Source organism: Neoarius graeffei, chromosome 5 (genome assembly GCF_027579695.1).
Source record: "Neoarius graeffei isolate fNeoGra1 chromosome 5, fNeoGra1.pri, whole genome shotgun sequence".
NCBI classification, from domain to species: Eukaryota; Metazoa; Chordata; class Actinopteri; order Siluriformes; family Ariidae; genus Neoarius; species Neoarius graeffei.
The window spans coordinates 40,355,006-40,427,094 of record NC_083573.1 but is presented as its reverse complement, the minus strand read 5'-3'; the positions used below and the strand labels follow the sequence as shown (position 1 = coordinate 40,427,094).

Genomic DNA, 72,089 nt, shown 5'->3' with positions numbered 1-72,089 from the left:
TCTCGGTCGTTGGCGAGGACCAGTTCAGGATCTGTTCAGTAGCAGAAGGGCGTCCAACTTGCATTTTGATCTGTGCAGAGCAGCGCCACTTTACTTCTTTAACCCTTTGGTGACTGACCCCTTGAAAATGGTTCCTCCAGGAACCATGACATTTCAGTTGTCAAGACAACGGAAAAACTAAAATACAAATACAAGAGCATTTTGTTTTGTGCACAAGAGCATTGTGACGTATCTTTCTGTTTTTGTATTTTAGTTTTTCCGTTGTCTTGACAACTGAAACGTCATCGTTCCTGGAGGAACCATTTTCAAGGGGTCAGTCACCAAAGGGTTTTAAGGGCTATCTGAGCCCTATTATCAGAGCGTTGACACGTGCCAGGTCTTTAGTTTACAATTTAGAGCTCTCACTCAGCAATACATTTCAGTTCACAGCGAACGAGCTCAGCAGCCAGCCTGCCTGCTGCCATACTGGGCTGGGCGCATAGCAACGGTTTCCATGACTGTGATAAACAATGAAGAACGTGGCTCTGGAGATCACGGCATACTGTGTTCGTTTTTTTAATGTTAATGCAATTTGTAATAAAGTGGTTTGTTCTTTGTAATGAGCGTTGCTGTTGAATATGAGCAAAATGGGTGTTACTTAATGGGTTTGAACAACTGCATGAAACAGTCTGCATCTATCATAGTTGGCTTTACTTTATTTCCCTTGCCTACTGGGAGATCAGAAAGTTCGCACCACTATGGGGGCGGGGGGCATGCATGTCTATTACAATTTCATAATAATACTTCAAAAAAGAGAGAATAAAATACAGCGGGCTGCCACTACTTATTTATTCAGAACTAGCATTTGTATTCATTTTTTCAGCAACACCACCACCTCTCTCGTTGTTGACAGAGTAGTAGGGGAGAGTGGGGTAAGATGAGCCACTTTTTACATTTTTCATCATAACTACATGTTAAAGCCATTTTTGCTTCCAGTCTACACACCATACCAAATTTCAAAGTGTACTGTTACTATCTGAGCAAAACATAATTGATAAGCTCTTATGGTTAGAGTGATATTACCTCTTGAAAAAAAATGTCAAGTGGCTCAACTTACCCCATGCACGGGGTAAGATGAGCCACTGTGTGGGGTAAATTGAGCCAACACAAAACATGTTAGGTTAACAAAGTAAACAACTTTTATTATTAGAAATGCAATCAATGAATCAAGTCAAGTCAATCAAGTGGGGGATAGGGCCGTTGCATAGAGAAGGGGAGATGAAGAGAGAGGTGATAGAACGAGATGGGATAGGGAGGGATAGATAGATGGATAGAGAGATATATATGCGTAGATAGATAGAAAGAGGGATGGTTAGAGAGGGAACGAGAGATATACTATATTATAGAAATTACTAAAACAGTAGAACAGTGCCAAAAAAATCTTATTTCTTTCAGTAGGTTAAAACATTGCTAAAACATGCAGCAATCATTCCATCAATCATTCAATCATTTCATCATTATTCAATGTTCCAAGCGTTCAAATTGCAAGGGAACACCATTTGCCTCTCCCTCCGTGCTGTCCGCCCAACAGTAAAGGGGCGGGGCAATTTTTTCACAATATCCTGTCTTGACAGGACAGCCTCATCTTTCTCTTTGAAGACAAAGGTTGGCTTTCTTGCAGAGCCATGGCATGACCGGCTTCTTTTGAGAAATCTTGCCTCTATTTCGAAGACATCCAATTTGATTATCTGGCCAATGAAGAAATGCACTTTCTTCTTCCCCGTGTATTTTGCCACAACATAATCCCCCACATCTAACAACTGGTCTTCCTCATCTGATGTCATATATATATATATATATATATATATATATATATATATATATGTTGTTGTCATATATGACCAGTAAATGTGAAAACTTAAGTGTCATCCATATTGGGTAAGCTCAGCCACCAATTGGGTAAGTTGAGCCAGTGGCTCAACTTGCCCCACATCTAATGGCTCATCTTACCCCATGGCCACCATTTTGTAGAAAAATGCTAATAAAGGGGATTAGGCTAATCAAAATTATTTTTATTAGCATTCATATCATAGCTTAGAAAGCCACTAACTTAACCCTAATGTGTCTAAATATTATTCTACTTTTGTCTTCTCTAAATCATCTTCACTGTGGACAAACATGGAATTGACTTAGAAAGCACAAAAACACATTTTTATAAATATGTCCCTCACTTAGTTTGACATGTGGTGCTCCTCTCCACAAGTGTAAGTAAATGGTCCCGGCCCCCTTTGAATGTGGTCACATGGTCACATTTGTTTACTGTTTCTTAGAAACAGGGGGTGGCTCATCTTACCCCCTGGCTCATCTTACCCCGCTCTCCCCTACTGGACGGAGCTAGCGCCAGATACAGTACACAATTGACTGGTCATTGTAAACTGTGAGTTTTAAAATTGAGACCAGTTCAAGAAGAAACAATGCAAACAATGTAGGCAGTACGAATACATATAAAAATTACAAGAACTTTATTTACCTTTTCAGATTAACTTTACAGGGCGGCACGGTGGTGTAGTGGTTAGCGCTGGCGCCTCACAGCAAGAAGGTCCTGGGTTCGAGCCCCGTGGCCGGCGAGGGCCTTTCTGTGTGGAGTTTGCATGTTCTCCCCGTGTCCGCGTGGGTTTCCTCCGGGTGCTCCGGTTTCCCCCACAGTCCAAAGACATGCAGGTTAGGTTAACTGGTGACTCTAAATTGACCGTAGGTGTGAATGTGAGTGTGAATGGTTGTCTGTGTCTATGTGTCAGCCCTGTGATGACCTGGCGACTTGTCCAGGGTGTACCCCGCCCTTCGCCCGTAGTCAGCTGGGATAGGCTCCAGCTTGCCTGCGACCCTGTAGAAGGATAAAGCGGCTACAGATAATGAGATGAGATGAGATTAACTTTACAGTGACTTGATTTATCACAACTTTTTCTCAAGCACATTGTAATGTATGAAAATCTATTGTGGATGGCACCTCTGCCGCCTCTCGTTCACTCAAGATGAACTAAACTTCGGATGACAGCCATTGTTGTGCCGCTTTGGTGTGACGTCATCAAAATGAACGAGTGAACGAACTGAACGAACGAATTTCTTTGCTGAACTGACCGACATGAACGAACTGGCGGAAATGAATCGCCATGTCCCACCAATAGATATCACTGACAACATTAGCTCAAAGTAAGTCAATACATATAGAAACCCTGTCATTCCATTTGTAAAAGCTGATATCCCACCAAGCACCCACTTATCTTATCCTAGGGAGGTCTAAAACTAAAGATTTCAATCGTTATTCCATTTGTAAGAATCTGAATGGGGCGGCACGGTGGTGTAGTGGTTAGCGCTGTCGCCTCACAGCAAGAAGGTCTGGGTTCGAGCCCCGGGGCCGGCGAGGGCCTTTCTGTGCGGAGTTTGCATGTTCTCCCCGTGTCCGCGTGGGTTTCCTCCGGGTGCTCCGGTTTCCCCCACAGTCCAAAGACATGCAGGTTAGGTTAACTGGTGACTCTAAATTGACCGTGAGTGTGAATGTGAGTGTGAATGGTTGTCTGTGTCTATGTGTCAGCCCTGTGATGACCTGGTGACTTGTCCAGGGTGTACCCCGCCTTTCGCTAGTAGTCAGCTGGGATAGGCTCCAGCTTGCCTGCGACCCTGTAGAACAGGATAAAGCGGCTAGAGATAATGAGAGAGAGAGAGAGAGAATCTGAATGACAAGGGACCATTGATTGTTCAAATCACTAGCTGTCATTCCATTTCATGCGTCATTCACTTTAGGGAGTCCTATTTTGGTACCAGTCTAAAAACAAGAAAGCTGCTAAAACTTTTCATGCGTCATTCACTTTAGGGAGTCCCACCAAAATCCAGAATTGTGACACCCAAAGGCATTTTTGTGTGCATTACATTTAGCGGTTATTGTTTATACAAAGCTACTGAAAAAAGGACAGATTCAGCAGCATACAAAATGTGGGGGCATACAGGGTATACAGGTTAATCAGGGTTAGTATATATAATTCTTTTTTCTTTGTTTTTTGTAAAGGCTTTACCCCGTTTAAAACAAAACAAACAACAAAGAAAAAAACTCTCATATATACTAACCCTGATTAACCTGTATACCCTGTATGCCCCCACATTTTGTATGCTGCTGAATCTGTCCTTTTTTCAGTAGCTTTGTATAAACAATAACCGCTAAATGTAATGCAATGTTATGTAAGGGCATTCTCATTGTGAAAAGTAAGTCACATGTACATGGACTGGCATTTAATGTTGTATTTGTTACTTTCTATTTGTTTTTTGTCTGTTCATATTCTTTTTGGGGGAATCAAGTCAGTTTAAAAATGCCGTTAAATGCATAGGCCTATAGAGATCTTGCAGTCACGTGACCGGAAAGTACACAACCGCCATCTTGTCGGTCAAAAACACCGCTGAATACTGCTGCACTCGTGTACAGAATGGATCAATTTCAACCGACGGACTACACGGCTCATTTTTCTAATGAACAGATAACTAGATATATGTCTAAAATAAATGATCTACAGATTACTGACCCTTATGGCTTACCGGACGGAGTTTTCACGACCGGATTTTGAACTGCCAGCGGAATACCCAGACGTGTATAATTACCTCATTAACTTTCCCTCGCTGTTCAGTGGTGAAGCACTGCATGCTTATAAATCTCTGGACAGTTATCTTTACAGAAATTCAGGATTTGTCAGCGACTCAGATGTGGCATCTTGTAAACAAGAATCCTCATTGGATGGGTAAGTCACTTAAGTATTGAGTATAGCACTGACCAGCCGATTATAGAATAGAATAAGGTAATTCCAGCTGTAATTCCAAATCGTCCGTCTTGTTTACATGGATCTGGCGTTGGAGAGGTAGAGGCTTGGCAGTGGAGATTTGAGTGGCTGTTTTCTGAGCTTAGTCAACAGGCCGGCTCTGCAGCCTCGCTTTTGCTTCCGCTCCCGGCGCCGCCTCCTTCGCTTTGCCTCCGATAACAATCCACGGAGACCCCGCTGGTCTCGCTATCTCATCCGGAATGTTGTGCATGCGATGGAAATCACTACAAACCGTCATTTTCTGCTGGAAACCAATGTCCAGTAAGTCCATACGGTTGTAGTGGATATTGAAGTCCGGTACAGATGAACAACACGCAAAAATACACACAAAAAACATAAAAAACGTGCACAGGTAGGGAGAGCTTGTAGCCGCAGCCGTTGTAGTAGAATTGTATATAGTAGGGTTTTCCAGAAGAAAAGGTAGAAGCAGAAGTAGAACCAGAAGTAGAAGTAGAAGGTGGAATATGGCGTTTGACCGACAAGATGGCGTCTGTCACAATCTGGATCGGCTGTGACGTCACATGCAAGTGCTCCATAGGCCAAGTTTAATGACCTTGAGGTTATCAGAGGTCATATGTCGTTTTACAAATGAAAAATGAATTCAGCACCCAAACATTTAACAAACAAGGCCATTTGCTAACTTCATTAATCATTTTAGTACATTTCATTCCTTAGAAAGCTGAGAAACTGGGTTCAGCTGAGACGTTTACAGGCCCAAAGTTCAATGACCTCTAGAGGTCAACAGAGGTCAGATAGAGCTCGGCATATTGCAGATTTGAATTCGGCACACCCAAATTGACAAAATAAGACTGTTTGCTGACTTTGTCTCAAAAATGCCTTTAACTCCTTAAATAAGCACTTTTTTGAATTTTGGTACCAGTCTATTTTAGAGTCAGAGATTATTTTGATATACTGTTCAGTTTCCTTTTCAAATGCTATAAATTAAGGTATGTGTGTATGGGAGGTTCCACACACTGCTCCAGTTCCGGTCACCAAGTCCAGTACTGAACCACAAAGGGGATAGTGGTGATATCCATCCATCCATAGCCACTTTATCCTGTTCTATAGGGTTGCAGGCAAGCTGGAGCCTATCCCAGCTGACTACGGGCGAAAGGCGGGGTACACCCTGGACAAGTCGCCAGGTCATCACAGGGCTGACACATAGACACAGACAACCATTCACACTCACATTCACACCTACGGTCAATTCAGAGTCACCAGTTAACCTAACCTGCATGTCTTTGGACTATGGGGGAAACCGGAGGAAACCCATGCAGACACTGGGAGAACATGTAAACCCCATGCAGAAAGGCCCTCGCTGGCCACTGGGCTCGAACCCAGGACCTTCTTGCTGTGAGGTGACAGTGTTAACCACTACACCACCATGGGGGATAGTGGAATAATGTGCGAATATTGTGATTATTGTTCTTGGATGTGACAGAGAAGCATACGTGACCCACTGAGGTCAATATGGGGTCCAGAGATGGTAAACCAACCGACTTTTCAACCCCTCTTCGAAGGACTAGGATACCAGACGGAATGACATCCATTACAATGGCAAACTCTTTTGGGGTAACAGGAATACCAAATGTTTGGAGGAACTCAGAATAATTTAGCAGATTTCCATTATCATTGAGTAGCTGGGTTACTAGAATTATGTTGTTATTGAACCAGGATTGAAAAAATAAGGATTTATTTTTATATTTAATGTGCTGATTATTCCAGATGAAGCATTTATGTGGAGAAGTTGTGTTTATAAATTAATGACCATGCCAAGAGCATTTGTTTATGGAAATTGGACAGGATTAGGGGAAGTTTCTTTGTTTTATCACATAAATCACATAAGAGTATGTATTCAGGGCCTCCAATCGGGCAGAAAATGTACCTGGGTATGAAGTTCCATGTGGATGTGGGATTATGTAGAAACTATTTTATCCAATTAATTTTAAAGGTATTATTAAGGGTAGTAAAATCAAGAAAGTTTAGACCACCAGAATCATAAGTGTTCATAACAACAGACTTTTTCCACATAATGTATCTTGTTTTCCCAAATAAAATTGAACAGTAACTTATCAATGGCATTACAGAGCTGCTTGTCGACAGACAGGGGGGTAGCTGTATATCTAAGACAGGATAATCCTTCTGCCTTTGTCAGTAATATTCGTCCTTTCAAGGATAAATCTCTCTGAAGCCATTGGTTAAGTTTTTTCCTTGTCTTATCAATAATTAAATTAAAGTTTTCAGAGCATCTATCTACCTGATTTCTCACAATGGTAATCCCAAGATAACTGAGTTTGACTTTGTTGCAGATATGGGGAGTGTCACAGTCTTTAAGAGGAAATAGGTCACATTTCTTCAGGTATAAGCAAATTCCAGAAGCTGCAGAGAATAGATCTATTGTTTGGATAGCAATGGGAACTTGGGTAGCATCTTTTAAGAATAATGTAGTATCATCTGCCAGCTGGCTAATTATAATTTCTCAACCTGCAATGAGTTTTTAACATCATTGGAGATATATTGGGACAGTTTGTGAATTTCCACTTTGCCATAAATAAAACAAAATACCCATCATTTGATACATTTCAGAAATTCTCAGTATTGCACATGAATGGCATCTATTGAGGTATTTCACTCACGTGACCAAGTCATGTGACACTGCCATTTTGGACGGCATGGCTCGAATCAGTTTGAATGCGAGGAAGGCGACAAACGAAAAACATAAAAGAAAAAGGAGCGAGATGCAGAAAACACCTTCACTATCCAGCGACGTAGGGCATTTACAGGGCGAGCAGAGGGAGAGGTATTTGCAAAAATTGAGGTTAGCAGGCTTGGAGAACGACGTTTACCTGCTTCCACCAGGATTGTTCACTGACAGCTAAGGTTTGTTCACATTTTCATTTACTTTCGGTCCTCAGGATAAACAAAATGTTATTAAATGTCATTGAAATAACTTCTTAGTCTGTTGAGACATGGCCCGTTATAAGTTTTTCCTTTACTGTATTTACTAGTTTACTGAGCGCGCTCCGGGGTGGGCTGGCTGGCTGGCTAGCTAGCGCTCCGGAGCCGGCTGGCTGGCTGGCTAGCGCTCCGGAGCCGGCTGGCTGGCTGGCTAGCGCTCCGGAGCCGGCTGGCTGGCTGGCTAGCGCTCCGGAGCCGGCTGGATGGCTGGCTAGCGCTCCGGAGCCGGCTGGATGGCTGGCTGGCTAGCGCTCCGGAGCCGGCTGGATGGCTAGCTGGCTAGCGCTCCGGAGCCGGCTGGATGGCTAGCTGGCTAGCGCTCCGGAGCCGGCTGGATGGCTAGCTGGCTAGCGCTCCGGAGCCGGCTGGATGGCTAGCTGGCTAGCGCTCCGGAGCCGGCTGGATGGCTAGCTGGCTAGCGCTCCGGAGCCGGCTGGATGGCTAGCTGGCTAGCGCTCCGGAGCCGGCTGGATGGCTAGCTGGCTAGCGCTCCGGAGCCGGCTGGATGGCTAGCGCTCCGGGGCCGGCTGGATGGCTAGCGCTCCGGAGCCGGCTGGATGGCTGGCTAGCTAGCTAGCGCTCCGGAGCCGGCTGGATGGATGGCTAGCTAGCTAGCGCTCCGGGGCCGGCTGGATGGCTAACGCTCCGGAGCCGGCTGGCTGGCTGGATGGCTAACGCTCCGGAGCCGGCTGGCTGGCTAGCTAGCTAGCGCTCCGGGGCCGGCTGGCTGGCTGGCTAGCGCTCCGGGGCCGGCTGGCTGGCTGGCTAGCGCTCCGGAGCCGGCTGGATGGCTGGCTAGCGCTCCGGAGCCGGCTGGCTGGCTAGCTAGCTAGCGCTCCGGGGCCGGCTGGATGGCTAACGCTCCGGAGCCGGCTGGCTGGCTGGCTAGCTAGCTAGCGCTCCGGGGCCGGCTGGCTGGCTGGCTAGCTAGCTAGCGCTCCGGGGCCGGCTGGCTGGCTGGCTAGCGCTCCGGAGCCGGCTGGATGGCTGGCTAGCGCTCCGGAGCCGGCTGGCTGGCTGGCTAGCTAGCTAGTGCTCCGGGGCCGGCTGGCTCAGTAAACTAGTAAATCCAGTAAAGGAAAAACTTGAGACTGAAAGGTTTTAACAGTCATCCAAATGACTGAACGTAAACATTGCTACAGTAACATACCAGCTACTGTTGTTGACATTAGCTAGCTTGCCGTCCAAAATGGTGGACACCGGGGCGTCACGTGACCCTGTGACGTCAGGTGAAATACCTCAATAGACCAGTTTCAATAATAAGACTGAGGGGGGGAAAACTCCAAATTCATCAACATACTGTAATACATATGCAATACTAGATACATATTAAAATGTTGGCCTAAGTAGCATTCTATAGTTAATTCTTACAGCAATAACAACAATAACAGGGTTTAGAAAATCTTCAATATTTTCAAAATTTATGAACAATGTTTTCTAAAATTCAGTATGAACAGATTTTTTTAAAAAAAAGAGTAAAATACAAAAGGCAAGTAACATTTTTATCCATCCATCCATTATCCATAATTGCTTATCCTGTGCAGGGTCGCAGGCAAGCTGGAGCCTATCCCAGCTGACTATGAGCGAGAGGTGGGGTACACCCTGGACAAGTCGCCCGATCATCACAGGGCTGACACATAGAGACAAAACAACCATTTACATTCACGGTCAATTTAGAGCCACCAATTAGCCAAACCTGCATGTTTTGGACTGTGGGGGAAACCGGAGCAAACCCACGCAGACACGAGGAGAACGCCCTCGCTGGCCGCTGGGCTCGAACCCAGAACTTTTTTTGCTGTGAGGTGACAGTGCTAACCGCTACACCACCGTGCCGCCACAATTTTATGCTACTTTAAATTAATTTCTTGCAGTTACTAGATAATACAGGATTTAATTAAAAAAGCATCAACAGAGAGCTTTAAAATTATATGAACACACTATACTGCATAAAAATCTGCTTAGTGTAAAAAATGGCAGTAACATTTATTGCAATACTGTCAAGTATTTCCATCTGTATATTTTATTTATATTGTTTATTTACAGTCATGTATACTCCCAACAACTGACGGTCAGATATTTGCTGTAAAATTAACAGCCAAACCTTGTGTTCGCTTTTATAGTACAGTATTACTGTTAAATATGTGTTATTACTGTGCATTAATCATACATTTTCTGTGTGTTTTATGGTAAAATGCTGGCAGCTGCTTTTGCCAGAGATGTACTGTATAAAAAGCTGTATTGCCATACCCCACACAGTAACACGTTTCTATGACTACAGCCATTTTACTGTGAAATACTGGCAGCTGCACAAGTATTTTCAGTAAACCTGCAACAAATTTGGAAAATATGAAACAAAATGGAAGTGATTGATAAACCCAAAGTGTATAGTTCATGAATATATTTTATTTATGCAATCAATCAATCAATCAATCAATCAATCAATCAATCAATCAATCAATCAATCAACCAACTGATACAATCTAATAAGAGTTAGTATTAATACTTATGTTAGTTTGTCGTGGTAGAAATGCAAATGTTGATTCCTTATAACTCCAACAAAGCAATTGTTTTTGTATGGAAAAAATCCAGCAATTATTTGCAGTAGTAAAGATGGAATCAAAATCCAAAGCACAATTATCAGCTTATATAGCTGTTACGATTGTATAAGCTTATCTATTGAGGTTTTATATGCTTAGATGAACTGTTAAGGTAACAAAAACAAGGAACAATCATAAAATGCAAGCTCAACTGTTTAAACAGGTGGAATTACTCCTGCTTGACTGGAAGGAAACTCTTTCATCCACACCGACCCAATGGGGACAGGATCACACACACACACACACACACACACACACACACACACAGAGAGAGAGAGTCTTCTGAGTTCAATGTCCTGTTGGATGGTGACCACACCCCTTTATACCATGTCACATGAAATATGTCATGTTATTTTTATCAGGTACTTTCACTGCAAGGACATTTTTGACTTTCAGTGACCAAGCTAGAAAATAAATGCTGTTAAGTTTCATCTTAATTCAAAACTTTTTGTCAGTCATTGTGTTAGAAATTAAATTCGAATTTAAGATGCCTAAATTCGGCACGGTGGTGTAGTGGTTAGCGCTGTCGACTCACAGCAAGAAGGTCCGGGTTCGAGCCCCGTGGCCGGCGAGGGCCTTTCTGTGTGGAGTTTGCATGTTCTCCCCGTGTCCGCATGGGTTTCCTCCGGGTGCTCCGGTTTCCCCCACAGTCCAAAGACATGCAGGTTAGGTTAACTGGTGACTCTAAATTGACCGTAGGTGTGAATGTGAATGGTTGTCTGTGTCTCTGTGTCAGCCCTGTGATGACCTGGCGACTTGTCCAGGGTGTACCCCGCCTTTCGCCCGTAGTCAGCTGGGATAGGCTCCAGCTTGCCTGCGACCCTGTAGAAGGATAAAGCGGCTAGAGATAATGGGATGAGATGGGAGGTATCTGATATCCTTATAAAAAAAATAACTGATCTTGATTATATGTAGTTATTATATTAAGCACAATGCAGTTGTATGCTGGGGTGGAAAAGAGTGGTAAGTGCAGGACCGAATGAAATTTGCACAATATCTGATTTATTTCTTACTGCAAAATGAATTAAGGGAAATCAGGGAATATGATCAGGATGGCTACAATGCTCCAAGGATAATTCAAATCAAGGCGAGTTAGATATGAATCATTATCATTTGCACAGAAAACAGACCTCCAGAGATATGATTCGAAATTGGTTTCAAGGCAAAATGTTAACTGGATTGTCAAATTTATGTCAATACTATCCATTCTATGTTGCAGATTGCTTTGACATATTTAGCTGATGTGCCTATTTATTTATTTACTTACTTACTTATCCATCCATTATCTGTAGCCGCTTATCCTGTCCTACAGGGTCGCAGGCAAGCTGGAGCCTATCCCAGCTGACTACGGGCGAAAGGCGGGGTACACCCTGGACAAGTCGCCAGGTCATCGCAGGGCTGACACATAGATACAGACAACCATTCACACTCACATTCACACCTACGGTCAATTTAGAGCCACCAATTAGCCTAACCTGCATACCTTTGGGGGAAACTGGAGCACCCGAAGGAAACCCACACGGACACGGGGAGAACATGCAAACTCCGCACAGAAAGGCCCTTGCCGGCCGCTGTGAAATAGCTGGTTGCTTATGCAAACCAAATACAAAGTATATACTTCACAAGTGAAACTAATATTTCTAATTTTCCATCCGTGCTGATCTGACATTTACATTTCTGGCATACATGAGTGGTGTTCATTTAAATAATTATTGGAAAGGGTGGATATCAGTTTGTATTTGAGGACAGCTAAGAAATGTTTGGACAGGACAGACAAATTAAATTCATTCCAAACCCTGGGCTAAGGTTCAGAGAAGAGCCTTATGTTTGTCTTCTTTACGTCTTGGAGGAAGGCGGTTCAAGTTGTTCAGACTTGCCTTAGTTGGTTTGAAATATGATTTGGCATTTGACCACTGACATTGAGTAGGGGAGGCTGGTCTATTTTTGGCTTTGCATCTACAGGGATCTAGTGGTGGGAACACAGCAGCGGAGTGATGTTGGTAATAAAGCGAACTGTATACAAGTCAGGCTGCTGTATTCTGTATTCAAAGTAGGGAACTGATAGCATACACACAAAGACTAACCAGAAAGATTTACATTTATGTAATTTGGCAGAGTGATTAGTTTTTTGTTTGTTTGGGTTTTTTTTTTTTACAACTGAGCAGTTGAAGATTAACAGCCTCAAGGGCCCAGCAGAGGCAGCTTAACACTGCTGGGATGTGAACTCTTTACCTTTTGATCAGAATTCTAATAACTTAACTATTGAGCTACCACTGCCTTCAACATAAAACAAGTTGCAATGATGCAAGAATGAACAAGCACCTGAGGTGGGGTTTACATTAGACCGTATCAGCGGATCATCAGATTAACGTTTTTAAAACGATTAGTGTGCACACAGCAACGCCAATACACGATTCGCGTGCACATAGCAACGCCAATACACGGATACGCTCGGCTCCGCAGGCATCCTGCGCTCCAAATCACTCCGCCCTGAACAGCGAGTGCCCTCTGGAGGGTGCGCACTCCGGCCCTGCGCAGCTCACAGAGCGCGCGAGTGGAGCGCATGAGCAGTGATTCGGGACTGAGCCGCTGTGTGTGTGATCCCAGTGCATATCGGGCATGCGCGTCACTTACCACTTGCAAGTGGAAGGATGGCAAGCCTAAAGACAATCATAACTACACAATGGGCAGTGTTTGCATCAGTATTTGCAGTATTTTCATACTTTTATACTCTTTAATGAAAGGTGATACAAGGCAGAAGTCCGCGCCGTTTTTCAGCAGTCGCGTCACATGACCAACGCCAGCGAATCAGGAAGGTGGATGTCACAGTGACGTTGTCCAATGACGACGCCAGCTAGAGCTCAGCACAGCGTATCCGTGTATTCTGAATGTTTACACAGCACCGGACCAGACACGATCTGGATTGAATACGTGGACCCTGGCGGATTCCCGTTTCCCGGCGTTTCCAGGCGTTTTAATGTAAACGGACAGTGCGTCCGCGAAGAAAACGAGACAGATACAGTCTAATGTAAACTTGGCCTGATAGTGAGTGCTTGTGTTTTGTGAAAAGGCTCATTAGGGGCATTGCTGTGAGAATGAAAGTGCAACTCATTGCCCAGTAATTGAAAGGGTCTCTCAAGAGGCCTGGACTAAAAGCAATTTAACAGATGGGAAGTAGGCCTTCATACAATGCATATTGCCCAGGCTTCAGAAATTAGTGAAATGTCTTAAAAGCAATTATTATACATACAGGCCACTTTTTCCATGGAATAAAAACATGTATTCTATTCCCTTCTAGCAGGTTTACTGATGGCATGCAATATTGTTATTATATCACTTATCCTCCATGTATTACGCCACTCTCCCCAATGGAGAATGAGCGTGCAATATTGGTACAATATTGCACGTTGTCAAGACAACACGACATCACACATCGGAGCTCATGCGAATATCCAATGACAAAACTTTTCTGCTGCGCATGCGCACAATCATATCTTTGTTGGCCGGGAAAGAGAGAAGATCCAGTGCTAGGTTTAAACAGTAAATAAATAAACTGAAAACTAAAGACGTGCTGAACACCCGAAAGGCTACCAAAGCTTCATTATATATTCTTCACACATATTTACAGGAGAAAAACATACCAACGGACATCGAAAAACTGGAAAAGAGACACGGAGATGTAAAACTTCCGCACTAGCGAGTGACTGTGAGAGTTTGTACACAAACATGGCTGGGTTTTAATTAGTTCATTAAACATTTTAATTAGTTCATTAAAACCAGAAGATTTAGAGAGAATTTTGAAAGAGAAAGACGTGCTGAACACCTGAAAGGCTACTAAAACTTCACTGGATATTCTTCATGCATTTAATATATGGGAAAACTGGAAAAGACACACGTCAGAGACGTAAAACTTCTGTGCTAGTGAGCGACTGATAGTTTTTACATAAACATGGCCGCAAGATTTGTTTCATTAAAAGCAGAAGATTTAAAGAGACAGACGTGCTGAACACTCAAAGCTACCAAAACTTCACTGGATATTATTCATGCATATTTACAAGAGAAAAACATACCAACGGACATGGAAAAACTGGAAAAGAGAGCAACAGTGGAAATATTCTCAAAGTTCTACTTGGAGGTGAGGAAAAGTGACAGAGACTTTTACAAGAGGACGTCACTCGTGGACTTCACTCAGCAAAGCCCTTTTGTTTTGAACAACTGCAATGTAAAAATTAACTACCAAAAGTAACTTTGAACTTGAACTGTCAACCTGGATACAGCTTATATATAAGTTCAGTCTTTTTGGATTTGTACCATTTTTATTGTTAGAACTTTAACTTTGTACATGTACATTGGATTGACAGAACATTGAATTACATTCAATCAGAATCAGCATTCAATATTGGTAAGTCACACCCCTGTTCTTAACTTTTTGTAAAATCTATAATTGTTCCATCGAATGTCTATGTATTATAATAATAATAATAATAATAATAATAATAATAATAATAGCTGTGGGCGGCACGGTGGTGTAGTGGTTAGCGCTGTCGCCTCACAGCAAGAAGGTCCTGGGTTCGAGCCCCGGGGCCGGCGAGGGCCTTTCTGTGTGGAGTTTGCATGTTCTCCCCGTGTCCGCGTGGGTTTCCTCCGGGTACTCCGGTTTCCCCCACAGTCCAAAGACATGCAGGTTAGGTTAACTGGTGACTCTAAATTGACCGTAGGTGTGAATGTGAGTGTGAATGGTTGTCTGTGTCTATGTGTCGGCCCTGTGATGACCTGGCGACTTGTCCAGGGTGTACCCCGCCTTTCGCCCGTAGTCAGCTGGGATAGGCTCCAGCTTGCCTGCGACCCTGTAGAAGGATAAAGCGGCTAGAGATAATGAGATGAGATGAATAATAGCTGTCTTTTTTCATGGTATATCAGATATATTCCATTCAGCTAGCATGATATTGAACTCGTCTTTGACTCATTCAGTATCATGCTAGCTGAATGGAATATATCTGATATACCACTCAAAAACAGCCAATATTATTTAATTATTGTGCTGTTAGTGTACTATTATATGTTGGTTTATTCTAATAATGTAGAATATTATGGGAAAATACAGTTAACTAGATTTTGGTTCAGTTTAAGATATCTATTCAATTTAAATCCAATCTATTCAGTTTAAAATCCAAAACTCAAGGTCACTAGGCACATTGGAACCTTCTAAAATGTATGACTCTTAAGTCAAATTGGACTTTTCCAGAAAATGTTGACCTAAAATAACTGCAACTAAAGCAACTGGCAGAAAGGGATGCCGGAAGTAAACCAGCCGGAAACAGCCAACCTGCCATAGCATGGCCTGAAACTCTAAGAGCAACATGCAGTGTCAGAAGAAAGCAGTCTGTAAAGGAGCAGGTGGTGTGCTACCAAATGGAACCACAAGATATTCATAGTGGCCTGTGGGGGTGTTGAATGCCGTCTTCCATTCGTCCCCTTCCCTGATCCTCACGAGGTGGTAAGCATTACGCAGGTCTAGCTTGGTGAAAATCTGGGCTTCCTGGAGTAACTCAAGCACCGTAGACATGAGAGGTAGGGGGTAACGGTTCTTGATGGTGATGTCATTTAGCCCCCGGTAATCAATGCAAGGGCTCAAGGATTTGTCCTTCTCCACAAAAAAGAATCCTGCCCCTGCAGGAGAAGAGGAGGGATGAATAATTCCAGCTGCTAAGAACTCAGTGATGTATTTATCCATGGTCTGCCTTTCAGAAGGGGAGAGAGAGTAAAGTCTCCCCTTACGTGGTGCAGTCCTAGGGAGAAGGTCAATTCCACAGTCATAGAGCCTATGGGGAGGAAAGGAAACAGCTTGAGACTTGCTGAACACAGGTTAAGTCATTATACACGGGAGGCACATTAGAGAGGTCAGGATATTCACCAATGGTGGGCTGGAGCAGCTCGGCCTGATGGAGGGCAGATCTCAGGCATGACGATAAACAGAATTGACTCCATCCTAAAATGGTGTTGTTAGTCCAGTTGACATGGGGGTTATGTAGAGTTAGCCAGGGCAAACCAAGAACTATGGGCACATGGGAATTGCTCATGACAAAAAACTAGATGGATTGCCAAAAATTCTTAAGGTGACCGGGGCTGTTTTATGGGTGATAGTGGTCAGACCAGTACCGTTAAGGGTCAGGACAGTGAGGGACGGGTTCAGAGCCAGTAGTGGAACCCCCAGGTGCTTGGCGGTGGTCAAGCAGATCAGGTTTCTGTCAGCCCCTGAATTGATGAGTGCCTGGAAGTCGTGGGGCTGATTGCCATGGATAATGACCACTGGGAGTAGCGGTCGACCAGTAGGGGGACGTTGCCCACCAGGGACCCTAAACTCACTGGTGGGCTCTTCCTTTTAGAGGGCAAGATTGGCAGAAGTGCCCCAGCTGTCTGCAATAAAAACATGCCCTCATATCCCAACGGCGCTGTCGTTCCTCAGGTGAGATGCAGGCTTGGCCTACCTGCATTGGCTCAGCAGAAGGAATGGGGGGCTGAGGGGAGCAAGACTAGTCTGAGTTCTCTCTTTCACCTGCTGTCTGATCCGGGAGTCAATATGACTGGCGAGGTCCATGAGACCGGGGAGATCAGGTGGCAGTTCTTGTGAGACCAGCTCATCCTTGATGGAGTCTGACAGCCCATTCAAAAATGCATCAAACAAGGCACTCATTCCAGCCACAAGATGCCGCCAAAGTGCGAAACTCAATTGCATAGTCAAAAGCGGACCGGACACCCTGCCGCAGCCCCATGATTTCTCTTGCTGCCTCTCTGCCAGACAGAGAGCGGTCAAAAGTTCACCTCATCTCCTCTGTGAAATTCTTGAAGCTAGTGCAGCATGGTGCATTGGCGTCCCACATAGCTGTTCCCCACTCCCTAGCTTTGCCAGTGAGAAGAGTGATGGTGTAGGCCACTCGGGAACGCTTTGTGGGGAAGGCCAGTGGTTGAAGCTCAAGGGTTAGCGAGCATTGAGATAAGAATGATTGGCAGGTACCTGGTTCTCCGTCGTATGGCTGTGGGGCGGGAAGTCTCGGCTCTCTGAAAAGGGCTGGAGCAGGAGCTGGAGGAGCGGTAGGTGGAGGGGGTTGTGTAAGAGCAGACGTTACTTGAAGCTGTTGTAGCTGAATGGCAAGAAGATTGAGAGTGTTAGAGATGGCGACAAGGTTTTGGTTCACCTGTTGGATGTCCTGTTGGTGGGTCCCAAGGAGAGCTCCCTGTTTTTGCACCGCTGCTCTTAGCTGGGCAAAATCTGCTGGGTCCATGTTGGCCAGACTATGCTGTCAGAAATGGCGAGCTGAGGTGAAGTGCGGATCCAAGAGTAGACTCAAGACAGGCAGTGTACAGAGAAAAACTTCTTTAATGAAGTACAGGGCAGAGGTACAGTAGGGCTCAGGCAAAAATCAGTGGTCAAAGAACAGGCCAGAAGGTCAAAAACACAGAGGAGCAGGTAGGCACGGTCAGGGACAAAAACAGGACAGAAAAATCTTCACCAAAACTGATGAACACAGGGACAAGGGAAATCCAGGCAGAGGAAGCAAAACACCATCCAAAAGAACAGGCAGGTAAAATGGGCAAAAAACTTGACAGAAAACTAGACAAAAACAAGGAACAATTCAGGCAGGGGGAATCAAGAGACACAATACCAATGGGTTGTAGCGAGGCAAGGAAAGTCTACTAGAGACAGTCTGGCAACTGGAGTAGCTCCAAACAGTTCTTAAAAAGGCCCTGGCTGATGGGAGAGGAGTGGTAGCAGGTGTGGGAGTGCCGCTTCAGGAAAGTGGCCTTCAGCAAGGCAGGACTGAATTCCTGTCCCGGATCCGGCCTGGAGACGGCATGGAAGTCCCAGAAACTCAGGCATGGATGGACTGGACCAGACTGTGACACACACATTCACAACTATAGGCAACTTAGAGTAGCCAGTTTACCTAACTGCATGTCTTTGGACTGTGGGGGAAACCGGAGAACCTGGAGGAAATCCACACAAACACAGGGAGAACATGCAAACTGCACTCAGAAAGGTCCCTGTCGGCCACTGTACTTGAAGCCAGAACCATCTTGCTGTGAGGCAACAGTGCTAACCACTACACCACTGTGCTACCCCTTCAATGTACTTGTTACCAATCTCAAAGATATCTTCTTCTCTCATCTATCCAATAACCGTACATTGTACAGTGCATTTTAACTTACATTCCAGTTTATAGCATCCAATTAAGTTCATCAGTGGAGAAAAAACATGCCAATTCACTAGCTGTGCTAATCTTCTCATCTTACACAATGTAGTTAGTGCTATAGCTATCTGTGTGAATCTGATTATGGATAAATTTCCAGACTGTAGTGTGGAACTTGAGGATGGGCACCACTGGTCCTACCTCAGTAAAATGTTTCAGTATGCTGGAATACGCAAAGACTGGTATAAATTGAACCATCTCCTTTGCCACCAGAGACATGAACTAATCTAATATGAAAAAAAGCATATTAAGGTGCATTTTGCTAATTTATTAAAAATTAATTGGCTATAGTGAACTAAGCTAGGCAGTTTTCTTTACTAATGGCAGGTTAGACTAGCATTGATAAGCACGGTAAGCACGTCAAATTCTAACACACTAAATATTGGTTATTTGCATGGTATTTCATTTCCAATTACGTTATTTGCAAACAATGCAACATTAGTCATGCATACAGCAAGCAAACTTACAGAGATTGAATGCTTTTAGGTGAAATGGCTTAAAGTCAGAAATCATTTAACAGTTTTAAATAAGAAATAGATGATTTTTCCCATGAAAACATGACATTAACTTTCCTCAATGAAAACATTGACTGTTTACTTGTTAGTACTTGAAAAGTACTTTTTACTTTCATTTAGAGAACACTTTTGGCTGGATACTATCCCAGGATCAGTCCATCAAAAGGCACCATGCACATACACATTTGCACAGATTCATTTACACCTGGAGGCAATTTGGTGTCACCAGTCCACATACTGGAATGGAGATGGGCTGAAACTGGAGAATTAGGAGGAAACCTACACAGATAAGAAGAAAACGTGAAACTCCATGCAGAAAGTAAACTGAGATCAGGATTTAAAAAATGCTTTGAATATGCTATTTTTTACATATTGTCACTGCAAATACCTTATTGTGACTTTGAGATTCAAAAACATTAACAAATAAGTGCAAGTGTTGATTTTCAGTACTTCTTTGTTCACAAAGTAGACATGTGTAGGGGTTATTTTGTAAATGCATTTTGCCTTCATCTCTGTGGTTTTGCAGGGAGCAGAAGAAAGGCAGTGAAGTAACAATGGCGTTTTGTTCAGCTGTTGTTGCTTGTGCCATTATCTGCCCGTTGTTTTCCAGTTGACGCACTCTCTGTGTCTCTTTCTCACTCTTGAACAAACACAATTTCACTGTTAATAACATTTGAAAACATCTTAATAAGTGTAAATTGTTACTAGAATATAGGATATTATCGCATGAAGATATTTCACGAGTGAGCAAAGTGAACAAGTGAAATAATTTTTAACACAAGAAGATAAACTTCATATCTTTGCACCACCATATAATGCTCTTTATATTATATGGACACATCCATGAAAAAAAAAACACAAGTCAAAAAATTTTTAATTTTGACAATGCGCATCAAGTCAGCACGAAAACACTGGGAGTGACGTCATCAGAGTGAAATATCGGGAATTATTATACATACGGGCCTCTTTTTCCATGGAATAAAAACATGTATTCTATTCCCTTCTAGTGGGTTTACTGATAGCATGCAATATTGTTATCATATCGCTTACCCTACGTGTATTACACCACTCTACCCAATGGAGAATGAGCGTGCAATATTGTTATAGTATTGCACATTGTCAAGACAACACGACATCACACATCAGAGCTCATGCTAAGATCCAATGACAAAACTTTGCTGCTGCTCATGCGCACAATCATTTCTTTGTCAACTGGGAGAGAGAGAAGACGGGGTTAATTCAATGCTTGATTTCAGCACTAAATAAATAAACTGAAAACTGAAACTAAAGACGAGCTGAACACCCGAAAGACTACCAAAACCTCATTATATATTCTTCACGCATATTTACAAAAGAAAAACAAGCCAACGGACGTCCAAAAACTGGAAAAGAGACACGTTGGAGATGTAAAACTTCTGCATTCGTGAGTGAATGTGATAGTTTTTACATAAACATGGCCACGAGGTTTGTTTCACTAAAAGCAGAAGGTTTAAAGAGATAGATGTGCTGAACACTCGAAAGTCTACCAAAACTTCATTAGATATTCTTCATGCATATTTACAAGAGAAAAACATACCAACGGATATCAAAAAACTGGAAAAGAGAGCAACAGTGGAAATATCGTCAAAGTTCTACTTGGAGGTGAGGAAAAATGACGGAGAGTTTTACAAGAGGACGTCACTCGTGGACTTCACTCAGCAAAGCCCTTTTGTTTTGAACAATTGCAATGTAAAAATTACAGTAACTACTGCCAAAAGTAATTTTGAACTTGAACTGTCAACCTGGATATAGCTGGGTTGTTGTTCAGTCTTTTTGGACTTGTACCATTTTTATTGTTAGAACTTTGACTTTGTACATGTACATTGGATTGACAGAACATTGAATTACATTCAATCAGAATCAGCATTCAATATTGGTAAGTTACCCCCCGTTCTTAACTTTTTGCAAAATCTCTAATTGTTCCAGCAAATGTGTACGTATAATAATAATAATAATAATAATAATAATAATAATAATAATAATAATGGCTGTTTTTTTTTCATGGTACCGTATATCAGATATATTCCATTCAGCTAGCATGATAAGTTATTATCGTCTTCGACTTGTTCAATATCGTGCTAGCTGAATGGAATATATCTGATATACCACTCAAAGCCAGCCAACATTATTTAAATATCTCACTCAGATCTGCAATGTATTTTGTATGAAAAATGCAAGTTGTTCAACATGAGAAGATACAGTTCATATCTTTAAGCCAACGTGTGATTTTCTTTTTATTGTACAGATACATTCACAAACAAAAAGTACACAAATTTATCAAAACAATTCATTGATTTCCTCACTAATCAAATGACATATTGAACGATATGTCATGCAATGTCCCGGATGTAGCTGGTATGAAAAGTACAAGTGGCGTATTTCCCAGTAAAACACTAGTGTCCACATAAAATATATACAGCTCTGTGAAAAAATTAAGAGGCCACTTCATATTGTTGACATTTGATCTTGATGTTTAATCACAGCTTTCATGTGTCTTGCCATGCTCCCCACCAGTCTTTCACATTGCCCTTGGGTAACTTTATGCCACTCCTGGTGCAAAAATTCAATCAGCTCAGCTTTGTTTGATGGCTTGTGACCATCCATCTTCCTCTTGATCACCCTCCAGAGGTTTTCAGTGGGGTTCAGGTCTGGAGATTGGGCTGGCCATGACAGGGTCTTGATCTTCTGGTCTTCCATCCACACCTTGATTGACCTGGCTGTGTGGCATGGAGCATTGTCCTGCTGGAAAGCCCAATCCTCTGAGTTAGGGAACATTGTCTGAGCAGAAGGAAGCAAGTTTTCTTCCAGGATAACCTTGTACATGGCTTGATTCCTGTGTCCTTCACAAAGAAAAATCTTCCCCATTCCAGCCTTGCTGAAACACCCCAGATCCTCCACCAAATTTCACAATGGGTGTGAGACACTGTGGCTGGTAGGCCTGTCCAGATCTCTGTATAACCATTAGACGGCCAGGTGATGGGAAAAGCTGAAAATTGGACTCATCAGAGAAGATGACCTTACTTCAGTCCTCTATGGTCCAATCCTTATGGTCTTTAGCAAACCTCAACATGGCTCTTCTTTACTTCTCATTGATGGTTATTTTTCTAGCTTTGCATGACTTTAACCCTGCCCAGAGGAGCCTGTTGTGAACTGTCCGTGTTATGCACTTAACCACAGCTGCTGTTTGCCATTCTTTTTGTAGGTCACTTGACATCATCCTACGGTTGTCAAATGATATTCAAAGTAGTTGACAATCATCCCAATGAGTGGAGAGTCGTTTTCTACCTCTGCCAGTCTGTAACTTTGTTGTCCCCAATGTCTGCTGCTTGACCTTGTTCTTATGAACTGCCATCTTTGAAATTTTGAGGATGGAAGCAACCTGACGCTCATTGTATCCCTCTGCCAGTAAAACCAGAACTGAACCCTTCTTTTTCTCACTGAAAAATTTTTCTTTTTAACTTTTTTGGCATGATGACGAATTTTTTTTTTTTTGCATTCCAATTAAATTTAAGGTACAACTAGCACTGTTTTTGCCATCCAAACTGGTCCTATTGCAAGAGGATAGGGATGACCACAGCAGTGTTTTTTATGCTTTGACTCATTGAATAAGATTTGGTTCAGGTGATCACCTCATCACTATTTTATAAATGAGGTGTGCTTGTGTTGGAATTCCAGCACAGACACTGGAATGAAATGGCTGGCATACACAGAGATGCTGATTTAAGAAAAAATTGAAGGGATCTCTTAATTTTTTCTAGACTTGTGTGTGTGTGTGTGTGTGTATATACAGGGCTCGAAATCCGCGGTGGTCTGGTCGCCCGAGGCGACTTAATTTGTCATTTGGCGGGTAATTCCTGACACTAGCCAGCCCGGCTGGCTAGTTGAAAATAAAAAATATATATGAAGTGAAGATTCAGACACACCGTCACCTAAAGCCGCCACATATTAAGCGTGTGCCGTGTCTGTGTTAATCGATGTGTTTATCGGCAGGACGGAAAATACCAAAGAATTCCGAATCATATCATGTACGAGTCAGGCTGTCGTTTTTTTCACTACTGCGCATGCATATAACGCATCTTGTTGAATATCGCGGTAATCACGTGTAGTATTGGACCAGGTGGGTGGAGCACAGAAGCAATGCAGGCCAGAACTGAGTTCTCAATGAACTATTTATTGCTAGCTTTTCAGCCTTTTATCACTTCCCAGCCGCGCGCACGCACGCACACACACACGTGTTCTGGTTGGGGAGAGAGAGCTCCCTTTCTCTGCTCTCCTCTCCTTTTAAAGGGTGTGGTCACTGGGGAAGATACACAAACACAGGTTAATCCCCATCAGGTGCAATGATTCCACCACTTACCTTCCCTGACTCCGCCCTCCATTCACAGACCGATGCTTGGCCACGCCCCCCCGCCACATCACATTATCAAATTCAATAGATGTGGCCACATTATCACCCATTTAAACATGTGTTTTTGTTGTTGTTTACATCTACATCTGCCAAAGCTACATTGCGATGTGGAATTTTCTGAAAGGTGTACAGAAACCGCCAGAGATGGGGACAAAGCGACCTCGGTCTGAAGAGGAGAAATGACAAAGGACTTGTAAGCAAATGTGGGAGCAGGGTAGGCCTTGGCTGCGATACGATTTTTATCTCATCTCACCTCATTATCTGTAGCCACTTTATCCTGTTCTACAGGGTCGCAGGCAAGCTGGAGCCTATCCCAGCTGACTACGGGCGAAAGGCAGGGTACACCCTGGACAAGTCGCCAGGTCATCACAGGGCTGACACAGAGACACAGACAACCATTCACACTCACATTCACACCTACGGTCAATTTAGAGTCACCAGTTAACCTAACCTGCATGTCTTTGGACTGTGGGGGAAACCGGAGTACCCGGAGGAAACCCACGCGGACACGGGGAGAACATGCAAACTCCACACAGAAAGGCCCTCGCCGGCCACGGGGCTCGAACCCGGACCTTCTTGCTGTGAGGCGACAGTGCTAACCACTACACCACCGTGCCGCCCACAATTTTTATGGAATAATTAATTTTTTTCAAGTTGATTCCTAGTCAATATGAAGCTCCTAATGCTTTCTCTCTCATAAATGGTTAAATACAGAAAGCATGTTGGACATATTTTGGGTGCTATAGTCATGATAGTAAGTATATTTGTTTTCAATACTCATACACCAAGTTGCCAAGTTTTCCAATATATTATTATTTGTTGATATTATATTACGGTGCTCTGTGTTGTTCTCATTTATGCATTTAACAACAGTATCAAAATACTCGGGTCTTGAAATAAATGCACATTAGTCATGAACAATGGTAACTACTCTCTTTTGTGTTATTTTTGACAGAAGTAAAATTCATACATGAACAAATTTTGGCTAGTTGATTTTCTGTTTGGCTAGTTACTTTGGAAGGTAACTAGTCCGGCTGGCTGGAGAAAAAAAAAAGAATTTTGAGCCCTGGTGTGTATATCTATCTATCTATCTATCTATCTATCTATCTATCTATCTATATATATATATATATATACACACAGTAATCAGATGAACTGAGACAATCACATTCTGAAGCAAATTAAATAATCTTATACCGGTAACTTGAACACACAATAGAAGTTACATGTTTTAATCTAAATGCAGGTAAACAACATGTTGTTGTTTATATTTATATATATATATATATATATATATATATATATTTCTCACTTATTCGAGAGAGGAGCTGCTGGTCCTGAAAACAATGGGATGAGCCGGGATACGACACCCCATCCCGGCCGAGCTGAGGAGGAAACCCAGGGGCTGCAAGGCTGGAGCTAAGCTAAAGGCTAGGCTAGCAGACAACCAGCAGTGCTACAAACCATCCATTCCCTCCGTTATCATGGGGAATGTGAACTCACTGCCGAATAAAGTCGACGAGCTTTCCGCTCTGAACCACCAGCGGGTTTACTGGGAGAGCAGCTTATTTATCTTTATGGAGACATGGCTAACACACCTTGTACCAGATGCTAATGTGGACCTGCGGGGATTCACTGCTGTGAGAGCCGACAGAGACACTAACACATGCGGGAAAAGCAAAGGTGGGGGACTCATCATTTATGTTAACAACCGCTGGTGTAACCCAGGACATATCTCTGTAAAGACAGTTTTATGTTGCCCAGACTTGGAGCTGCTAGCCGTTAGCCTGCGGCCATATTATCTGCTGAGGGAGTTCAGTCACGTGATCACCATCTGTGTTTACATCCCTCCGAGGGCAGACGCAGCCACTGCATGTGAGAGGATTCACTCTGTCACAACAAGGCTGCAGACACAGCACCCTGAGGCATTTATCATCATTTCTGGGGGCTTTAATCATGCTACTTTGGACTCTACTTTGGCTGCTTTTTACCAAGCTGTGGATTGTCCAACAAGGAACAACAGGACAATTGACTTGCTGTATGCTAATGTGAGGGATGCATACAGAGTCACACCCCTCCCCCCACTAGGGAAGTCTGGCCACAGGCTGGTTCTTCTACAGCCGAAGTACACCCCCCTGGTTCAAAGGCAGCCTGCAACAACTAGCTCCATCAGGAGGTGGTTCCCTGAAATGGAAGATGCCCTCAGGGACTGTTATGACATCACGGACTGGGATGTGCTGCTTAGCCCACACTGTGAGGACATAGAGGGGCTGACACACTGTCTGACGGATTACCTTAACTTCTATGCAGACGTGGTCTCCCCCGCTAAGACTGTACGTTGTTACCCTAATAACAAGCTATGGGTAACACAGGAAGTCAAAGATGTCCTCAACAGGAAGAAGGCCACCTTCAGGAGCAGGGATAGGGAGGCAATGAAAGCAGCACAGCAGGAGGTAAAACGCTGCGTGAGGGAAGGTAAGGACAGCTACAGGAGAAAGGTGGAGCAGAAGCTGAAGGAGAACAGCATGAGGGAGGTCTGGGAAGGTGTGAAAACCATCACAGGCCACAATACAAAGACCAGAGTCGTTGAGGGGACAGTGGAGAGGGTGAATGAGTTGAATGACTTTTTCAATCGGTTCAACCAGCCCACATCCCCCCCACCCTCTCCCTCACTGCAGCCATCTCTCCTTCTTCCTTCAACACACCTCCCCCCAGTCATCACAGCAGCCCCCTCCTCCCCCACCTCAACACAGACTCCTCCATGCATTACTGCAGACCAGGTCAGAGGTCAACTGAGGAAGCTTCACCCCAGGAAAGCAGCAGGCCCGGACAAGGTATGTCCCCGACTACTGAAGACCTGTGCTGCTGAACTGGGTGAACCACTCCAACGCACCTTCAACCTTAGCCTGCAGCTGGGGAGAGTGCCCACCCTCTGGAAGACATCATGTATCGTTCCAGTTCCCAAAAAGAATCGGCCCAGCGAGCTGAACGACTTCCAACCGGTGGCACTCACTTCAGATCTGATGAAGACATTGGAGCGGCTCTTCCTCAGCCTCCTCAGACCCCAGGTACAACATGCCCAGGACTGTCTGCAGTTTGTGTACCGGGCAGGTGTCGGTGTGGAAGACACCATCCTCTACCTGCTACACCGAGCCCACTCGCATCTGGATAAGGGAAATGGCACAGTGAGGATCCTCTTCTTGGACTTCTCGAGTGCCTTCAACACCATCCAGCCCCTATTGCTTCAGAACAAACTGAACAGGATGCAAGTGGACCCCTGCCTGGTCACCTGGATCTCCAGCTACCTCACTGACAGGCCGCAGTATGTCAGGCTGAAGGACATCACGTCTGACACTGTGATTAGCAGCACCGGAGCACCCCAGGGCATGGTGCTGGCCCCTCTTCTCCTCACCCTGTACACCGCGGACTTCTGCTACAACTTGGAGCTGTGTCATATTCAGAAGTTTGCCAATGACACAGCCATTGTTGGGTGTATCAGTAATGACAGAGAGGAGGAGTATAGGAGCCTGGTGAGATACTTTGCTGTGTGGTGCAACAGGAACCATCTGCAGCTCAACACCTCGAAGACCAGGGAGCTGGTCATTGACTTTGGGAGGTCCAGACCAAGGTCACGACCAGTTCTGATCAAGGGAGTCGAGGTGGAGGCTGTGGATTCCTACAAGTACTTCGGGCTGTGGCTGGACAGCCAGCTGGACTGGACTTGCAACACCAAACACTTATACAGGAAGGGACAGAGCAGGCTATACTTCCTTAGGAGGCTGTGGTCCTTTAACATCTGCAGGAAACTCCTGTGGATGTTCTATCAGTCTGTGGTCACCAGTGTCCTGTTTTACACCATGGTGTGCTGGGGGGGGGCAGCACATCCAAGAAGGACACATCCAGGCTGGACAAACTGATCAGGCAGGCCAGCTCTGTGGTCGGCATGAAGCTAGGACTCTCTGGTGACGGTGGCAGAGAAGAGGTCTATGGACAAACTATTGAACATCACGGACGATGCCAGTCACCCTCTGCACACCGTCATCAGCAACCAGAGGAGCCTGTTCAGTGACAGAATGCTCCTTCCCAAGTGCAGGACGAACAGACTCAAAAACTCCTTTGTCCCTCACGCCATCAGACTGTACAACTCCTCTCTAGGGGGGAGGAGGGGTAACAGGAGGACAGAGGACGGGAAGGAGCAGTAGCCTAGCCTAACAATAAGCAATACCGGACAATGTGCAGTGTAAAGTGCAATATCTCTCCTACCGCCCCCCCCTTCTCCCTACCTTTTTTCCCGCTCCTTCCCCCCTCTCTTCCCCATATCTTATTCTTTTTATATTTGTATATGTAAATACTTAATTTATTTTAATTTATCTAGAAGTTTTCTCTATTTCTTTTCTCTGTTTATCTGTAATGATGCTGCTGGAATCTTAATTTCCCTGAGGGAACCCGCCCAAAGGGATCAATAAAGTTTTATCTAATCTAATCTAATCTAATCTAATCTAATCTAATCTATAAAGAAGTGCTCAACTAAAAGAGAAATGACAGACAGTCCATCACTTTTTTAAGACATGAAGTGTCTTTTAATTAATAGAAATAAACCTTCTGACTGGTAATATATATAACCCAAAACAGAAGAAGCTGGGCCAGTATGGAAAACGCAAATTAAAAAAAGAAAGCATTGATTTCTTAATTTACTTTGACTTGTATTTTGTTCCAGAGAGTAGGAAACCAAGATCAGGTTTTTCTTTTTTTTCTGGTCAACTTCATTTCAGGCGGCACGGTGGTGTAGTGGTTAGCGCTGTCGCCTCACAGCAAGAAGGTCCTGGGTTCGAGCCCCGGGGCCGGCGAGGGCCTTTCTGTGCGGAGTTTGCATGTTCTCCCCGTGTCCGCGTGGGTTTGCTCCGGTTTCCCCCACAGTCCAAAGACATGCAGGTTAGGTTAACTGGTGACTCTAAATTGACCGTAGGTGTGAATGTGAGTGTGAATGGTTGTCTATGTGTCAGCCCTGTGATGACCTGGCGACTCGTCCAGGGTGTACCCCGCCTCTCGCCCGTAGTCAGCTGGGATAGGCTCCAGCTTGCCTGCAACCCTGTAGAACAGGATAAAGCGGCTAGAGATAATGAGATGAGAACTTCATTTCATTTGTTAATATACATCCATTCTTGCGTTTCAGGCCTGCAACACATTCCAAAAAAAGTTGGGATGGGGAAATTTAGGGCTAATAATGAGGTAAAACAATTAAATCATGATGTGATTTGAAACAGGTGATGTCAACAGGTGATGCTGAACAACAAAATCAATATCCAGGAAAGGCCTAGTGTTTTGAGGAGCAAAGATGGGCTGAGGAGCTCCAGGTTGTCAACAATGCATGAGAAAATTAATAAAATATTTAAAAACAATGTTCCTCAAAGAAAGATAGGAAGGAATTTGGATATTTCACCCTCTACGGTGCATAATGATTCAAGAAATCTGGAGGAATGTTGGTGCTGAAAGGGCAAGGGCGCAAGCCTAAGCTGAACACCTGTGATCTCTGATCCCTCAGACAGCACTGCATCAAAAACTAGCATTCATCTACAGCTGATACTACCACATGGGCTCGGGATTACTTTTGCAAACCTTTGTCAAGCACTACAATTCGGAGTTACATCTACAAATGGCAGTTAAAACTTTACTATGTAAAAAGGAAGCCTGATGTTAACTTTGTCCAGAAGTGCCGTTGACTTCTCTGGGCTCAGAGATATCTGAGTTGGACCATCAAACAGTGGAAATGTGTTTTTATGGTCAGATGAATCAGTGTTCTAGGTTTTTTTTTTTTTTGGAAGAAATGGACGCCATGTGCTTTGGACAAAAGACAAAAAGGACCATCCAGACTTTTACCAGCAACAAGTCCAAAAGCCAGGGTCTGGCATTGTATGGGGTCGTGTCAGTGCCCTTGGCACAGGTAACTTACACTGTGATGGCAGCATTAACGTAGATAAGTACACTGATATTTTAGAGTAACATTAAAAATATTCAGGACGCCTTCAGGACGACATCTTTTCAGGGATAGTTTAACAAGACAACGCAAAACCACATTCTGCACACATTACAAAGGCATGGCTGTGGAAGAAGAGGGTGTTTGTCCCCTCTGTCCCCAGTAGAGAATGTGTGGCAAATTTTGAAATGAAAAATATGACAATGATGACCCAGTACTGTTGCACACCTTAAAACCAGTTTACAGGGAGAATGGGACAAAATAACACCTAAAATGCTTCATCCCTTAGTGTCTTCAGTTCCTAAACATCTTTTAAGTGTTGTGAGAAGATATGGCAACTTTATAAAGTGGCAAATGCTTTACTGTCCCCACTTTTTTGAAATGTTTTTCAAATGTGAGCATTAATTGAAGCTCTTGACCTGTATCTTCATGATTTTTTTCCCCTAAATATATATTGTAAATGGGGCAGCACGGTGGTGTAGTGGTTAGCGCTGTCGCCTCACAGCAAGAAGGTCCGGGTTCGAGCCCCGTGGCCGGTGAGGGCCTTTCTGTGCGGAGTTTGCATGTTCTCCCCGTGTCCGCGTGGGTTTCCTCCGGGTGCTCCGGTTTCCCCCACAGTCCAAAGACATGCAGGTTAGGTTAACTGGTGACTCTAAATTGACCGTAGGTGTGAATGTGAGTGTGAATGGTTGTCTGTGTCTATGTGTCAGCCCTGTGATGACCTGGCGACTTGTCCAGGGTGTACCCCGCCTTTCGCCCGTAGTCAGCTGGGATAGGCTCCAGCTTGCCTGCGACCCTGTAGAACAGGATAAAGCGGCTACAGATAATGAGATGAGATGAGATATATTGTAGATACATACACAACCCCAATCAGAAAAAGTTGGGACGATATGTTGAAATTGAAATTAAAACTGAAAACAATGAAACAAATCAAAATTGAAATATGTTTTTTTTTTTTGGGGGGGAGGATAAAAATCATGTGGTAAAACATTAAATAATGTGCTGTTGTATTGTTTTGAGTGCAATACAGGTCAAATATTATTGCCTACTCATTGTTTTCAGTTTTAATTTCAATTTCAACATATTGTCCCAACTTTTTCTGATTGGGAGTTGTGTATGTACCTACAGTATATATTTAGAAAAAAAAAACATGCAGATACAGGTCAAGAGCTTCAGTTAATGTTCACATCAAACATCAGAATGAAGAGAAAGAAAGAAACCTCAGTGGTTTTGATAGTGGCATAGTTGCTGGTACCAGAAGGTCTGGTTTGAGTATTTCATACACTGCCGATCTCCTGGGATTTTCACACACAACAGTCTCTATGGTTTATACAGTAGTAGCACAGTACAGTATTAGTTCATACAGAATAGTCAAGTTTATTTGTATAGCGCTTTTAACAATAAACATTGTCGCAAAGCAGCTTTACAGAATTTGAACGACTTAAAACATGAGCTAATTTTGTCCCTAATCTATCCTCAATGAGCAAGCCTGTGGCGGCAGTGGCAAGGAAAAACTCCCTCAGACGACATGAGGAAGAAACCTTGAGAGGAACCAGACTCAAATGGGAACCCATCCTCATTTGGACAACAACAGACAGCATGACTATAACATTAACAGTTTTAACATGAAGACAGTTTCGTTGATGTTGTAACTCTTCATTGATGGAAACTTGAGTGCAAAACTGTTCATGACAACTGAAGTCCTAAAGTTGGCAAGTCAACTGTAGTCCTCAGCCATAAAAGCATTACTGTAAGAGTCCAGAGCGTCCTCCAGGTGTAACCCTCAACTGTCCTCATGGGGCCGTCCTCCACAGGAGCGATGCGATAAAACTCCAACCAGACACAGGGCACCAGGATGGGTCAAGCAGGTCCGAGGGGCAGAAGAGGCCAGCATCTCAATCCCAGGACCAACAAATATTCAGGTGTTTGATGTGAACATTAACTGAAGCTCTTGACCTGTATTTGCATGCTTTTATGTATTGCATTGCTGTCACCTGATTGGCTGGTTGGATAAATGTGTAGGTCGAAGGTCTACAGGTGTTCATTATTGTCACAACATATAATTCTCTTCTTTCGGGTGATGCACTGCCCTGCCAAATATTTGGTTGGACCGCCTTTAACTTTGATTACAGCATGCATTCACTGTGGCATTGTTTTGATGAACTTATGCAATGTCATAACATTTATTTCAGTCCAGAGTTGTATGAATTTTTCACTGAGATCTTGTGTTGAACCACTGCGTAAATTCTTCTCCAACATTCCAAAGATTCTCACTGGGGTTAAGATCAGGACTCTGTGGTGGCCAATTCATGTGTGAAAATGTTTCCTCATGCTCCCTGAACCACTCTTTCACTATCTGAGCACTAATGTTATGCCCATGCCATCAGGGAAGAAAAAATCCCTTGTGATAACCTGGTCATTCAGTACATTCAGGTCGTCAGCTGACTTTGTTTTATTGCCCCATAATGTTGTTGAGCCTTGACCTGACCAACTGAAACAACCCCAGATCATAACACTGCCTCCAGAGGCTTGTACAATGGCTCTGCATATATGGATGCATCGCTTCATGTGCTTCTCTTCTTACCCTGACATGCCCATTACTCAGGAATAGGCTAAATCTGGACTAATCAAACCACGTGACCTTTTTCCTTTGCTCCACAGTCCATTCTTGATGCTACAGTAAATCAAAGCCTTTTTTCCTGATTAGTCTCACTAACAAGTGGTTTTCTTATGGCCACACAGCTGTTTAGTACCAATTCTGTGAGCTCTCATCGCATTGTGAGTGTGAAAATGCTCTTAATTTCACCATTAAACATAGCCATGGGTTCTACTGTTGATTATTTATGATTCAAATTCACCAAGTGTTGAAGTGATCTCTGATCATGGTCAGTCTAGATTTTTTTTTTCCTGACCACATTTTTCCCATGAGGTTGATGATTCACCACTATCCTTCCAGGCTTTAATAATGTGTTGGACAGTTCTTAATCCAATTCCAGTCATTTCAGCAATTTCCTTAGTTGTTTTCTTTGTTTGATGCAGGCCAATAATTTAATTTGACCCTTTTGAAACACAGTAACATCTTTCCCATGAGCGTGGGATAGGTCTTCCAACATGTTTGTTGAAGAAATGAGAAGCTACTCACTGCATCAGTTAGGGTTAAAAGTATGTTGCCAGCTGAAACACATTAATCACTGCAGTAATTATCCAGTCAAAGGCTCTTGAGTATTTGCTTACTTAAATCCAAATAGCGGCTTTTTTGTGTCCGTTCAGAATATATAGCATCAATGAAATACACTATAAGCTGTATAGATATTTAATTCAGGATATGGTTTCTAATCAGACTGATCCAAACAACCAACTTACAACACATTTTAAGATGGTTGTCCACACACAAGTGGATAATAAAACACTGCTGCAGCAGATCAAGCTTTAAATGGTTTGGTTATGGAAACAGGTAAAATATTTAAAATTGATTTGAACTACTTTGAAACTATTTGAGTAAGCAGTTTTGTTTATTAAAACAATGTACTTTCTCTTTTCCCCTCAAATATTTAATCTTTAAATGTACGCAATCCTGTTTTGGTTTTATCATATTATTGTCCATCCATCCATTATCAGTAACCGCTTATCCTGTGCAGGGTTAGCTGGAGCCTATCCCAGCTGACTATGGGCGAGAGGCGGGGTACACCCTGGACAAGTCACCAGATCATCGCAGGGCTGACACAGAGACAAACAACCATTCACACCTACAGCCAATTTAGAGCCACCAATTAGCCTAACCTGCATGTCTTTGGACTGTGGGGGAAACTGGAGCACCCGGAGGAAACCCACGCAGACGCGGGGAGAAGATGCAAACTCCACACAGAAAGGCCCTCGCTGGGCTCGAACCCAGGACCTTCTTGCTGTGAGGTGACAGTGCTAACCACTACACCACCACGCCGCCCTCATATTATTGTCATATTATGATAAATGCTTTGGAAATAATGTTTTAGTAGTTTAGTATAACTAACATTCTTAAATAAAATAACTATTTACAGTGGGGCAAAAAAGTATTTAGTCAGTCACCAATTGTGCAAGTTCTCCCACTTAAAAAGATGAGAGAGGCCTGTAATTTTCATCATAGGTACACTTCAACTATTAGAGACAAAATGAGGAAAAAAAATCCAGAAAATCACATTGTCTGATTTTTAAAGAATTTATTTGCAAATTATGGTGGAAAATAAGTATTTGGTCAATAACAAAAGTTCATCTCAATACTTTGTTATATACCCTTTGTTGGCAATGACAGAGGTCAAACGTTTTCTGTAAGTCTTCACAAGGTTTTCACACACTGTTGCTGGTATTTTGGCCCATTCCTCCATGCAGATCTCCTCTAGAGCAGTGATGTTTTGGGGCTGTCGCTGGGCAACACGGACTTTCAACTCATTCCAAAGATTTTCTATGGGGTTGAGATCTGGAGACTGGCCAGGCCACTCCAGGACCTTGAAATGCTTCTTACGAAGCCACTCCTTCGTTGCCCGGGCGGTGTGTTTGGGATCATTGTCATGCTGAAAGACCCAGCCACGTTTCATCTTCAGTGCCCTTGCTGATGTAAGGAGGTTTCCACTCAAAATCTCACGATACATGGCCCCATTCATTCTTTCCTTTACACGGATCAGTCATCCTGGTCCCTTTGCAGAAAAACAGCCCCAAAGCATGATGTTTCCACCCCCATGCTTCACAGTAGATATGGTGTTCTTTGGATGCAACTCAGCATTCTTTGTCCTCCAAACACGACAAGTTGAGTTTTTACCAAAAAGTTCTATTTTGGTTTCATCTGACCATATGATATTCCCCCAATCCTCTTCTGGATCATCCAAATGCTCTCTAGCAAACTTCAGACGGGCCTGGACATGTACTGGCTTAAGCAGGGGGAAACATCTGGCACTGCAGGATTTGAGTCCCTGGCGGCGTAGTGTGTTACTGATGGTAGCCTTTGTTACTTTGGTCCCAGCTCTCTGCAGGTCATTCACTAGGTCCCCCCGTGTGGTTCTGGGATTTTTGCTCACCGTTCTTGTGATCATTTTGACCCCACGGGGTGAGATCTTGCGTGGAGCCCCAGATTGAGGGAGATTATCAGTGGTCTTGTATGTCTTCCATTTTCTAATAATTGCTCCCACAGTTGATTTCTTCACACTAAGGTGCTTACCTATTGCAGATTCAGTCTTCCCAGCCTTGTACAGGTCTACAATTTTGTTTCTGGTGTCCTTTGACAGCTCTTTGGTCTTGGCCATAGTGGAGTTTGGAGTGTGACTGTTTGAGGTTGTGGACAGGTGTCTTTTATACTGATAACGAGTTCAAACAGGTGCCATTAATACAGGTAACGAGTGGAGGACAGAGGAGCCTCTTAAAGAAGAAGTTACAGGTCTGTGAGAGCCAGAAATCTTGCTTGTTTGTAGGTGACAAAATACTTATTTTACCGAGGAATTTACCAATTAATTCATTAAAAATCCTACAATGTGATTTCCTGGATTCTTTCCCCCCATTCTGTCTCTCATAGTTGAAGTGTACTTATGATGAAAATTACAGGCCTCTCTCATCTTTTTAAGTGGGAGAACTTGCACAATTGGTGGCTGACTAAATACTTTTTTGCCCCACTGTATGATCACAGAATACCATAATACCAGTAAACTGTCACAGCCCAAATCAAAACATGTCCAAGCCAGAAAACCAGTTTTAACGTGAGCTTAGCCTGTGCATAATTTCTGGCTAATACTTGGAGTGAAAACAGTAAGTCTATTCAGACTCAGAAACATCCTCCTCATCCACAAATCTGGGTACAGGTAGAACAGTGCCAAGGAAGATATAGTGACTGAGAATGGACACCATTTTGATAAAATGGTTTGACTCTTAAATACCATTGCTGATTAATAAGCATCTGCTCCTTATGTTGAAATTCCCAGGCTCATGTTCCTTTGATTTACCTAACCACACCCCAGAGCACAATGTTTCACAGTTATACAAAAACTATTCTGCACAATGCTTGGCAAACTTCACACATCCGCCAGTACATGCTATTTTAATAACTCTATTGTTACAAGATGACATAACAGGTATTAATACACTTAACCACTTATGTTCTGTCCATGTCACTTACTACTTATTTGAATTTTACTTAAATTAAATAATACTAATATTTTTGTGTTTATTAATCTGTAGTTGGTTCAGTTTCTCTGAACAGTAACAATTCATTTATTTGTTTGGTTTAATAGATTGCAGGAGTTTCTACAACCCCGATTCCAAAAAAGTTGGGACAAAGTGCAAATTGTAAATAAAAATGAAATGCAATAATTTACAAATCTCAAAAACTGATATTGTATTCACAATAGAACATAGACAACATATTAAATGTTGAAAGTGAGACATTTTGAAATTTCATGCCAAATATTGGCTCATTTGAAATTTCATGACAGTAACACGTCTCAAAAAAGTTGGGACAGGGGCAATAAGAGGCTGGAAAAGTTAAAGGTACAAAAAAGGAACAGCTGGAGGACCAAATTGCAACTCATTAGGTCAATTGGCAATAGGTCATTAACATGACTGGGTATAAAAAGAGCATCTTGCAGTGGCAGTGGCTCTCAGAGGTAAAGATGGGAAGAGGATCACCAATCCCCCTAATTCTGTGCCGACAAATAGTGGAGCAATATCAGAAAGGAGTTCGACAGTGTAAAATTGCAAAGAGTTTGAACACATCATCATCTCCAGTGCATAATATCATCAAAAGATTCAGAGAATCTGGAAGAATCTCTGTGCATAAGGGTCAAGGCCGGAAAACCATACTGGGTGCTCGTGGTCTTCGGGCCCTTAGACGGCACTGCATCACATACAGGCATGCTTCTGTATTGGAAATCACAAAATGGGCTCAGGAATATTTCCAGAGAACATTATCTGTGAACACAATTCACCGTGCCATCCACCGTTGCCAGCTAAAACTCTATAGTTCAAAGAAGAAGCCGTATCTAAACATGATCCAGAAGCGCAGACGTCTTCTCTGGCCCAAGGCTCATTTAAAATGGACTGTGGCAAAGTGGAAAACTGTTCTGTGGTCAGACGAATCAAAATTTGAAGTTCTTTATGGAAATCAGGGACGCCGTGTCATTCGGACTAAAGAGGAGAAGGACGACCCAAGTTGTTATCAGCGCTCAGTTCAGAAGCCTGCATCTCTGATGGTATGGGGTTGCATTAGTGCGTGTGGCATGGGCAGCTTACACATCTGGAAAGACACCATCAATGCTGAAAGGTATATCCAGGTTCTAGAGCAACATATGCTCCCATCCAGACGACGTCTCTTTCAGGGAAGACCTTGCATTTTCCAACATGACAATGCCAAACCACATACTGCATCAATTACAGCATCATGGCTGCGTAGAAGAAGGGTCCGGGTATTGAACTGGCCAGCCTGCAGTCCAGATCTTTCACCCATAGAAAAAATTTGGCGCATCATAAAATGGAAGATACGACAAAAAAAGACCTAAGACAGTTGAGCAACTAGAATCCTACATTAGACAAGAATGGGTTAACATTCCTATCCCTAAACTTGAGCAACTTGTCTCCTCAGTCCTCAGACGTTTACAGACTGTTGTAAAGAGAAAAGGGGATGTCTCACAGTGGTAAACATGGCCTTGTCCCAACTTTTTTGAGATGTGTTTTTGTCATGAAATTTAAAATCACCTAATTTTTCTCTTTAAATGATACATTTTCTCAGTTTAAACATTTGATATGTCATCTATGTTCTATTCTGAATAAAATATGGAATTTTTAAACTTCCACATCATTGCATTCTATTTTTATTTACAATTTGTACTTTGTCCCAACTTTTTTGGAATCGGGGTTGTACACTCACTCAACTAAATTTCCCCCATTCATCACAGTGTACCATGTACACACATCCCTGCATTCCTGAGACGGAACATACCCTCCCTCCCACCCAGAGAGCACTAGTCCATTTTTCCTCCTTGGCAACCAACCACAGATCGACATGACATTGTCAGGACACAAATGTTTATGGAATATTTTTAGGAGAGAGGATAAAAAGGGAAATCTGGAAGGAAATTTACATCAGCTGAGTCCAGGATTGAACCTGGAGCTATGAGTTGGCACCTACCAAACAGTCACACACATTTATATCACAAATATTATGTTCAGGTAATTTTGACCAGAGAAATAAAAGCGCTAAAACTAACTAAAAAGTGTTCTTTGTCCCTTTCTCTCTCTTCATTTCCTATTTACACAAAAACAGCTTGCCTGGAAAATCTCCAAGCATGTGGAGGGATTTCTGGTGTCATTTCCATGATAATGTTCACATTATTATAGTAATTCAGATGAGGAAAAGATATCCATTGACTATTTTATTAACAGATGCAATGTTTGATATTTTTTTAAATCCGTATATTAGATATACACACACAGGTTCTGTACATTACATATACATGTTTCTGTTGAAACATCATCAAACCACACATATAAATCGATTCATTTGCATGATATATAGTGTCAGAGAAATACAGTATGAGCTTTTTATCGGTAGCATCCAAGCCATCAGTTTAAATCATGTAAACATTATAACAATGCAGAACTGTTCCTGAAATACTGCTGATATTTGAGTATGAGTGTACATAGCTAACATGTGTGCTCCAAGCTTATTGCAACTGGGCTATTTTCAATGCAATGCTTTAAAATGCCTGTTGTTAATACTGAGTACTGTATTTCTATTGCCATTTTTGAAGAGTTTTTTTTTTTCCCTTGTATTGTGCAATCATGGAAATTTAAGTTTTACAGTCAGTGTTTCGTCAAATATTTAGTCAGAAGCTCACATCCTGCATAACACTAGAGGAATGTCCTTCAGCAGGACAGTAAAAACAACCAACCAGGATGGAAATTATTAGTACAGTGAAAGTGCAGAACACTATGTCTAACAGCTATAACAGCCATGCATCTAGAGCATTATACTGAACAGTCTTTCCATAACATTCATTAGCTGATGCTTACTGAATTCTCAAAGCTTCTAGGGCAGTTACTCATTAAAAAAAAAGAAAGGCAGAGGACTGGTTTTACATAGCTGCAGTCTCCAAAATAAGTCATGTACAAGAAGAACTTCATTTTGCCTTTTCCATTCCCTCAGGCCTAAGGATTTGTCTGGTTTACCAGAATGTAAGACACGTGGCTGCGTCTTGGAGTAAGAAAAACACTGGTTTCCTTTCCTTGAAAAATGTGCTCAGAATGAGGGCACACACTATATTTACACACGATCCTGTTCAAATTATTCCATCCTTTATCCATCATGGAGCCCTTACGACAAAGAAAACCATACGAAATGATGTCGAGTCACCATTTTAGCATTTGCATGATCATTTGTACAAAGTATAATAATTAAAAAAAAAAGCTATGAACAATCAAGGCAAGAGTTTTGGATTGAGCTACAGCTTGCTTTGAAAATCGGACAAATTCGTATCAGTCGTAAATATGATTGAGGTTGTGCTAAATAATTCTGAGAACATATTGAGTGCAAAATGATTTTTTAACTGATGAAGCCATTTTAAGAACGTTAAAAATCAAATGATTTAAAAAAAATTCTAATATTTTTCCTACTGGAGACAAATCCACTAGGAGTGTTTAAAAGGTTCAGCTGGATCCAAGCCAACCATAAACCTTATAACAATTCTATAAAACTGCATGTTTTATTATAATCATAAACTCTGATTAGTAAAGTGCTTCAAGTTAGAATAAGTCTATGGGTTTTGGACATTATTATTATTATTATTATTAATGTATAAACTCCTAGACATTATTTTCAATCAGAATGACAGTTTTGTATCACAAACTGCAATATCATGTGAATACTTGAGCTGGCACTTCATCCAGTGTGTATTCCCACCTTGAACCCGCTGTTTACAGAACCCTGACCAGGACAAAACGGTTACTGAAGACTGTGACCGAGAGGACTTCTTTTCTACCAATCAACATTTTGCAAGCTGAAACCTCACTTTATATTGTATAATCAACTGGCTCTAAGGTTTATATATATATAGGGGCTGCAAAAGTAGGTATACAGGAAGGATTATTCCAGTATTACCAGTATTATAATAGTGGTGCTAGGTTTCATTTAATACTAATGTTTCATGCGAACGTTTTGTTTTTCATTACTGTATCCCTACTTTTGCAGCCCCCTGTATATCCAAGGCACAAGTTCAATAAGGGATGCCATAGCTATTAAATGACCACTGTTCTATCCTCAGCACCAAACCAGCAGCAAATAGACCCCTTCGCAGTAAACGTCATTCATACGTAAGAGGAAATTGCGCGCGCAGCCTGGACCCAAAAAAGACTCAGCGACGGTAGAGACGAGAAGAAATATTTGGAAGAAATGCCTAGTTGTTGTGTTGTCGGGTGTCAGAATCGTTGCAGTGATGGGGTTAAAATGTACAGAATTCCAGCAGGATCTCACCCATTCCAAAAAAATCGCCGACGTCTATGGCTACAAGCCATCAAACGTGTAGACTGGGATGAAAGCGCTATCAAAAATGCGCGGGTTTGCAGCGCCCACTTCATCACAGGTAAGATCAGGCTATTTATTAAATCTTTCTTTTTATTCTTTCTAGTCTTCGTTTATTGATGTAGCAAAATACTTTGGTAACGTTTGTCTGATTAGCTGGGTCATAGTTACACAATGTCATACATGTCAACCTTTGGTCAATCAAACCTGTATAACCAACCTCCAAAATCCATATTTCCCTTATAAAATCCGTATAAGATGCAAATTAAAATAATTTACCTAAAATTTGAATGATAATTAACACTGATATATCCCAGTTACTTTTTATTCAATATTAATAACAATAAACCTTCAGAATGAATACAAAGCTCCAATGTTTGACAAAAACACAGTGTTATCAGCGTAGTTACGAAGGAAATACTTCGTTGTTTGGAGACAGGTTTCACCGAGCAGCTATTATGCGCAAGACTTCATATTAGCCACAAAGTCAGGAAAATCTGTTCGTAAAATTACGTTATAATGACCAAATACAATGAAAAGTATTTTTCCAGTCTCACCTGTGAAAGGTAATCCCATGTGATCTTGTTTGGATGGTAAACCTGTTGGTACAGTTAAACGCCGCACATGAATGAGGCATCTTTATTCTCGGGCGAGGATGACGTATGATTCTACGCAGAAGCCGGCGTCTATGACTTCACGGTTGGCAGGATTCTCGCAATGCGGTGTGCGCATGATCAAAAGTGGAATGAAGTCTTGCTACCACAAGATAACGCGCGATTTCATAAGACTCTTTACTGGCTGTCTGTGGTGTACAGTACGTTTGTAAATGTTATGCGCTCTTTTATCATCGTGGGAATTGATTATAGCTCTAAATAAATATTGAAGTTTTTTTTTAAAGAATCCGTATAACTTTATTTATACGCCCGTATACTACGTTTATTGAATCAAATCCGTATAAAATACGGACATTCCGTATAGGTTGACATGTATGCAATGTAATGAATATTGTTAGCATGTTAACTTAGCTTTGCATGCAATTTTGTTTGTAGGAGAGGTCTCGCTTGACTCAAGCAGTCCAGATTTTGTGCCATCATTATTTGTGTATGCCGAAAATCACAATTTTAAAGCAAGGATGGAAAGGTAAAATTGTGTGCCCTCACTCTAAATGCCAACTTACGTTGACTGCTCTAACCTAGCTCCCGCCCCGTTCAGTTTCATTTCTGCTCTCTGCCTCTCGCTTTTTACGCAGCTCTGATTTCTCTTAGCTGCACTCTTTACACTATCATTCCTTTCATGCCATTACCTCCTGCAAATTGCTGTTTAGTGTTGGTATTTGCTGTTGTAGCTAAAGCCACATTGCCATCACATCACTGGCAGAATTTGATTAAAACAAAATATGAATGTCCCATTGTTAATCAAGTTGTACATGCCCGCACATAACATAATCATATGCGTCTAAAGACTTGTAGGCATGAAGTTTTTTGTGGGTGTACGCTGAAGTCTTGTCAGTAAGGTACGAGTATATATCTGGCCATTGTATACCAGGGAACTTACTAACATCGTCCGTCCACTCTTTAATTAAATGCGGATCCGGTAGGCGATGTCCACTTGTTAGAGTTAACTTATTTATGTAGCATTCTCGATCTTGTAACGACAATTGTTTGGCATAATCTGACAGCTCATAATGCCGGTCTATGGGCAGCGCCATTGTTTCTGAGTCCAGGCTGTGCGCACATCCTGGCAACGGTCGGTTTGTTTACAAACATGCGAAGGGGTCTATACATCTTCATTACAAACAAACGTTGACCTGATTGAATATGATCTATCAGGCTTACTGCAGTAGCTAAGCGTCATGGCTTATTAGCCAGGATCTCTCAGTGTTGCATTCAGGATGAAACTCCTTCATCATCCAAGCTCTTTCAGTGTCAAATCCAGCAGCATCCACAGACAACAAAGAATACAAAGGGAAAAGGTTGGGAAAGCCGACAACCCCATGTCCCCATTCTTTGGGGTGACGGTAAGCCATCTTTTTTCTCTTTCTCCTTCTTTCCCATATTCAAACTCCTTAACTGGTGCTCTATCAGTCACACTATGTTCTTGCTTTTCCTCCCCTTTTTTGTCAGTGAACAGAGGAGCTGGAGAGGGGAATACGCAGAACCTGTCAACAGGGCAGTTCAAGTCCAGCCATTTAGAGAGGACATCAGACGTGGAGGTGAGCAGAGTTCTAGGGGAGGACTGAAAAGATGGGAAGACTGAGGGATTTGGTGTTTCCTGGAAACTCTGTGTACACAAAGATAATGCAGAGTCATTATGGGAACAGCAATAAAAGAACCAAGTTAACTTCCAACTGTTGAGCTGGAGCTTGCAAAGGAGTACACAATCCACAAATGCCCTAGCACTGGAATAAACTGCTGCCTTTTTTTTTTTTGCAGTAGACAAGAAACTACAATAAATTTTCTACAATGTCTTATAGTTGAATAATAAACAAGGCATTTATTCACATATAAAAGCTCTGCTTCTGTACAGATGCAATCAGACATTAAGCTTAACACTGATTAAACTTCAGTACAAGAGTCTATTGTTTAAGGGAGGTTGTAACTAAATGAATTATAAAAAAAAAATATTAATAAAAATTAAAATCTGTCTAGTCCAGTGGTTTTCAAAGTGAGGTCCAGGGGTCCATGAAGTACAGCTGGGGGTCTGTGATTTTTATTTTTATTTTTTTAATAATGTTAATCCAAAACTCAATAATGAAAAAGTAGGCCTATAAATAATGGACCTATTGTATTTTGTTGGTGAAAATTTCAGGGATAGAAAATGCTATGGCTTTATTAAATAAACAAAATATTTTTGTACACATTTAAATAATCATTATCAAATAAATCTGTCCTGAGAAGGAATGTCCATCCATTAATTGCTTATCCTGTGCAGGGTCGCAGACAAGCTGGAGCCTATCCCAGCTGACTATGGGCAAGAGGCGGGGTACACCCTGGACAAGTTGCCAGATCATCGCAGGGCTGACACATAGAGACAAAACCACCATTCATATTTACGGTCAATTTAGAGCCACCAATTAGCCTAACCTGCATGTTTTTGGACTGTGGGGGAAACCGGAGCACACCCACGCAGGCACGGAGAGAACATGCAAACTCCACACAGAAAGGCCCGCGTTGGTTACTGGGCTCAAACCCAGAACCTTCTTCCTGTGAGGTGACAGCGCTAACCACTACACCACCGTCCCACCCGAGAAGGAATGTGGAATTTGATTTTACAGTAAAATGGGTCTCTCTGGCTACAATATGTTTGAGAACCTCTGGTCTGAGATACAAATGATGAGCTTAGTCCAAAGTCAGATAACAGCTCAGAGTAGTAACTTTCTGACTAAAGAGTAAAGAAATAATTAATTCCAAAATATGAGTCATTCATACCTTTTTCCAAATGGTATGAAGTCGTACGATAATTTCAGCAATTAAGGAATGTTTCATGTGAATCTGTTCAACATGCTGCAGGAGTTGCTTCCAGGAGTCCCACAGGAAGACGACTGCACTGAGCACACAGCACTACACACACACACACACACACACACACACACACACATTTAGAATTGCTTGAAATAGTTAATCCATTATTCATATAAATCATGTCCAAAAAGCAGCATCTTATACAAAGCATATGAAAAACATGAACATTTCTGGTATGCCATAGATGACATATTACTCAGACTAAATTTCCAAGTTTGTAGGCTATCTTTATGGTGTAAACCATCCCACAAGGCAATATGCTCTTTTCATTTTCAAACCAAAAACGTGAGACAGCAGCCTCCTCATCCACGTCCTCTTAAAGGGATCCTCCAGTGGATTAGTAGTTGCAGATTTCAAAAATCAAACTTTAATTTTTGGAGATTAAACAGTGTTCAAGAAAAAAGAAATTTCTTTAAAATGCCAGATGGGCTTCCTGTGGTGGTGATGTACGCGATGAGGTCAGGTACTGGTTGCCTGGAGCAACTCAGCTGTTTATATTCTCTGTTTACATCGTAGTTTCGCGAGTTTTACAAGTATTTTACTGAATTTATCGGTTTTTAAATAAGTATGCCTCATTGTGTAGCATACAGTGTCTTGCAAAAGTATTCATCCCCCTTGGTGTTTGTCCGGTTTTGTTGCATTACAAGCTGGAATTAAAATGGATTTTTGGAGGGTTAGCACCATTTGAGTTACACTACATGCCTACCACTTTCAAGGTGCACATTGTTTTATTGTGACACAAACAATAATTAAGATGAAAAAAAACCCCAGAAATCTGGAGTGTGCATAGGTATCCCCCCCCCCAAAAAAAAAAAGTCAATACTTTGTAGAGCCACATTTTGCTGCAATTACAGCTGCAAGTCTCTGGGGGTATGTCTCTATTAGCTTATTAGCGCTATTAGTGATGGCCACAGAACTCCATAAAAAGCAAAACTCATGGAGTGAAAAGTGCGAAATGACTACTAAACGGCCAAAAAAGAAGAATTTCTCAGAGGCAGAAGTGGGACTATATAGTAGTGCTTGAAAGTTTGTGAACCCTTTAGAATTTTCTGTATTTCTGCATAAATATGACCTAAAACATCATCAGATTTTCACACAAGTCCTAAAAGTAGATAAAGAGAACCCAGTTAAACAAATGAGACAAAAATATTATACTTGGTCATTTATTTATTGAGGAAAATAATCTAATATTACATATCTGTGAGTGCCAAAAGTATGTGAACCTATGCTTTCAGTATCTGGTGTGACCCCCTTGTGCAGCAATAACTGCAACTAAACGTTTCCGGTAACTGTTGATCAGTCCTGCAAACCGGCTTGTAGGAATTTTAGCCTATTCTTCCATACAGAACAGCTTTAACTGTGGGATGTTGGTGGGTTTCCTCACATGAACTGCTCGCTTCAGGTCCTTCCACAACATTTTGATTGGATTAAGGTCAGGACTTTGACTTGGCCATTCCAAAACATTAACTTTATTCTTCTTAAACTGTTCTTTGGTGGAATGACTTGTGTGCTTAGGGTCGTTGTCTTGCTGCATGACCCACCTTCTCTTGAGATTCAGTTCATGGACAGATGTCCTGGCATTTTCCTTTAGAATTCACTGGTATAATTCAGAATTCATTGTTCCATCAATGAATTCCGTCCTGGCCCAGATGCAGCAAAACAGGCCCAAACCATGATACTACCACCACCATGTTTCACAGATGGGATAAGGTTCTTATGCTGGAATGCAGTGTTTTCCTTTCTCCAAACATAATGCTTCTCATTTAAACCAAAAATGTCATGCTCTGCCCCAGACTTCCACTCCGGAGATTTATTATCTCCCAGTTCAGCGCTGATCTGGGACGGGTCATATTCCAGGCATTAGTTAACGACGTCTTGAGAGACTTTCTTAACACCTTTGTCTTCGTTTACCTGGATGACATCTTGATTTTCTCTCGCTCCCTGGAGGAACATCGGGGTTATGTCCGGCAGGTTCTTCAACGCCTGCTAGAGAACAAGCTGTTTATTAAGGTGGAGAAGAGCGAGTTCCACCAAGGCTCTGTCTTGTTCCTGGGCTTCATCATCTCTCCAGTGAAGATCCAGATGGACCCCCTCCAGCTGGAGGCAGTCACCGACTGGCCCACCCCATCTTCGAGACGAGAGCTCCAGCGCTTCCTGGGGTTCACCAACTTCTACAGGCGCTTCATCTGCGACTTCAGCACAGTGCCCGGACCTCTCTCAGCCCTGACCAAGACCAAGTTCAAGTGGGAGGAGGAAACAGATAAAGCCTTTTCCAGGCTCAAGCACAGGTTTACCACAGCACCCATTCTCACCATACCCGATCCAATCAAGCAGTTTATTGTCGAGGGCAATGCTTCTGAGTCAGGGGTCGGAGCTATACTATCCCAGAGGGCCAGTGACAACAAGGTCCACCCATGCTCCTTCTTCTCCCACCGGCTATCCCCAGCTGAACGGAATTACGACATCGGCGACCAAGAACTACTGGCTCTTAAACTAGCCTTGGAGGAGTGGAGGCATTGGCTCGAGGGGTCGAAACTCCCTTTCCTAGTCTGGACCAACCATAAGAATCTGGAGTACCTTAAATCTGCCAAACTCCTTAATTCCCGTCAAGCCCATTGGTCTCTCTTCTTCTCCCAGTTCAACTTCACGCTCTCCTACCACCCAGGCTCTAAGAACGGCAAACCCGACGCCCTATCCAGGATGTTCTCTTCCCACCAAGAGGAGTCCAAGCCACCCGAGACCATCCTTCCTCCACGCTGCCTAGTGGGTGCCGCCATTCTAGAGGTTGAGACGCTCGTGCAGAAGGCCCTGGAGCAGGACCCCGGTGAAGGTAACCCCAACAACACTCCTCCTAACCATCTGTTTGTTCCCTGTCCTGTGCGAACCCAGGTGCTGCAGTGGGGTCATGGCTCCAAGCTGGCCTGTCATCCGGGAGCCGCCCGAACCCTGGCACTCATCCAGCAGCAATTTTGGTGGCCATCCATCAAGGAGGATGTCCAGGAGTTCGTAGCAGCCTGCAACACATGCTCCTGGAACAAGACAGCCAATCGACCCCCTGCCGGCTTGCTAAGATCCCTCCCGACTCCGCATCGACCTTGGTCTCACATCGCCCTGGACTTCATCACAGGACTCCCCAACTCAGGTGGCAACACATGTATCCTCACTGTTATTGACCATTTTTCTAAGACCATCCATTTCATTCCTCTGCCCAAGTTCCCCTCAGCCAAAGAGACCGCAGAACTATTCGTCCACCACATTTTCCGCCTACATGGTCTGCCTACCGACATTGTTTCTGACTGGGGTCCTCAGTTCACTGCACAGTTCTGGAGAGCCTTCTGCAAACTCATTGGGGCCACCTATAGTCTCTCCTCAGGCTTCCATCCACAGACCAACGGCCAGGCAGAACGGGCGAACCAGGCTTTGGAAGTTGCACTCAGGTGCATGGCGTCCAGGGATGCCAGTTCTTGGAGCAGGTGCCTACCCTGGATCAAATATGCACATAAGACTCTCCCTCCCTCTGCCACAGGTCTCTCTCTGTTCCAGTGCTCACTAGGCTACCAACCACCACTGTTCCCCAGCCAAGAGGAGGAGGTCGCCGTACCCTCACTCCAGCTCCTTATACGCCACTGCAGGAGGACGTGGGCATTGGCCCGGAGAAGACTCATTCGCTCCGCACTCGCATCCAAGAGGCAGGCCAACAAATGTTGCTCCAAGGCACCCACCTACCAAGTAGGTCAATGAGTTATGCTCTCCATGCGCCACCTGTCACTTAGGACCGTCTCTCGCAAGCTAGCACCCAGGGTCCTTGGACCCTTCCTCAACAAGAAGGTAATCAACCCATGTTCTGTTAGACTGGCATTACCACTCATCATGTGATGTGTTCACCCTACCTTTCATGTATCTCAGCTTAAACCTCTGGTCTCCAGTCCTTTGCTCCCACTCTCCAAACCCCCTCCTCCTCCCAGGCTTATTGATGGCGGCAAGGCCTACACAGTCAAGAAACTGCTGAAGGTATGGCGGCGAGGCAGAGGTCTCCAGTACCTGGTGGACTGGGAGGGTTACAGCCCTGAGGAGAGAAGTTGGGTCCCTGCCAGGTTCATACTGGTCCCAACACTCATCACGGAGTTCCACCGGCAACACCCGAACACTCTTCCTAAAGCACCTGGAGGTGCTCATTGGGGGGTGGGGGGGTGGGGGTTCCGTCATGCTCTGCCCTGGACTTCCACTCCAGAGATTTATTATCTCCCAGTTCAGCGTGAATCCGGATCCGGGACAGGACTTGCATCTTGCCGGCATTCACGTCCTGGTTTGCTCTGCTGTGTATAAAAAGGCTGTTCTCAGAAGGGGACTTTGCCAGAACATCTGGGTTTTTCACATTGTCTCTGCGCCATTATTGCTTCTTGGATTTTGCTCTCTGTTTTGCCTGTTTCTTGTCACGGTTTTTTGCACTATGTTTTTGTCTTTTTTCATGTTTGTTGTGCTACGTTTTTGTCTCAAGTTTTTTGTCTGGACTATTTTTTATGCTAGCATTTTTTTGTCCTTGCCTGCCTCATTTATTTTGTCCCTAGCTTTTTCTGGATTATTTTTGGTTTATTTTTTACTTCCATTACATCTTTTTTATTATTGGATTTACTGGTCTGTGTTCTGCTCTTGGATCCTACTCACCACATCTCACCACCCATAACAAAAAAGTTCTATTTTGGTCTCATCCGTCCACAAAACATTTTTCCAATAGCCTTCTGGCTTGTCCACGTGATCTTTAGCAAACTGCAGATGAGCAGCAATGTTCTTTTTGGAGAGCAGTGGCTTTCTCCTTGCAATCCTGCCATGCATACCATTGTTGTTCAGTGTTCTCCTGATGGTGGAATCATGAACATTAACATTAGCCAATGTGAGAGAGACCTTCAATTGCTTAGAAATTACCCTGGGGTCCTTTGTGACCTCGCCGGCAATTACACACCTTGCTCTTGGAGGGATCTTTGTTGGTCGACCACTCCTGGGGAGGGTAACAATGGTCTTGAATTTCCTCCATTTGTACACAATCTGTCTGACTGTGGATTGGTGGAGTCCAAACTCTTTAGAGATGGTTTTGTAACCTTTTCCAGCCTGATGAGCATCAACAACGCTTTTTCTGAGGTCCTCAGAAATCTCCTTTGTTCGTGCCATGATACAGTTCCACAAACATGTGTTGTGAAGCTCAGACTTTCATAGATCCCTGTTCTTTAAATAAAACAGGGTGCCCACTCACACCTGATTGTCATCCCACTGATTGAAAACACCTGACTCTAATTTCACATTCAAATTAACTGCTAATCCTAGAGGTTCACATACTTTTGCCACTCACAGATATGTAATATTGGATCATTTTTCCTCAATAAAAAAGACCAAGTATAATATTTTTGTCTCATTTGTTTAACTGGGTTCTCTTTATCTACTTTTAGGACTTGTGTGAAAATCTGATGATGTTTTAGGTCATATTTAATGCAGAAATATAGAAAATTCTAAAGGGTTCACAAACTTTCAAGCACCACTGTAATACTGTGCACAAGTCTTAGGCACATGCAAAAAATAATTAAATGAAATTATCCTATATTTTAACAAATAAATAAATAAAAAGAGCAGCAAACAGTAATAAAATACACCAAGTTGATATTTGGTGTGACAACGCTTTGCTTAAAAAAAAAAAAAAGTAGTCTCAGGTACAGTTTGTGCAGTTTTATAAGGAAATAAGCTGTAGGTTTTACTGAGCATCTTACAGAACCAGCCACAGTTCTTCTGCACACTTTGACTGTCACACTTGCTACTTGTTTTGGATGCAAAACCCAGCAGCCTTCATTATGCTTTTTTCTGACTATACATTGATTTGTTATATGTTGCCTTTTGTACTGACATAGAAACATTTTTCTGTAATATTTAATATTTTGTTGGATAAGTAATGCTTACAATTATAAAATATCTGTACTCCTAAAGGAAGGCTGTCTGTCTCTCCGTCTGTTCACCTGTGCAAATTGACATGGCTGGACGCACATACTCCATGCTTTGCGCATGGATTGCTGACACTCCAGAGGGGCCCAAGACAACATTTTTGATTTTCCAAAACATGGGATTAGTCCTAATCCAACACACTATTCATTTCCTGTAAGCTACATGCTCACACTAACACACTACGCACAGCTTCGGCGGGGAATCCCCTCCCCGACTCGCCTGACAGTTTTGGTTGTACGGGACCTCGCAATCAGTGCTCCTCGCTGAAGACTTCCGCTAGGGCTGAGTCTATGTCACTGAGGAGACGTGGGGAGTGATTTACATCATTTTGACAGAACGCAACACAGCTCCTGTGAAGAGCACCATTCAGAGGAAATCAGGTTCACGGGCAATAACTACTAGTTTTGTACTGAATCAGTAGTGCAGAAGACATAAAATAAACATCTACAACAAAATTTGTCCTCAAAAATAGGGTGACTTTTGCACAGTATTGTATTTTTGACTCATGTCTATGAGAATTAGAAAATATTATTTAACAGTGCAACCACTGTGGTCAAGATAGACACAGACAGCCTCATAAGAGGTTGGCAACTGACAGGCCAATTGACCAACAGGGCATCCGGGTGAGTGAGTGAGTGAGTGAGTGAGTGAGTGAGTGAGTGAGTGAGTGAATGCAATCACTGGAGTCACAGCACCTGAAAATGTCAAAATACAGCAAGAACCATGAACCAAGAGTCCTCTCCAACACTTTCTAGGAAAAACAGGACACTGTGGTTGGAGAGGTGGAGAACATTGCAGCAACTCTAGGAGACATGAGTTTAAAGCATATACACAGAACCATGCCCTCACTTTCGTTTATAAATGCCTTGAGACCTCAAGAATGGCACAGGAATAGTTTTAAGCGTGAACAATAAATCTAATATAGTAATTTTTACGATTAAAGTGATTTATATAGGTAGCGGTCTGAGTGAATGACCTTGATGTCCGTAACGTCACAGCAGGAAGTCTATCGGTCTCATCGCCATTTCTGCTATACTAAAACACAGAGCTGACTGCAACTCCGATCCTCCATTTTGAGCTAATTTATCGCCATGCCACGTAGATGTGTTGCTGGCCGGTGCAGCAACATGACAGAAGGTGGATTTACGTTGCATTCATGGCCCAAGAATGCTCAAACTGCATAGATTTGGATGCGTTTTGCGAGAAGGACACATTGGATGCCTATGAAGTGGTCTCTCCTCTGCTCTGCACAATTTACTGAGGACTCGTACAAAACCTCTTATCTGTTGATGAGTGTTGGCGATAAGCCTGTATTGAAAGAGGGTGCAGTCCCAACAATTAAAGAAAACTACAGGAAAAGGAAAGTATTTATTTTATTTATTTATTTATTTATTTTAAAGGAAAGTAAGTTCAGTTGCACCAGTCCTCCCGGAGTGAGCTGATGGTTGTTGCTAAAACCCGGGACGGAATGGGACGGGACATATCGCTCGGGCAGTGACCTCCCCACGGTTGTTGCCAAAACCGGTGACATCCCGTTCCGTCCCGGGTTTTAGTAATTGCCTGAGCCGAGCAGTAATGGCGGAGTACTCAGTATGGAGAGAATGAGTGGAGCAGCCGTCTGATTTCTGCGCTGGATATTGCTGCCATCTCGCCCTTACGTGGAAGAAGCGAATGAACAGAGAACTGAACAAACAACTGAAAGTCAGATTGTTTCAAAAACAATCGGCCTTCAAGAAGCGAGAACACAAACGGGTAAGCTCTGACTCTCATTTGGATAAAAAAAAACAACAACACGTTGTTTACCTGCATTTAGATTAAAACATGTAACTTATATTGTGTATTTAAGTTACCGGTATAAGATTATTTAATTTGCTTGAGAATGTGATTGTCTCAGTTCATCTGATTATTTAATTAGCCTTTTACGTTTTATCAGTGAAAATGCATGCATGTACATGTATGTTGCATAAGTTATAACACCTATCCTGTTTTAATGAGAGTCAACCCACAATCAGTGAAGTCAAATCAGTCTTATTTGAGCAAGTCGGTGACGGTATTTCTTACTTTCACCATAAATTTTTATTTATATGACTTTGGTCTTTAGCTGTCAAAGGCCTCGGCCTTACAACCGGTTTCTGCTGTGACGTCACGCACTCAGGGCTGGCTGGCTCAGCGGGGCAGCTCCAATGCCAACTCATCTCATCTCAACATCTCTAGCTGCTTCCTGTTCTACAGGGTCGCAGGCAAGCTGGAGCCTATCCCAGCTGACTACGGGCGAAAGGTGGGGTACACCCTGGACAAGTCACCAGGTCATCACAGGGCTGACACACATACATGTCAACCTATACGGAATGTCCGTATTTTATACGGATTTGATTCAATAAACGTAGTATATGGGCGTACAAATAAAGTTATACGGATTCTTTAAAAAAACTTCAATATTTATTTAGAGCTATAATCAATTCCCACGATGATAAAAGAGCGCATAACATTTACAAACGTACTGTACACCACAGAAAGCACAAACAGCCAGTAAAAAGTCTTATGAAATCGCGCGTTATCTTGTGGTAGCGAGACTTCGTTCCACTTTTGATCATGCGCACACCGCATTGCGAGAATCCCGCCAACCCGGAAGTAACATTTTGTTTGAAATGCGTATTTCCACCTGAGCGACTTTCAATAGCGACTGAAAAGATTCTGAATGGGCACTCCGGCAAGATCAACACATACACTTGCTGTGACATGCAGCTTCATGAGGTATTGGTGCAGACTGCTAAAAAAAGCTGTCATGGAGTACAATTCAGAACATTAGAGTGACACTTTGTGTTTTTGTCAAACATTGGAGCTTTGTATTCATTCTGAAGGTTTATTGTTATTAATATTGAATAAAAAGTAACTGGGATATATCATTGTTAATTATCATTCAAATTTTAGGTAAATTATTTTAATTTGCATCTTATACGGATTTTATAAGGGAAATACGGATTTTGGAGGTTGGTTATACAGGTTTGATTGACCAAAGGTTGACATGTATGGACACATAGACAACCATTCACACCTACGGTCAATTTAGAGTCACCAGTTAACCTAACCTGCATGTCTTTGGACTGTGGGGGAAACCGGAGCACCCGGAGGAAACCCATGCGGACACGGGGAGAACATGCAAACTCCGCACAGAAAGGCCCTCGCCGGCCACGGGGCTCGAACCCGGACCTTCTTGCTGTGAGGTGACAGCACTAACCACTACACCACCGTGCCGCCCTCGAATGCCAACTTTGCAGTTAATTTTAACTCTCAAAAAAAAATTTTTTATTCCCATTTATGCAGCGTACAAGAGTCAAGGATGGAGATACTATCCACTCAGAAATTTATTTAAAAATAAAGGCTCTGCGTATCTCCTTTAAGTTAACAAATATGCCAGTGAAAAAGTGAAAATAAACTTTGCCATATAAATTAAACAGACGGCTGAGACACATCATGAGGTGCGATGTCCTCCCTTGGGTTTTCGTAGATTGTAGGTTTCAGCTCATAAGTTGAGACATACCAGATCAGTCACTTGTCTCTCTTTGAAAGGCAAAACATGCACAAGAATGGGACAGGATGTTTTTGTGAGCTGAATTTATGCTGGCTCTAAAGTGTTGCACAGCATTAAAAGATGCCAAGGCAAATAGAACTGACTTATAAGTCAGTTTTCATTCTCTGAATATCCAGTCCCTCCTAGGTGCAGCGTGTACTCGCGCCTTCAGTATTAAATTCCGCCATCGTTTTATACCATCAACACATACCAGCTTACTCCTTCTCATTTTATACAGTGGCTTTTTTTTTCTGAATTTAACAACTAGTCTTATTTGTCTGAAAATGGGTCTGGGTTTGCTTGCTGTCTTTATTTTAAATATTTAATATATGTTTAATGCCATTAATATGAGTTTAAACTATGGGTTTAAATAATTATTGAATCTGTGTGTGCAATTAAAATAAATAGGCAATTTAAACTTCACAATATCTCATCTCCTCTAGCCGCTTTATCCTGTTCTACAGGGTCGCAGGCAAGCTGGAGCCTATCCCAGCTGACGACGGGCGAAAGGCGGGGTACACCCTGGGCAAGTCGCCAGGTCATCACAGGGCTGACACATAGACACAGACAACCATTCACACCTACGGTCAATTTAGAGTCACCAGTTAACCTAACCTGCATGTCTTTGGACTGTGGGGGAAACCAGAGCACCCGGAGGAAACCCACGCGGACACGGGGAGAACATGCAAACTCCATACAGAAAGGCCCTCGCCGGCCACGGGGCTCGAACCCGGACCTTCTTGCTGTGAGGCGACAGCGCTAACCACTACACCACCGTGCCACCTGTAATATCTCTAAAAAAAAAACCAGCCCATTCTGTGGCTGGGAAGTTATTTAATTTGAGAGTATTCCCTAGCAAATAATGTGCATGAAATCACTCACTTCTTGCAGTCAAGCAGACAGAGGAAGTCCGCGTGCACATGCGCGGGTTTACCTTCTTCTTTTGGGTTTTAAGGCAGCTGGCATCTAGTGTTGCATTACTGCCATCTACAGGTTTACCTTGACCGTGCACTGACAGCTATATCATTCTGTTGCTAAATGAACAGCTGATCACACCGAGGTGCTCGCTGACCTCTGATATTTATTAGTTTGGTCCTGCGTTTCCTTTTCTTCACAACATGTCTTTTCTTCTTACTTTCCTTTACTGTAGTCTGTCTTTCATGCTTCATTCCCGTCCTCCATTTTTCCTCTCCTGTTTCAAATTTGTATACCACAATGCCTTGTGCGAACGGTGAAAGCCCACCACATGATGCATGATGTAGTGTCTTGAACTGGGTCATGATGAAGCAGGAAAAAATACAGGAGAATTTAGGGCCACGTGGCCCTAAATTCATTAATTGTTCTATTTAAAAAATTAATAATAAAATTGGAAGTCTGTGATTCGAATTCAGTAGCTTTCAGTCCATTCAACAAAAATAATTGGGTGTCAGGGAAAATTCTTTTTATGGCCTTGTGGTCGAGCGTCGGTTTGTGAATGGAGGGCAGGGCCAGGGAAGGTGAATGGCAACGTCAGTACACCTGTTCCTGATTAATGTTGTGTCTGTGTGCTTCGTAGTAACTGCAGAGAGTAGAAAAGGAGGGAGAGAGTGAAGAAAGGAAATCTCTCCCAACCATGGGCGTCGCCACCATGGAATGTGAAGGGGGCGTGTCCCCCTGACATTTCCTACAACAACTCACCGCGCGCGAGTGAATCTTAGCACGAGCACAGACATTTTGGTGCAGCTCCTCGAAAGTGGTGGAGGTGACGTCAGCCTCATTACCACGTCACAATGTCTAGCCTTTGCTAAAACCTTATTCTTTTGTTATATGCCCTCAAAATTAACCCTAGGCCACGTTAAATTAATGTTCAACTAAATAATGAAATAAGCTTAGCCTAATGGGGTATTCTTGGTTGATGATGAATTGTTTGCAGTATTTGCTCCTCCCCAGACACAATGGACATAAGGACATTCTTTACAAAGAAGCGGAAAGTCAGTCAAAATTTCCCCACAGGACAGGGTTTTTTTGTCCCAATGGAAATGTTAGTGCAGTTGGCTGGCTAGTCAATGTTAGGAGATGTATCAACTAGCTTAATGTTAGCTATCATTTAATTCAAACCCAGTAGGCCTGCCTTACTGTAATGCGAAGAATGAGGTCAAGTCTGCTCTGATGATATTTATTGATTCCCTGTTGTGATTTGAAGAACTTTTGTCTGGTCTTTGGCAGTTTTCTGGAAAGTAAGATGGGAAATCAGTGTATGGGGAAGGAATAGTAGAGAGGAAAGCGATGGAGAGAGATGGATGTTATTCCAGGTGGATTGTGAATGAAAGGGGGATAAAAGTTATGAAGTGGTAGAAATTGTGGTGGCACCAATATAAGAAGGAGTTATATCTATAAATCCATTTGTTGTACTAATCTGTAAATGTTACTGTAGTACCACCATTGCATGTAGGTTGACAAAACTGCACTTGTTCATTGTGTGAAGTTCTCTTTTATGTGTCGTTGCTTGACACAGTGTGATTGTGTGTTATGAAGACTGCATGATGCCATGTCATTTTTGTTATGTCACTAAATCGGAAAAAAGTAAAACGCACCCACTAAAGTCACTGTTGGTGGTGAACAAAATTGCACCTGTTCATTGTGTGAAGTTATTTTTTATGTGTCACCGTTGCTGGACACAGTGTGATTTTGTGTTATGAAGTTTGCGTGATGCCATGTCACGCCTGTTCATTGTGTGAAATTATGAATATTCTTATTTTTAAACATACAGTTGAGTGTCACTATTGCTTGGCACAGTGGCATGTTGTGTTATATCTAAAACTAAATAAAAAAGGAAACACAAAATAAAAAGTAAAATGCACCCATAAAGTCATTATTGGTGATAAATTGTGTCACAGTCATCTCATTATCTTCGGCAGAGCAGTGGGTTTGAAAACAGGCTGATGAATATATGGGCTAGTTGAATGAGGACTTATTGTTGAGTTTCTAAAATAGTCATTGAATTAAGTGACTTTTGTAGGTAAAATTAGGTGTTTAACAACCTGTTAAAAGTACACCAGAATGCAGGAAATGGCATCTAATTAATTAAAAATTTTCTGGGGGAGGACCCCCCGCCAGTGTCCCCCCCCCACACACACACACACATTAAAAATACTTCTGACGCCCCTGCTCCCAACCCAAGCGTGTGTGTGTGTGTGTGTGTGTGTGTGTGTGTGTAAAAAGCTGAAAAGCAAGGAATACGTTGAAAATAAAAAGTCTGTGTGAACAGCACTTCCCGCCTGCCGCGCTTCAGTATTCCACCCGCTTCAGGGATTTACTACAGACCTACACTTAAAATTTGAAAGGCAGTCTACTTTTAAAATGCTGTAACTCCTTTACAAATAATGTGATTATATATAAGCTGGGCGGCACGGTGGTGTAGTGGTTAGCGCTGTCGCCTCACAGCAAGAAGGTCCGGGTTCGAGCCCCGTGGCCGGCGAGGGCCTTTCTGTGCGGAGTTTGCATGTTCTCCCCGTGTCCGCGTGGGTTTCCTCCGGGTGCTCCGGTTTCCCCCACAGTCCAAAGACATGCAGGTTAGGTTAACTGGTGACTCTAAATTGACCGTAGGTGTGAATGTGAGTGTGAATGGTTGTGTGTCTATGTGTCAGCCCTGTGATGACCTGGCGACTTGTCCAGGGTGTACCCCGCCTTTCGCCCGTAGTCAGCTGGGATAGGCTCCAGCTTGCCTGCGACCCTGTAGAACAGGATAAAGCGGCTAGAGATAATGAGATGAGATGAGATATATAAGCTGATCAATCAAAATGTACATTAGTTAGTCTTCTTGGGCATAAATTGACACATTCAGTGGCACAAATAGGATATGAACGTTTTTCGTTTAGTTTTGTTTTTTAAACTCACAGGATTTTCATGAATGTCAAATGTCTTGTTCGTATGAACAATTTACAAATAAATCCATTTTTATCCAGTTTGATAAATGATGCTGTCATTAAACCCACATAATTCAAACCACCAGTGAAATATTCCACTACCTATAAGAGATCAACAATAAATATAGTAATTTTGATAAAGGCAGTTTGAGATGTCCTCAATTGTTGCAAAAAAATAATATCTGACTTTATTTTTTTCGCGGTCCAAATCCTGCGCTCTGATTGGCTGGCGAGCGGGTCCATATCCTACGGTACGGACCCCAGTTATGGACCCCGGTTACAGACCTCTGGCGACTCGTTTGTTCACAACAACAAACAACATCGTAGCAATTTTTGTCAACATTTATTTTTGCATTTCTCAGGAGAATAGCATTAATTTTACAGCATGGATAGCGATAACGACAGTGTTCACAGCGAAAGCGAGTTTTACTACCCTGAGGAAGAAGAAATAAAAGAAAACATTTCAGGAGAAAGCTAAAAACCTGTAACTTGCTAACACCGAGCAAAAACATGGCTGAATCCTGAATGACTCCTATCTGTATAAATAGGGCACTACATAGGCGGCAAAATGTAGTTTTTTTCCTGCCATGGAAGTGCACTTGTATACAAGCACTTGTATGAGGAGGAAGCAATTTGCATTACAGCCATGAATGAGGATTCAAAATGGCGGCTCGGCTCAGTTTTCCCTTTCCCTTTTCTGTTAGAATTTGGTAAAAAATATATATATATATATTATTTACCAGCTTATGGTCGGTCCGTATGGTGAAATACCGTGACCTTGGCCCAGAGGGCCTCGCTCAGTACTTTCAAGACCTTGGTCACGGTATTTCACCATACGGACCTCCCAGTTGGTAAATAACATATATATATATATTTCATGGACCCCTGGGGTTGCCCAGACCCTACTCTGAGAACCACTGCTCTAGGGCACATCTTTTATACCTGCTGGAGTTTTGCTGTAAAATGAAGAAGCGAGTGTGACAGTCAAAGTGTCCAGAAGAACTGTGGCTGTTTCTGCAAGATCCTCAGTAAAACCTACAGCTCATTTCCTTATAAAACTGCACAAACTTTATATACCTTTGCAGGTGCAAGACACACTAAATGTAATCTAGAAAAAGTGGTACATTTGAGGGTGACAAGGAAAGGCGAGAGAGAGTGGCGAGACTTGGGACAGCTAGTATTCCCATATATTAATTTCAACCAATCAGGTTTTAGATGACATCAGAAGTTAGATGTTGCCTCTGAGAGTAATCTACTTCCTTTGGAGCCAGGAAGCTGGACACTGCAGTAAGGTTTATGCAGTTCAATATTTTTGTCAACCAAAACTTGTATTTTCTACTTCGCAGTCCACCTCCATTCTACGATGTAATGTATACTGATGAATTTGGGATTTCTTAGGAATTAAAGTATCTAGCCTAGAGTTACCAGATATAATAATATTACATAGACACAAGTGGTTTACTGGGAAATATGTCACTTGTATTTTTCATACGAACTACATCCGAGACATCGAAAACTACAGCCATGACATATTTTCCAATATCTGCACTTGTGAGGATATCAATGAATTGTTTTGATAAATTTGGGTACTTTTTGTTTGTGAATGTGTCTATATAATTAAAAAAAAAAAGGAACATCAGCCGTTGGCTTGAAGATATGAAGTTTATCTTCTTGTGCTGAAAAACTTGCATTTTTCGTACGAAATACAGTTGTGGTCAGAAGTTTACATACAGTGACATGAATGTCATCTTGGATATGAATGTCATGGCAATATATGGGCTTTCAGTAATTTCTTTGAACTGTTCTGTTTCTGTAGCAGAATGATTGTACAGCATACAGCTTTAATAAAAAATAAAGAATTTGGTGCACAAGTTTTAATTTTCTTTGGGTTTTCTGAAATAAACACAGGGTCAAAAATTTACATACACTCAGATTATTAATTCAGAGGTGCTGCAACTTCCAAAATGTCTCTTATCTTGCTAAGGCCGAGGTCTCTTAACTTCCTGTTACTGATCATGATTGACTACAGCTGGTAGCTTTTCTGTGCCTTCATGAAAAAGGTTTGTTTACAGCAATCATTGGATTCACCAACACACAGTAAAATGGGAAAGGCCAAGGAGCTCAGTGCAGATCTGAGAAAGATGCTCGCAGATGTACACAACTCTGGAAGGTCTCTTGGAGCCATTTCTAAACAGCTGCAAATTCCAAGATCAGTTCAAACAATTGTATGTGAGTTATTGTGAGGTGTCGTCACTTTGCCAAGCCACTTTGCTTCAAGAAGACCCAAACTGTCACCCTCAGCTGAAAGGAAATTAGTTTGGATGGTCAGGAACAACCTGGGAACCACCATGGCACAGCCCTGCCATGAACTGGAAGCTGATGGATCACTGTCTACAGTTCAGCTCACCATGGACTAAGAGGCTGCTATCCAAGAAATAACCCCCTGCTCCAAAACTGACACTTTCAAACTTAACTAAAGTTTGAAGCTGACCACATGGACAAAGAAAAAGCCTTCTGGAGGATAGCTGTATGCTTAGATGAGACAAAGATTGAGTTGTTTGGCCACAATGACCACCATGTACAGAGGGACACTGTACCAGCTGGTGGTGGTCGTAGGATCATCATGCTCTGGGGCTGTTTTACTGCCAGTGGAACTGGTTCATTGCACAAAGTAGATGGAATAATGAAGAAGGAGGACTACCTCAGAATTCTTCAGCATCAACCATCAGAAACTTGAACACGACTTGGGACTTACAACAGGACAGTGAACCCAAACACGCATCAGAGCTGGTTGTGGAGGATAAAGCAGGCTAACATTAAACTTAAAACAATTCCTGACTTCAACCCTATTGAAAATATATGGATCATGCTTATAAGTCAAGTCCATGCCAAGAAAAAAAATTTAATTGAACTCTATCAATTCTACCATGAAGAGTTGTGAAATATCCAGCCAGAATTCTGCCAGAAGCTTGTTCATGGTAAACAAAAATGTTTGGTCAAGGTGAATCTTGCGAAGTGACATTTTACCCAAATATTAGGTGTGCTGTATATGTGTATGTGTATTTTTGACCCTGTATGTGCAATTTTGACTCTGTGTTGATTTCAGAAAACCCAAAGAAAATTAAAACTTGTGCACCAAATTCTAGTGGGTTTTTTTTTATTTAAAAGATGTATGCTGTACAATCATTCTGCCACAGAAAAAGAACAGTTCAAAGAAATTACTGAAAGCCCAAATATTGCCATGACATCCATATCCAAGATGACATTCATGTCACTGTATGTAAACTTATGACCACAACTGTACATCACAGATCTGAGTGACATATTTAAAAAATATTGGCTGGCTTTGAGTGGCATATCAGATATATTCCATTCAGCTAGCATGACACTGAATGAGTGGAAGACGAGTTCAATATCATGCTAGCTGAATGGGATATATCTGATATACCACAAAAAAAGTCAGCCAATATTATTATTAGACATACACACTCTCTTTTCCAGTTTTCTCTTGTAAATATGCGTGAATATCTAATGAAGTTTTGGTAGCCTTTTGGGTGTTCAATGTGTCTTTCTCTTTCCCAGCAAACAAAGAAACGCTTCTACGCATGCACAGCAGAAAACTTTCTGATTGGATATTCATATCAGTTCTGTGTGTGATGTCATGTTATCTTGACAACCATGCAATATCGTAAACCATATTCAATGTTCATTCTCCATTGGATAGAGTAGCATAATACATGTTGGATAAGCGATATGCTAACAATATTGCATGCTATCAAACCAAATGAATGAAACCCACGAGAAGGGAATAGAATATATGTTTTTATTCCATTGAAAAAGTGTCCTGTATGTATAATAATTCCCAATATTTCCCTCAGATGACGTCACTCCCAGTGTTTTCCAGCTGACTGGATGCGCATTGTCAAAATGGCGAACCGGTTCAAAATTAAAATTCTTTTAATGAACTTGCATATTTTTTGTGGATGTGTCCATATAATATAAAGAACATTACACGGTGGTGCGAAGGTATGGAGTTTATCTTCTTGTGTTAAATATTTTCACTCATTCGCATCGCTCACTTGTGAAATACATACTCAACACTCGAAAATAAGCTTCGTATCTTCGTGCCACCGTGTAATATGGGGTGGGGAGAGTTGGGACAGTTCATCATGTTCATGGGCGCCGCCAGGGGGGGAAAGGTTAGAACAATTCTAGGGGCCCAGCACTGCCATGGGGCCCTTTAAGGGGCTGATAATATGCTTTTAATGATTTTAATAAGACTTTTGAAATAACAACAATGCAATATTCCATCTGGTAAAATGAGCTAATTGAACAAGGTTGTCTATTTCTTGAGTTCTTCAACATATTGTCATTTAACCCTCCCCCTTTTGCGAAATGGTACAGGTACGGTTCAGTTCTGGTAGAAGCGCGATGCGTTAAATCTGTGTGCTGATCAGTGCAACGCTACTTGCTGCTGTGTCGCGGTGCAGCAGCCAGCCAGCCAGCCAGCAGTGGAGTGCGTACAGTCTATGATCGCTAAATATGAAGAGTGGCTGTCAAAAACGTAAAGAAAGGCAGCTGAAAGCTGAGAGGGACCGGAGAGACAGGCAACTGGTCACTCAGTTTTTCCCAAAGAAAGGTAGCTATCGCTCACATGTGTGTTCAAAATATTAGCGAATGAACAGTATGAACGTGGTTGGATTAGCCTATCAAGAGAACACTTTTACAGTTTGTACAGTGACATTTTTTCCATTTTAATAACCGAACTGACTTGTGTGATAAACAAGATGAAATATTATGTTATGCTGGTGCTAATAACCAGTTTCATAACTAATGGGGTGCCCTAAATATGCACAGATTCAGCCTCAGGGGGACCTCCACCCTACCAAACCACTGAACCCCCTTTGGAGAAGGAGGTACAGTGGTGCTTGAAGGTTTGTGAACCCTTTAGAATTTTCTATATTTCTGCATAAATATGACCTAAAGCATCATCAGATTTTCACACAAGTCCTAAGAGTAGATAAAGAGAACCCAGTTAAACAAATGAGACAAAAATATTATACTTGGTCATTTATTTACTGAGGGAAATGATCCAATATTACATATCTGTGAGTGGCAAAAGTATGTGAACCTTTGCTTTCAGTATCTGGTGTGACCCCCTTGTGCAGCAATAACTGCAACTAAACGTTTCCGGTAACTGTTGATCAGTCCTGCACACCGGCTTGGAGGAATTTTAGCCCATTCCTCCGTACAGAACAGCTTCAACTCTGGGATGTTGGTGGGTTTCCTCACATGAACTGCTCGCTTCAGGTCCTTCCACAACATTTTGATTGGCTTAAGGTCAGAACTTTGACTTAGCCTTTCCAAAATATTAACTTTATTCTTCTTTAACCATTCTTTGGTAGAACGACTTGTGTGCTTAGGGTCGTTGTCTTGCTGCATGACCCACCTTCTCTTGAGATTCAGTTCATGGACAGATGTCCTGACATTTTCCTTTAGAATTCGCTGGTATAATTCAGAATTCATTGTTCCATTAATGATAGCAAGCCGTCCTGGCCCAGATGCAGCAAAACAGGCCCAAACCATGATACTACCACCACCATGTTTCACAGATGGGATGAGGTTCTTTTGCTGGAATGCAGTGTTTTCCTTTCTCCAAACATAACGATTCTCATTTAAACCAAAAAGTTCTATTTTGGTCTCATCCGTCCACAAAACATTTTTCCAATAGCCTTCTGGCTTGTCCACATGATCTTTAGCAAACTGCAGACAAGCAGCAATGTTCTTTTTGGAGAGCAGTGGCTTTCTCCTTGCAACCCTGCCATGCACACCATTGTTGTTCAGTGTTCTCCTGATGGTGGACTCATGAACATTAACATTAGCCAATGTGAGAGAGGCCTTCAGTTGCTTAGAAGTTACCCTGGGGTCCTTTGTGACCTCGCCGACTATTACACGCTTTGCTCTTGGAGTGATCTTTGTTGGTCGACCACTCCTGGGGAGGGTAACAATGGTCGTGAATTTCCTCTATTTGTTCACAATCTGTCTGACTGTGGATTGGTGGAGTCCAAACTCTTTAGAGATAGTTTTGTAACCTTTTCCAGCCTGATGAGCATCAACAACGCTTTTTCTGAGGTCCTCAGAAATCTCCTGCATGAGGATTAAACTTATTTCATTCCTTGAATGAATGGAACTGTTTTATCTAGTCAGGTTTTGTTTAAACTGACAGTTTTCTATCGCTTTACCAGCATTGTGTGTTCACACAGATCATAATCAAAATTAAACATGTAGGCTTAGGGTTTTTTTTTTTTTTTGTCCCATATCTCCCCTCAATGTTTCGTGTCTCTCTCCACACAAAAAATAATGACAGAAAAACTGAAGCCTGAAGTGACAAGCTGAGAAACTAATGTTGTGGTAAGAGGGTATAGTAAATCCTCTCTAAGGCAATATGAATGTGACGCTACCTGCAAAGAATTTCACACAATCTACAAAAGCTGAAAACCTGTCTCAAGTCTTCCTGCTCTCTCGTACAGATTAATAGGCTGATGTGACTGAATCAGAAACCACAAATGAGACAAACATTTCCTTACCGAGTCGTCACACTGTGTGCTCTCATTGAAATGATGCTGTACGTAGTAGTTTTTCGGAAACACTTCTCGCTGAAATGAAGATACAAAATGATTCACTTCAGTCTCTGACATAACACACACACTCTCTCTCTCTGTCTTTCAGTTAAATGTCCCAACTCTCACTCAGAGCTGTATCACAGAGTAAGAAAAAGCGACTCTGACTCACAAATCCTTTCTGCTCTTCATGCTCGATGGAGCTCTGCAGATTCCTGACTGTTTCTTTCTCCAATTCATTGCAAGCGCGTCCTCGAACACTCAACACTAATAGAAGCAATAAAACTAAAAGATAAACAGATAAATGAATGGCTTTATCGCACAAATTATCTCCAACGAGCATTTTCAGGCATCTATATATCCAAGCTCGGTGTCTTTACTGTAAAAGAAAAAAAAGGAAAGGTAAATGCATGTTTATATCTCTTACCTGTAGGTAACATGCTTCTACCAGCCCGTTGCGTCTGAGTTACCCATCATGCTTTGTTTTTTTTTTATGACGTCCCACTTTATGGCGAGTGAGTAAAAATTTATTGACTGTCGATAAATGCAGAGTCGCCGTCCATGTGTGTGTGTGTGAGTAACTGCGAACTTCTGTTCACAAGCAACCTCTCTCTCTCTCTCTCTCTCTCTCTCTCTCTCTCTGAAGCTTGTGTGCTACCCTTCTGGTATTTTCCACTCTTTCGTTTTACTTTCACTCTGTTCACCCTTCTCTCCTCCTCCTCTCTGTCCCCTTCTTCATTCCCTTCAGCTGTCCTGTCCTAATCCTTATTACAGCAATCCCAATGTGTGTGTAAGTCCTGGACACTCCGGCCACTAACACCTCACTCCACTCCAGCTCTCTCTTCTCCTCCCCTTTCCCTTCTTTCGACAGAAAATCACTTCTCCCCTCCTCCGCTCCTCTCCAGCGCTCAGCAGGACTGAATTAAAGCACAGGCCCAGACATGCACTTAGCCCTTCTGTTTTCGATTTCAGCCCCCTCCCCGAAAGGGTCTGGTTCCTCCCAAGAGTTCAATGAGTAAGAATGGAGTGTTTGTGAGTCATCTCTTTGGAGTGAGACATCACATTTATGCTCAGTCATGTGCCTTTTGTGAAGTGACCCAATTTGGTGACCACATCCTTCGGTTATGCACTGGGCACAATTTGCTGGATCCGAAGTGTTAAGTCAGTGCTGGAGTAATTAGTAAAAACCATTGTGCACGCTTCCATTGTATGTATGTTTGTTCGGCATTCTCAGAAATAAAGGTACTAAATTGTGTTTTTATGGGTGACACGGTGGTGTAGTGGTTAGTACTGTTGCCTCACGGCAAGAAAATTCTGGGTTCGAGCCCAGTAGCTAACACGGGCCTTTCTGTATGGAGTTTGCATGTTTTCCCCACAGTCCAAAGACATGCACTTTGGCTAACTGGCTACTCTGTGTGTGAATAGTTGTTTCCCAAGCCCAGAAATGGGAGATTTGTGGCAGGAAGGGCATCCGGTGTAAAACTATGCTCCAATTAATATGACATTTGGACCCTGACCTGGCAACAGTGCTGGACAAGGGAGATATAGGACATCCATTGTATGTTTGTTGTACATTCTCAGAAATAAAAGTACCAAACTGTATTTTCATGGTCACTGGCCTGGTACCATCAATGGTACATCTAGTGTACCTTTTAGTGTGTATCTTTATTCATTCATTTTCTATACCGCTTATCCGTTGTGGATCATGAAGTTGGAGCCAATCCCAACTGATACTGCTAATACCCTGGGCAGGTCACGAGTCTTATCGCAGGGCTAAAATAGAGAAACATTCACAATCATGGACGATGGGAGGAAACCCATGCTGGCATGAAGAGAACTGCACACAGAAAGGCCCCGGGTGACCAGCAGGTTCAAGTCCACTACCTGGTTGCTGTGAGGTCACAGTGCTAATCATTGCACCACCATGCCACCCTGTGTATTGTTACACGGTTAAAAATTAAAGTTACATAAGTGGATCTTAAGGACCGCCAGCGTACTGGGGGAAAAAAAGGCCAAAGGTTACCCTTTTGTTTTCAATCAAATGCCTATTCAGCACTCACTGTTAGTTATTTGGTGGCAAACAATAATGACCGGAAAGTGTATTGTCTATTAATTCCATTTTCAGTCAAACAGCCATGCAGTGCTTATTGATGCAGATTAATATTATGACCTATGGACAATAACAATAATGAAAAAGAATGATGTGAAACTTTATTATTGGCCTGCTTTCAACAATTATTCGCCAATATTCACTGAGCCTGAGGCGGATAATTGTTGGAGTATAAATACACAGGTGATTATTTCATCTCATCTCATTATCTCTAGCCGCTTTATCCTGTTCTACAGGGTCGCGGGCGAGCTGGAGCCTATCCCAGCTGACTACGGGAGAAAGGCGGGGTACACCCTGGACAAGTCGCCAGGTCATCACAGGGCTGACACATAGACACAGACAACCATTCACACTCACATTCACACCTACGCTCAATTTAGAGTCACCAGTTAACCTAACCTGCATGTCTTTGGACTGTGGGGGAAACCGGAGCACCCGGAGGAAACCCACGCGGACACGGGGAGAACATGCAAACTCCGCACAGAAAGGCCCACGCCGGCCACGGGGCTCACACCCAGACCTTCTTGCTGTGAGGCGACAGCGCTAACCACTACACCACCGTGCCGCCCCAAAATTAAAAATCATGTTTAAAAAATAATGTATTTAAACCTTTAAAAACAGCATGTAAATGTAATGCGTGCAGACTTGCGTCACTCATCTATGCTGACTCACATAAAATACTTTGTGTTGAAATCGATAAAATAAATCACAATTCCACCTTACCGTTGAATAATTTTTGACCAAACTTCATAGCCTCTTGCATGCTTTTAGGAACAGCGTTTTCTTTTAAAATTTGTAATTCTTCCTCACTTACGGTGACTAAGTGATTGGCTGCCATTTTGCCGAGTCGCTCGAGGTGATTATCGAGAAATAGTCTGAATTTCTTGACCAATCAGCATGCACAATTTTCTATAATCTCATTTCATCTCATTATCTGTAGCCGCTTTATCCTGTTCTACAGGGTCACAGGCAAGCTGGAGCCTATCCCAGCTGACTACGGGTGAAAGGCGGGGTACACCCTGGACAAGTCGCCAGGTCATCACAGGGCTGACACATAGACAACCATTCACACTCACATTCACACCTACGCTCAATTTAGAGTCACCAGTTAACCTAACCTGCATGTCTTTGGACTGTGGGGGAAACCGGAGCACCCGGAGGAAACCCACACGGACACGGGGAGAACATGCAAACTCCACACAGAAAGGCCCTCGCCAGCCACGGGGCTCGAACCCGGACCTTCTTGCTGTGAGGTGACAGTGCTAACCACTACACCACCGTGCCTCCCATTTTCTATAATCAGCCCGTATTTCTACTAAATATAAATAACGCATGGCCGTTTGACTGAAAATGGAATTAACATCCTGTAAAATTTACCGTCATTATTATTTACCACCAAATAATTAACAAGAAGTACTGCATGGCTGTTATAAAATACAAGCGTGGTCTCTGACTTTTGCACAGTGATGTACCTTTAAAGGTTTACTCTAAAAGCTAATTAAAAGTCTCTCACGTGCACCTTTCCAGGTAAAATACACAAATGGTTCTAAAGGTGCAAGAGACATGCCCTTGATGGTGTTACCTCAGTGACAAGAAAACGTACAGTGTGGTACATTTATTGCTGAGAGTGTCGTTAACCCTTAAAGGCTCAGTGTAGAACCCTACAGCCTTACCTGAAAAAAGAAAGGTTAAAGTAGATCAGTTATGCACTTTGATCCATATCCATGTATACACGGGGAGAGCATGCACTGAAACTCCACACTAACCCGAGCTCAGGATCGAACCGTGCATTGATTATTATTCTAAAAAGTTAAAAGTACAATAATGCTCCTTAGCCAAATTCCAGACTACACTAAATATCTGCGGTACCTTCCCATACATGAATCACACTCTCATTATATAGTTGGTTAATTGCATTTGGAAACATCTCTAAAGGGAGGTGGAAAGGAATGTCGGGGCAGTCAGCCAGAAAAATCTCAAATGCTTTAATGCATTAGTCTGTAGGCTATCCATCCATCATCTCTAGCTGCTTTATCCTGTTCTACAGGGTCGCAGGCAAGCTGGAGCCTATCCCAGCTGACTACGGGCGAAAGGCGGGGTACACCCTGGACAAGTCGCCAGGTCATCACAGGGCTGACACATAGACACAGACAACCATTCACACTCACATTCACACCTACGGTCAATTTAGAACCACCAGTTAACCTAACCTGCATGTCTTTGGACTGTGGGGGAAACCGGAGCACCCGGAGGAAACCCACGCGGACACGGGGAGAACATGCAAACTCCACACAGAAAGGCCCTCGCCGGCCACGGGGCTCGAACCCAGAACCTTCTTGCTGTGAGGCGACAGCGCTAACCACTACACCACCGTGCCGCCATCTGTAGGCTAGTACTTATTTATATTTTGTTATACTCATGAGGTATTAGGACACAGATATATCAAGTTTACACACAATATTAGCCATCATTGTAGTTGGCTCAATGACCTGTATCTATATCTTTTAACTCGAAGAGAGATTGTAATGGGGGCGGCACGGTGGTGTAGTGGTTAGTGCTGTCGCCTCACAGCAAGAAGGTCCGGGTTCGAGCCCCGTGGCCAGCGAGGGCCTTTCTGTGTGGAGTTTGCATGTTCTCCCCGTGTCCACGTGGGTTTCTTCCGGATGCTCCGGTTTCCCCCACAGTCCAAAGACATGCAGGTTAGGTTAACTGGTGACTCTAAATTGACCGTAGGTGTGAATGTGAGTGTGAATGGTTGTCTGTGTCTATGTGTCAGCCCTGCGATGACCTGGCGACTTGTCCAGGGTGTACCCCGCCTTTCGCCCGTAGTCAGCTGGGATAGGCTCCAGCTTGCCTGCGACCCTGTAGAACAGGATAAAGCGGCTAGAGATAATGAGATGAGATGAGATTATGGCTTCTTTATAAGAGTTTAAGATTGTGGATTTACATACACAGACACAAACTGAGGAATTGGGAGGGAGAACAAATACACTGAGTGCAGAATTATTAGGCAAGTGAGTATTTTGACCACAACATCCTTTTAATGCATGTTGTCCCACTCCAAGCTGTTTAGGCTTGAAAGCCTACTACCAATTAAGTATATCAGGTGCTGTGCATCTGTGTGATGAGAGGGGGTGTGGTCTAATGACATCAACACCCTATATCAGGTGTGCATAATTATTAGGCAACCTCTTTTCCTCTGGCAAAATGGGTCAGAAGAGAGATCTGACAGACTTTGAAAAGTATAAAATTGTGAGATGTCTTGCAGACGGATGCAGCACTCTTGAAATTGCGAAGATGTTGAAACGTGATCACCGAACAATCAAGCGTTTCATTGCAAATAGTCAACAGGGTCGAAAGAAGCGTGTGGGGAAAAAAAGGCGCAAAATAACTGCACATGATCTGCGGAAAATCAAGCGTGAAGCTAACAAGCAGCCATTAGCATCCAGTTCTGCCATATTCCAGAGTTGCAACATTCCTGGAGTGTCAAAGAGTACAAGGTGTGCAATACTGAGGGACATGGCCAAGGTAAGGAAGGCTGAAAAACGACCACCACTGAGTAAGGCACACAAGATAAAACGTCAAGACTGGGCCAAGAAATATCTTAAGACTGATTTTTCTAAGGTGCTGTGGTCTGATGAGGTGAGAGTGACTCTTGATGGGCCAGATGGATGGGCCTGTGGCTGGATCAGTAATGGGCACAGAGCTCCACTCCGACTCAGACGCCAGCAAGGTGGAGGTGGAGTACTGCTATGGGCTGGTATCATCAAAGACGAGCTTGTTGGACCTTTTCGAGTTGAGGATGGACTCAAACTCAACTCCCAGACCTACTGCCAGTTCCTGGAAGAAACCTTCTTCAAGCAGTGGTATAGGAAAAAGTCAGCATCTTTCAAGAAGAACATGATTTTCATGCAGGATAACGCTCCATCTCATGCGTCCAAATACTCCACTGCGTGGCTAGCCAGTAAAGGTCTGAAAGGTGAAAAAAATAATGACATGGCCCCCTTGTTCACCTGACCTAAACCCCATAGAGAACCTGTGGTCCATTATAAAACGTGAGGTCTACAAAGAGGGAAAACAGTACACCTCTCTGAACAGCGTCTGGGAGGCCGTGGTTGCTGCTGCACACAATGTTGGTCGTGAACAGATAAAGAAATTGACAGAATCTATGGATGGAAGGCTTTTGAATGTCCTCATGAAGAAGGGTGGCTATATTGGTCACTGATTTGTTTTTGTTTTGTGTTTGAATGTCAGATATGTTTATTTGCAAATCTGGAGTTGTCATATCAGTGTACCTGGTGAAAATAAATAAGTGAAATGGCTACATATTTGGTTTTTATTAAGTTGCCTAATAATTCTGCACAGTGAAAGTTACCTGAACACGTACATATTCTCCTAAAATGGCCAAAACTAAAAACGCCCCACTCTAACTTCCATACATATTCAGCTTTGATATTTATGAGTCTTTTTGTTTGATTGAGAACATAGTTGTTGTTCAATAATAAAACTAATCCTCAAAAATACAACTTGCCTAATAATTCTGCACTCCGTGTATCTTTTCAATCATCACCTCAAGATGATGCAGATGTGAAGAGTAAACACGACTGTTAACAAGCAACATTCAAATGTGTTTATTTAGCTTTTTTTTTTACAGTAAAAGCCAAATATTAACAGCAAGTTATGAAATATGACACACAGACATTCCAAGTACAAGTAAACAGAGACAAAACTGAAGGTGCAAAATAAATGACTTATTCAAGTTCTCCAACTGAAACACATGCATAAACACAGCCACTGTCCTACTTGGAATGAAATGAGTTTGGGAATTCAGATTCTTCATATACAAGTTCTTACAGAAGTGAGTTTTCAAAATCCTGCTACATGACAAATAGCACACACATTTTTCAACAAACCTTTCATGCATACAGAACATATATACACGAGTACATTTTAATATCTGTAGTTTTCCCTCTAAATCATAAACTGAAATCTACCCGCTGTATAAATATATAAAATAAATAAGGTACGTTTGCTTTAAAACAGAACAGAGGTAATGCAGATGGTACACTGACTACTTGGTTTATCAAGCTGCACCAGATAGGAAAAGTAAATAGATTCTTGTTTTAATAACTTAATATGCGATCTGTCAAAATCCAAAAGCAAGAATTAAATATCTACAAGCTCCGCGATGTTGAAAGCAATAATGACAGTCGTCCATCTTGACTTTTGTAAACAGCACATAAGAGCTCAATTTAATAAGCTGGAAAATGTGCGGGAGGATTAAACATCGTGTGCAAGTTATAACATCTGTCTAATGCTGGGCGTTGCATTATATACTTGGCCTTTGTGCTAACAGCTAAGAAAGGAACCTCTTTAGGGGGGGAAAAAAAAAAGATGGTTGCCATAACACTGTAGAAGTCAAAGATGTGATAATGAATCGATTTCCTATTTCAGAAAATGAACAGTAAGAACGTGACAGCTTAAAATCTCCAAGTAGTTGAACAGTTTTGCAAGTGGCTACATCGCTCTCAGACCTATAAAACACGTGATGCAATTAAGAAAAAAAAAAAAAACTCCTTCAAAACGTGCTGACACACACATACACGACAGAACCGTTTTGGAGTGAGGCTCATGTTCTCTCCCTCACGCTTACTGACTCGGTGTTCTCTCTCCTCCTCGGACAGCGGTCATTAGATGGCTCTTGTACGTCTTGCTCAGTCCTGTCATCCAGAATTTAAGGAGACGCACATTGTCCTCTTCTCCTTGTCCGGTGGCCCCCAGCAGGGCTAAAACCTTTTGTGTGTCCTCCCTACCTCTACCATCCACCTTAGAGAACTTAAACAGCACTTTCACTTTACTGGACAAAGGAAGGAAGTGAGGAGACAAATGTTAGAAAGCTGATTAAACACTAGACTTACTACAAGCATCAGCAGTGGAGCTAATCACTGCATTCAGCATATGAAAAAAAAAAAAAGGTTTCCTGTAACTAGGTACTGTACCATGTTTCAAAAATACAAGTAAGCATATTTATTTACCCTGAAAAGTATTTTAAGGGTAACTTAAAGTGCATATCACGGGTAAATTCAGGAGCAAGATCAATGTAATTCTCCTATTTTATATTAAACTTTGGTCAAATATCTGTCACCTTTTGCATTTTGTGCAATTTTTTTTACCTTGCGCAATACCAGTAGCCTGGCAAGCCAGACTAAATGTGAATATTTAGTCTGGCCTCGATCCGTAGACATTTCCGAAGCGGGTAGGAGGA

At 42.6% G+C, this 72,089-nt stretch overlaps 2 protein-coding genes across 2 annotated transcripts in view; both read right to left on the bottom strand.

Moving 5' to 3' along the window:
* Window positions 1–37,972: 37,972 nt before the first annotated feature.
* Window positions 37,973–64,608, bottom strand: zgc:174888 (uncharacterized protein LOC558116 homolog). The gene is made up of 5 exons (XM_060921693.1): window positions 64,142–64,608; window positions 63,887–63,999; window positions 63,682–63,750; window positions 43,541–43,672; window positions 37,973–42,392 (listed from the first exon to the last, which is right to left on the bottom strand). The coding sequence occupies exons 1-5, from the start codon at window positions 64,152–64,154 to the stop codon at window positions 42,018–42,020; spliced, it is 702 nt and encodes a 233-aa protein (XP_060777676.1). The 5' UTR covers window positions 64,155–64,608; the 3' UTR covers window positions 37,973–42,017.
* A 5,831-nt stretch (window positions 64,609–70,439) lies between these two features.
* Window positions 70,440–72,089, bottom strand: part of flcn (folliculin) — a 43,909-nt gene continuing 42,259 nt past the window's right edge. The window contains exon 12 of the mRNA XM_060921692.1: window positions 70,440–71,681. Within this exon, the coding sequence (XP_060777675.1) occupies window positions 71,474–71,681 (208 nt within the window). The 3' untranslated portion in view covers window positions 70,440–71,473. The remainder of the gene's footprint in view (window positions 71,682–72,089) is intronic.

Coding starts and splice junctions, on each gene's coding strand:
- zgc:174888 (XM_060921693.1), bottom strand. Junction 63,751..63,886: donor ATGAAGAGCAGAAAGGATTT/GTGAGTCAGAGT, acceptor TCTTCATTTCAG/CGAGAAGTGTTTCCGAAAAA. Junction 43,673..63,681: donor GCACACAGTGTGACGACTCG/GTAAGGAAATGT, acceptor GTGTGTGTGTAG/TGCTGTGTGCTCAGTGCAGT.